The 72,089-nt window shown below is 43.0% G+C and overlaps 1 long non-coding RNA gene and 1 pseudogene across 1 annotated transcript; one reads left to right on the forward strand and one right to left on the reverse strand.

Moving 5' to 3' along the window:
• Window positions 1–1,441: 1,441 nt before the first annotated feature.
• Window positions 1,442–36,131, reverse strand: LOC109251703 (uncharacterized). The gene is made up of 4 exons (XR_002073652.2): window positions 35,993–36,131; window positions 22,870–23,035; window positions 2,508–4,048; window positions 1,442–1,623 (listed from the first exon to the last, which is right to left on the reverse strand). It is a non-coding gene; the product is annotated as an uncharacterized LOC109251703 (long non-coding RNA).
• Window positions 36,132–46,428: 10,297 nt separating this feature from the next.
• Window positions 46,429–48,342, forward strand: LOC109251632 (nucleophosmin-like; annotated as a pseudogene).
• Window positions 48,343–72,089: the final 23,747 nt, after the last annotated feature.

Genomic DNA, 72,089 nt, shown 5'->3' on the forward strand with positions numbered 1-72,089 from the left:
GATTAAGACAGAGAACAGTTTTTTATTGTTATGAAATATGTGCAGACATCCATCCTATAATAAAATTGACTATAGAAAAGCCATCCATTTACTAGTTTCCATACACATAGAGTTTCCTTTATATCTATTATCTGTACTCAGGGTCAAAAAATTCTACTGGTTTGGAATCCTTAAGTGTTTCTTTGTACAGAACATTTTGCAGTTAGGCAAAACAAACTTACAGAAGCATGGAAGGCCATGACATAAAGATTGCCCAAGAGTTCCATGCACCAAAATATTTTCCTAAGCATTACCTGGACATCAGTCATTGTTCCTTTGTCCAAATTCTACCATGAATTCTGGATCATTAGACAAGTTGCTTCACCTCTGTGAGACTCAGATTTCTTATTTATAATGTTAGACCATTCGAACAGTTTTCTTCCAAAATCTGATATTATTTCTGTCTTTGCAATTGGCTATCAGAATGGAGACTGAAAGATTTCTGAAGCCACTTTCATATTTAAAGCATTGAAAGCCGAGCAGAGAAGATCTTTGTGTTTTCATCTTCCATTCCCATTTCTTAGATCCTTGTGATACGAAACAGTATGAGTTTCAGGGTCTGATGAAATCCTCTCTTGCCTCTCTCCTGGATTTCAAGAAAATAATCTAAAGACAGACACAACTGGGCACTGTGGGATCTGCAGACGGCTCATAAAACATAAACTGAGTCACTAACACAGAACAAGCAATGGACAGAAAGAAACAGCTTGAGGTTAGATGTCTGAGGATTTTCCAAGAAAAACCAAGAACTGCATCTTAGGGTGCATTTGATACTGATGTTTCTTTCTTGATATCATATTGGGAAGCTTGAAAACCTTCAGTATTTACAACACCAGTAAATACTAAAATTCATTGTCCTAAATAATTCAAAGGAAAGAGAGCTTAGTTTTATTGTATGTTGAATTACACATTTTCAAAAGTTAGTTTCAAAAATTACTCTGCAGACAAGATTTACGGAAGTATGGTTTATTTTAGGGTCGGCTCAAATATTTTAAAACAATCGTGAGATTATTGTAATTTTTTTAAATAAAGTATGTTTCTGTTTAAAATCCTGTAAACCTTGATTTCCAACCAGTTTTCCTTAGCAGACAAATATTTTTGTTGCTATCGTAAATCTCAAATGACTCTTCCTTTTTCAGATTTGCTCTGCACTCCCAGTTCTGGGGCCATAAAACCATCCACACAGACATGCAAAAGACCTATCTGGCCCTCCGGGGTGTCCCTTTTCTCACAAAGCATTGCTCAGAATTCTCCTCAAAGGCATATTCTCCAGCGATTCATACAACCTTACAATAACTCAAGAAACTGTGCATCCATAGCTCCTTTTAAGAGGATATACCACAAATTTCCATCATTACAATTAAACTTACTTTTCCCCCCAAACCCTACTTTTCTCATGAGCCTCAACTTCACCCTTGTGTGCCTCTCACACAGTCTGTCTTTGCTTGGCAATAACATCTTACAAATCTTTTAATGGCTTTTTGTTTGCTTGTTTGTAAGGCATTTAGCACCACCATAGAAGTTTGTCCCCAAATCCTCTGCATTTCCATAGCATCCCGGCATTTCTTCTCTGTTGTATTTGTTCTGAGCAGGAAAAAAAAAAAAGAAAGAATTTTCTCTCCCAGTGCCTCAGTTACTGCAGTCAAATACCGGCACAAAGCCTTTTCCTTTGGGACATCGAAGGAAAATATTTTCCACTTGGGACCCCCAAGCTCCTTCATATTTCCAGTCTTTCTTTTCCAAGTTGGGAAATAGTAGACATTTACTTTAGTCAATTCAACAAACATTCCTTGACTGGCAGATATGTTCCCACCAATGTCCCAGGGGCTGGAGACATCACAGGAGCAGGGAAGGCCAAGTCCTTGTCCCCAAGGAAGCTAACACTCTAGGGAGAGACAAACAACGAAAAATAAAGCGTTGTGTAATGTCAGGTAGAGAACAGCTAGGGAGCAAAATAAAACACAATAAGGGCATACAAAGTGGAGGGTGCTACCTCAGGATGATGGAAGAGCTCTGTGAGGAGATGGTATTTGAACAAAAGCCTGAATGAAACAAAAAGTTCAAATCAGGAAACGTGAGAACATAATATGGTATTTCGCACACGTGGTAAATATAGCTGGGCTGCAATTTTCCTTCTGGGCAAAGAGACACTTACTAAAACTCCTCATTTCGTTTTCGCAGACTAGTGTTACGACTTCCCCCAGGTTTAACTAAATACTTCCATTACTCAAATGAACATTGAGTGCCTGTTGTCAGGGGGGTGGACACCCTGCGCCCTTGTCCATTGGAGGAAGAATTAAGAAAGAGTCAAGTTAAAGGGAATGTTACAAGTCCTTGTAGGGAATAGTGTCTTGGTAATCTATCACTATATAACAAGACAACCGAAAACTTAATGAATTACAACAATTTAATATCTCTCACGATACTATGGCTTGAGGGACTCAGTGGGACACTTCTGCTCTACTTACTCGGGGTCTCTCACGCGGTTGCCGTCATGTGATGAGCGAGTCTGGTGTCTTCTGAAGCTCGAGTGGGCTGGAGCTTCCAATCTGGTATCGTCCGTCTCGCGCCCGTTACCTACAAGCTCCTCAGTGACGCCTCACTCTTCATGTGGCGCCTGGCCCTCCGACTCCCTTTGCGTGGCTTCTGTCCCCAGCAGGACACTCGGACTTCTTGCATCCGGACTGGCTTCCAAGACCACAGAAGCAGAAGCTGCCTGGCCATCTAGCGCATCTAAGGTAGTATCACTTCTCCCACATTCTATTGGTTAAAAGGGAGCCACCGCACCATTCCTGGTCACACTGGGAGGGGACTGCACAAAGGTGTTAAGTAGAGGCAGAGTTCACTGGGGGCCCTCTTTGGAGACAGCTGCCACCTACAGCAATCTGATGTGACTTTGCCCAAGTCGTATGTTTAGTCAGTGGCAGAACCAGAATTCAAGCAACGTGTTTCTTCGTTCTGTTTTCCTTTTTCAACCTGATCGGAGCCAAAATTCTTTTTGAGCCCAAAGTAAATAATATAAAGTTCAATGACACAAAATGCCATGAATTCCCTATACCCCCAACTTGGTCTCCTCCTTTCTAAGCCAGAGCCTTCCTGCAACATGCTGTTTGTTTTGTTCAATTATGGTATATATATGCTATATCTCTAATTATAGTATATATATGGTATGGTATATATATGTAATGTATATAATTATGGTGTGTGTGTGTGTGTGTGTGTGTGTATTCATGTCCAGAAGCACTTATTTAACAGTGTTTGCAGCTCAGAGATAAGTTCCAGACACCATCACCAGTATTTCAAAGAGCTACTATTCAGATACATTAGCCAAAACGTGAAAGATAAGGCAAAGAGAAGTCATGTCTTTTCAATGTCATACTAGGGCATGCCTTAATAAGCCTGCCAAAAGATTATTCAATTATCTAGGAGAACATGCCTGTGTTTGACTTTGCCGTCCATTAATTCTATCCTCTGATAGAGATTTCCGTCCAGGAGAAACACTAATGATTTCTGCCTAGCACATAAAATAACCCAGAAGTTTTGGTTTTATTTGCCCTGTAGGGCATTAATGCATATCCAACCTAGCAATTTATTCTAACATTTTTAAATGTTTGTAAATAAATACTCAGTTCCTCAAACCCTCTGTGAGTCAGCTTTACCATCTTCCTGGCTTCCTCATTAGTGAGTTGAAGAAATCTTTGACACAAGCTCATTTTACATTTCTATGAGAGTTAGGTTTTCACCTTTCTGAAAATTATACTTTGACACTACAAAGGTTCCAGTGGAACTTCCTGGGGGCAAGAGACCGAGGGCAGCAGCGGCTGACACAGGCTGTGGGCCATCATTCTTGTCTACGCAGAGTTGGTTGACTATCTTATTTGGCAGTAAAATTTTGCCAGAATTATTCATGGGAGCTTCACTTCACAGTGCTCAAGGCTCTTATTCTGAGATTCAGGCAGCTCAGGAAGGAAAACGCTGAGCGCTTAAATTCCAACTGGATTTTTACTACCTGGAAGAAAAATACCAAGATGAGCAAAAGGAAAGAGCAACCAGCAGAACTTTCTGGAGAAAGGCCACCATTTCTACTAATTCAATACTGGAATCTTTGGCTTTTGACTGAAGAAATTAGCAAGCCCTATGTACCCATAGCATAGCACGTGTAAGAATTACTACAGGAAAATCTCACCTGACCCCAGGGCATGCTTCTCTATGGCTCCACTCAATGGCTATTTTGAGTTCTCAAGAAGTGTAGAGGAATCTGGCACTCTGTCCCCACCACATTATTGGGTGGGTTTTCCTCACAAGCACATATATTTAGCAAAATCTCATGCCATAAAAGTGGGAGTATAAGACATGTGGTGTATTGTATTTTCCTTCACCTGAGCTTTATTTCTATTTTGAGTCCCCGTTGTGTTGACTAGTGGAAACACAATCTGATTCAACTCAGAGCCAGTTCTGTCCCTACCCCTATGGGTGCAGGTACAGTTTAACAGGATGTTGAGAATGCTGGGGCACTGTGTGTGGCTGGTAGTCAACATGGCCTGTCTTCTCTGCCACCTGTTGGGCTGTGGGTAGCTGCTGTCACTATACCCCTCACTTCCGGCTTTTGATCTATCCCAGGGCTGACTACCTGCTGAATTCTGGGGACCTGGATCTCCCAGAAGATATAGTTCTGTTCTCACATCTTTCCAGGGATTCTGAAGCTAGCTGCCCCTGACCCATTCTGTCTAGATGTCCCACATAGCTATTTCTACTCTACGGCTCTTAAACCACTAAGAGTAGTTTAAGAAAAATTATCCACAACTTGAAAATAAGATGAAAACATGGTTTAGTGCTCTTTAAAATTAATTGTGGAGTATCTTCGAACAAGCCCTCTTATAAGGTCATCTGATCCTCTATCTAGGATAGTGTTTCTCAATTCTTTTTCATTATCCCTTTCCCCAAGAAAAAAAAGTACTTACATTCCAGTTTAATTTTAATTAATTAACATAGGATAATTAATTTAATTAATAATAAACTGGTTGACTAATTGGTGTAATTTACCCTTAATAAGAGAAAATAAATAATCAAGAAGAAGATTGAACTTTGGAGGGCCACGTACACTTGTAATACCGAAGATTTTTTTCTGACCACCAAGAATGAATGTTCATTCCAAGGTGCAATACCACCTCTCACTTGAGAATTCATCATCAAAAGAGAAGCAACTTTGGCTTACTACTTACTATTAACGAAGGTCCTGAGTCTTACAGGAAATTGGTAAGTTGCACATTAGCTTTGTCCAATAAAGTTTAAATTATTTCAATTATTTCAATTATTTCCATTCAATAGAACAGATAATCCCAAAACTTAGGATAGCGTTGGCCTATAAGAATGCACTATTGGGGCGCCTGGGTGGCGCAGTCGGTTAAGCGTCCGACTTCAGCCAGGTCACGATCTCGCGGTCCGTGAGTTCGAGCCCCGCGTCAGGCTCTGGGCTGATGGCTCGGAGCCTGGAGCCTGTTTCCGATTCTGTGTCTCCCTCTCTCTCTCTGCCCCTCCCCCGTTCATGCTCTGTCTCTCTCTGTCCCAAAAATAAATAAAAAACGTTGAAAAAAAAAATTTAAAAAAAAAAAAAAAAGAATGCATTATTCACTTACAGGTCAGTTTCTTATACTCTCCTTGAAACTAACTTTACCATCCAACTGGTTCCTTTATTAATGAATTAAATTCATTTTTGTCACATGCTCACTATATATTTCTACTAGAGTTATGTTTTTAACTTGGAGAAAATTATATGTTGATATTTGCCATTTTAAGAAATTGTAACCTAGGGGCCCCTAGGTGGCTCCCTCAGTTAAGTGTCTGACTTTGGCTCAGGTCATGATCTTATGGTTCGTATGCTCTAGCCCCACGTTGGGCTCTGTATTGGCAGCTCAGAGCCTGGAACCTGCTTCGGATTCTGTGTCTTCCTCTCTCTCTGCCCCTCCCCTACTCATGCTCTGTCTCTGTCTCTCTCTCAAAAATAAATAAACATTAAAATAGTTTTTTAAAAAAAGAAATTGTAAACTATCTACAAAGAAGATCGCATAGGTCCTCTCCGTTCTCAGATCCCTACCGTCCCCAACTCATCAGGAACCAGCCAGGGTGGGGGCAGAACATGGGGCATCTAACTTTCATTATCCTTTCTCTGACATTTCTCCATCCCTATCTTTGATAATCTTTATCTTCTATTAGAAGTTTGGGGATAGAGAAAGTGAATTTCACTGGAAAGAAAAATTTTTCTAAGGGTCATTCAGGGCTTAGATTTCATGGCTCCAACACCCAGGTCTTAAGAATCAGATCAAGTTTTTGAACCTCAAAAACCAAGAAATTAACTATTTTGTTTTCTCCTTCTGCCTGTAACAAACTGTACCCATGGTAAGATGCTTTGAGGTCTAGTTTGAAGAAGCGTTGGAGGGTAAAAAGATACCACCAAGGAGGAAGCAACTCAACAAATATAAAGATGTATTATAGGTAAATAAATAAAATAAGATAAGGCTATTTTTCTACCATTAACAATATTAATAAATGTTTTATCTCTATAGGTTAAATCAGGCTACACACTGTTTAACTCTGAAAGTCATGGCTGCTGACTTGCTGGAGGTCATTTACAGTTTTCAAAGAGACTCCAGACAGAAGACTTAACAGAGTTGTGGATCTTAGGAGACCCAGGACTGTCGCTATCTGGTGCAGGAAGTCAGAGCATCAGTTCCTTTGCTAATGCTTTTTCTAATCTATGTCATCCAAATGAGAGCACTGGAAGTAGAGAAGATACTCTCTTGTTCAGTTGTCTCTTGTTCAGTTGTCTTGTTCAGTTGTCTCTGAGTGTATCCCCCCAAAATAAGTGGGTAACAGGAAAGATTGTTTGTCAAATTATTTCTCCTCTTTCCTTTGCCTCTGAGAAAACAAACCCTAGGGAGCCAGTCTGTGACATCCTCAAAGGTTATCCTGGCTGAACACAACACCTCTTCCTTTACTTTCTGCCTTTTTCCTCTCACCACTTCCCTAACATACACGCAGCCCATGGCCATCCTTTCCACAGCGACATGCCCCCATAAAATTATCAGGGGGTTCTGTACCTCAGTGAGACTCCCATTCAACGCATTACCTTTCCCAGGGTTCTAAATCCTGCCTTTAACTGTGCAGGCTTTGGTAACCAGTGCAGAGTATTTCAACCCTCAGTGAATGGGGTAAGGATGTCAACGTGGGAGCTGCCAGAAAAACAAAGCTGACTCTACGATTTCCACAATAATATTGTCAGCCGGCAGTAATAAGGACAAGTGACTCCAGTCCCCCAAGGGATATGCTAATGTGTGCCAAGTTGATATTCTTGGCCGGCACTTTCACCTCTCACTTGGGGTTCTAATAGGAATCCAAGTTCTAGCAATTCCTCTTGCACTGCGAAGGGAAAACATTAACAATACGGAGGGAGCACTGAGCGCTTTCCGTACGTGTGTGTTAGTGAGCCACTCTAGTGCTGTGTGCTGCCATCTCTGTCCCCCTGCCATGGGCAGAAGGGAAACCATGAAGATACAAAAATGCAGCACAGTTAAGAATATCAAACGCGAAGTATAGAAAGACAAGTACCCAAGTTGAAAAGTGTTTTTAAAATAAAAGACTGGCTTCTGCTTCCAGCCATAACAGAAATATAGGTATTAGACTTATCCTCACGAGGAAACAATGTGGAGCAAATGATTTTGGACCCAAGGCACCAGACAGCTCGGAAGAGGTGAATGCACGAGGTCAATTTCACTTTCTCCCTAGCTTTCAATTTGGTACCACTTTTTAGATTTTTTTTTTTTTAATGTTCATTGATTCTTGAGAGAGACAGAGTGTGAGTGGGGGAGGGGCAGAGAGAGAGGGAGACACAGAATCCGAAGCAGGCTCCAGACTCCGAGCTGTCAGCACAGAGCCCGAAGCAGGGCTCGAACTCAGGAATTGCGAGATCATGACCTGAGCCGAAGTCGGAGGCGTAACGGACTGAGCCACCCAGGCGCCCCCTGGTGTCACTTTTTGAATGAATCATAGCACAGAGAAATAAAGACCAAATAAAGAGGTGTCATAATGCACAGAAAACAAAATTTCATGGCTGCTTTAGGGTAGCAGGGATTTGTGAGGCAGGGTGAAAGCTAAAACTAGAAAAGAAATAAGTGGAGAATATTTTTTCAAGCTTGGGATAGGGAAAGAAATTTCAGGATGCATACATGTCTTAATTATAGGAAAAACTGATAAATTGGATTCATCAAAATTAAGATACTTTGCTCTTCAAAAGACACCATCAAGGAAATTACCAGACAAACAATAGTTTGGAAGAAAAAAAATATATATATATACACATATATATGTATATATCTCTACATATATATATGTATATATCTCTGTATGTATATATATATTCATATATGACAAAGGGTTTATATATATATATATTTTATAAAGAACTCTTATAACTCAATAACAACAAGAAAGCCCTTTTTTTAATTTTTGAGTGGGCAAAAGACAGATACTTCAAAAGGAAAATCCACAAATGGTTAATAGATACAGAAAAAAATGTTCAACATCATAAGCCCTCAGGTAAATGAGGAAAGGAAATCCATAATGAGATACCACTACATACCCAACAGAATTGTTAAAATTAAAAACACCACTGCCAAATAAGGATGTTGAGTAGTTGAAACTTTCATACATTTCTGTTGGGAAGCCACATTGCACACCCACTTTAGAAATGTGTGAGTGATTTTTGAAAGTCGCATATAACATGGGGTGCCTAGGTGGCTCTGTCAGTTAAGTGTCCGACTTTGGTTCAGGTCATGATCTCACAGGTCTGTGGGTTCAAGCCCCTCATTGGGCTTTGTGCTCACAGTGCAGAGCCTGGAGCCTGCTTCAGACTCTGTGTCTCCCTTGTTCTCTGCCCCTCCCCCACTCACACTCTGTCTCTCTTTCTCTCTCTTTCACAAAAATAAACATTAGAAAAAAAATAAGTAAAAAATAAAGTTGCATATAACATCTACTTTTAAGACCCAGCATTTCCACTGGGTATATTGAAAAGAATTGTATACATATGACCACTAAAGATATGTATAAGAATTTTTGTAGTAGTTTTCTTCAACTGGAAACAATGCAAATACTCAGTAACAGGAGTATAGGTAAATAAATTGTACTTTATCATAACAATGGAATTTTGTTCAACAATAAAAGAATGAACTCTTGATTGATGCTACTACATGGCTGAATCTCAAAAGCATTATGCTGAGCAAAACAATCCAGACGTAGAAGAGTTCTTACTGTATACTTCCAATTATTAAAAGTTCTTAAAGAGGCAAAACTAATCAAAGGTGGTAAAAATCAGAGCAATGGGTGCCTGGTACAAGGTGCGGGGATTGACAGGGAAGGATACAAAGGAACTTTGGGGTGATATCCCAGAAGTTGACACGGTTGTGAGTTACACAGGTGTATATATTTGTCAAACTCATGACACAGTGTGCTTAAGATCTGTGTATTTCGTTGTAGGTAAATTATACGACCTTAATTTAAAAAAAAGGAAAGCAGAGGGATGCCTGGGTGGTCCAGTTAGTTGAGCGTCTGACTCTTGGTTTTGGCTCAGGTCATGATCTCACAGTTCGTGAGTTTGAGCCCTGTGTCGGTCTCTACATTGGCAGTGTAGAGCCTGCTTGGGGTTCTCTCTCTTTCCCTCTCTCTCTTCCCCTCCCCTGCTCACTCTCTCTCTCTCAAAAATAAATAAACTTAAAAAAAAAAAAGGAAAAGAGAAAAAACCCTCAGGCACAATATAAACAAAAGAACAATTCACAATATGGGAATTCAAGTTGGGAAAGAGTATGACCCCAGTGACGGAAGTAAAACTTTATTTTGCAAATCAGAAGATTTTCTTTGTTTTCACCAAATTGATTGAAGACCAATCAATTGGAGGCTGACAATCAAAAATGTTTTGAAGATAGATCATTGTGTATTTTTATCATAAAACCCAGAGGATTTCAAAAGATTGGATGGACACAAGACTTCTTCTGCCCATATGTACTTATTTATGTTCTAATATTTCTCAGCATTTTATTTCTATAAAAATTTTTAAAAAAGGAAAATACGAAGGGAAAAGGAAGAGAGAAGTCTAGGGTAAAGGATTTGATAGTGCACAGCAATGAGTTAACTTCTTTCTCTGTGAACCACAGACTACGCTTTCTCATCCCATCCTTTCATCTGTTCTTGAGGTCTTTGAAGTCAGAAATGCAGAAACCAAGTCCTCAACAATGTGGTTGTTTGTAGCTACCATTTCTTTGGCATACACACAGCATCCTCTCTCTTTTCTAGTGGTGGTAAATTAATAGTCTTCATTGCTTGGCTAACCATGTTGCTAGAAAATGAGTCCAGTATGTTAGAGAAAAGGAATGAACACAACTGTGTTAAAACAACAAAGCATAAATGCCTCATTTTTCCTAGGGAGTAGAAACATGTTAAGCCCAGATTTTATTTATTTTTCCAAGTGGCATCTGAGAAACTGTTTGTCATGCCAAATCCTAATGCAGCAGAGATTCAAAGGGATTTTTGTCACTTATCACTTAAAACCCAACCAAGGTGGCCAGTTCTTAACATCGGAGATAGCCTCTTATACCGCACCTCCTCTTAGTGGTCAAGAGACACCCGTTTCTATTTTTTTTATGTTTCTGTCATATTAGGAAATTTTTTTAAACTCCAGAATAGGTCACAAAACTGTAGAATATTTTTAATGGTGGCACTTAGCGAATTAACACTATTAATACTATTAACACTGATCATTTGCTGTTAAAAAATCACCAACAAATATCATTATGAAAGTTCCAACATAATTATAGCATTTATGAAAATATCTTTCATGATGCACTTCTGGCCATGTGCTTTGATAAATGAAGTACATGTTTAAGATTTCAAAGCCAGAGGGTGGCTTACATGTTTGGAGTTAACATCAAAAGTACCTATGTGAGACCGAACTGTGAACTGAGACAGACTCTACATATTTCATGAGATTAACTCAACCTAGATCACAGATCTAAATGCCAAATGCAAAACTGTAAAACTTCTAGTACAAAAGATGGAAAACAAAGTATATATGACCTTGGATCTGATGCTGAATTTTTATATGCAGCACCAAAAGCACAATTCGTAGAGTAAAAAAAAGAGTAAATTTTGCTAAAATTAAAAACTGTTACTCCAGGAAAGACATGGTTTAAAGAATGAAAGCATAAGCCACAGACTGTAAGAAAATATTTGCAAACATGTCACTGATAAGAACTCATATCCAAAATAATCAAAGAACTTTGCAAACTCAACATCAAGAAAACAAACAATGCAGCTAAAATGGGCAAAAGATCTGAACAGGCATTTCATGAAATAAGACATACAGGTGGCCAATAAAGCATATGAAGAGATGCTCAACATCATTTGTAATCAGAAAATTACAACCTCAAGCAACGGGATACTACTATACACATATTAAAATGACCAAAATCCAAAAAGCTTATAATATCAATTGCTGACAAAGATGCAGAGCAAAAGGAACTCTCACTCACTGCTGTTGGGAATGCAAAATGGTACAGCTGCTTTGGAAGACAGTCTGGCAATTTCTTTCAAAGATAAACATAATTTAAACATAAAATTCAGCAATCACATTGCTAGGTATTTACTCAACTGACTTGAAGACTCAGATCCACACGAAAGCCACCATGTAAATGTTTATAGGAGCATTATTCGTACTTTCCCCAAACTGGAGACAACCAACATGTCCTTCAATAAGGAACGGATAAACAAACTGGCACATTCATACAATGAACTACTATTCAATCAAAAGCAATAAGATATTGAGCCATGCAAAGACATAGATGAATCTTAAATGCACATTGATAAGTGAAAGGAGACAGTCTGAAAATACTACATATTGTACGATTCCATCTCTAGGTCATTCTGGAAAAGACAAAACTGGTGAGCCAGGAACCAGATCCATGACTGCCAGGTTTCCTAGAGGGGAAGGTGAAAAGAGTTGCTGAATTGGTAAAATACAAGGATATTTTAGGGTAGGGAAACTATTCCATAGGCTACTGGAGCAAGAGATACATGACACTAGACATTTGTTTAAACCCATAGAACTTTATAGTATAAAGTGGGAACCTTAATGTATAAACATGTAAACAAATCATTTAGGCGATGGAAGGATATGAGGATGGAACACAGAACATGACAAAATAACTGAACTAAAAATGTATGAAACAACTTCACTCAAAGGGGTGGGGAGAAAAGGTGCTGACCTAAGTCACTTTGGAAACTAGTGGGATCTGTAAGATGAAGGACAGAAGGAACTTCACGTGAGTGCTGTGCTTTAGCAAAGCTGTTTCCCATGAGGGTCTGAGTTAACAATCCTGAAAGTACTGTGCATGCACGCTGGAATCGAACAACTAAGTAAATGATTGGCAGATGGGGGGAGCCAGATTTCTCACTGTTGGAGTGGGGATGTTACAGACAGACAAGATTAGAGGGATCCATGTGGCAATCTACCAGAGCTAGAGACAGAAGTATGAGCTCCTGTTTGGTTTAATATAGAAACAAATATTGACATATAGGAACGTTCGTAGAGGAGGGTACATACGCACATATATTGCCTTGTTCTGTGGCTCAGAGGCCCCAGAAACCACAAGAAGCACACAGTAGCAATGAGCACCCTTCCTCTTGCCCTGCCCCCACCACTTACCCTAGACACTTCATCCTGAAGACTCACAACGGACTAAGTACCCACTTCTCTGATCTCTAAGTACTCCGTGCAACTCATTTTCTCCATTCCCATGTCCTGAGATGATCAGATAATAATTTTGGGGGTTTTTTTCAGCCACTCAACACTAAGCTCTCCACCGGCTGGGAACTATGTCTTACCGCCTTGCATCATCAGTCGTTAATATTGTATTCATGGGAGGAAGTGTTGCACTCAGTTCCAAAGCCCTATGTACCTTACAAGTTTCTCAGTCTCAATCTGAGCAGGTAGCAAAGCCTCTCCTCTCCAGACCCAGGTGGGTTTGCTTTTCTTCTTATGGATTTGCGGAAATCAGAAGAAACAATGCTAACAAACTGCCACTTAAGTAAAAAAAAAAAAAGGTTTATTGCCTTTAACCATAAAAATATCTGATCCAATGAGAGTACTATGCCTCAGCAAAGCTGGGTCCCAACATCTAGTGGCCTTGGCAGGTTCTGTGTCCAAGCTCCTGCTGCTTCCTTTTTGTTTGTTTGCTTTTAAAGTTTATTTATTTTGAGAGAGGGTGTGCGTGCGCATGCACACACACAAGTTGGGGAAGAGTAAAGAGAGGGAGAGAGAGAATCCCAAGCAGGCTCCACGCTCAGCACAGAGCCCAACACGGGGCTCGATCTCATGACTGCAAGATCACAACCTGAGCCGATATCAACAGTGGGACCCTTAACCAATTGAGCCACCCAGGGTCCCCTGCTGCTTCTCGATCTAATTGTACAATCATTGAAAGCCCAGGACCCATCCCATCGAGCACAATCAAGAGAGGATCTCAGAATGGAGTGCTGAAATGGGAAAAGGAGTTCACAGACTGGTCCTGACTTTCATGACCACAACCATTTCTTTTGAGTGAGTCGTTTCTGTGGTTCCAGAAGGACCAGAAGGCTGCCATTCCAAAAACTGGACTCTCATTTATTAATCTGCCTGAGTCCATGACAAATTGTTCCTCTGATTCTTAGAAATTAAGAGGGGAACGGAAGTTAGAAAATTAACTTTTCTACTAACCCAAAACATAGAAGAATCCAGATGAACAATACTTCTCTGCTCTTTTCTTTTGCCAAAACACCATCCCTACAACTCTGGGCTGAAAATATCAGACATTTTCCTGTAGACAGCAGTTGGTGGGCTAGCATCCAAGGCTACAAGTGTGAACTGAACGTATATGTGTACCAAGCATCCAAAACCACCCTCAGGGACCATGATAAACATGGGCGGGACCCAATATAAATATCTGTTCAATAAATGACTAGATAAATGAATTAATCTTATTGACTAATAGTTTTATAAGGGGGAGCTTGGCCAAGACAGGAATGAAGGATGCATTTTAGGGCAGAATGGGAAATAACATTGGAGCGAAAAAAGCAGTATTAAGTGACTTAAGAGTGGCTTGATATTAAGTAGATGCAGTGAATTTTGGCAGGAAAATTATAAAATATATTATATTCTTCCAAAAGAGTTACGAGGGTTTAAGTACAAAAGTGGTCCAGAAATCACAGAACGATTTAGCTACTGGGAGAAGTATATGAACACATCAAACTTTGGAACAGTGTTATGAAATTTTATGGAGGGCCAAAAGGGTTTCAACAGAATAAATCCCTTCTTTTGTGGATCAAACGAACGTCATCACTCTTGCCTTCCATAAACTCCACCCACGATATTTGTGTTTGTTCTGTATTGGGGTCCAGGCAACAGTATTTTTCATAAGTGGTCTCAGTTCATTCTTATTTGCAATCAGGGTGGAGATGCTGTTATATACAAACTACAGATACAAAAGGCAATATGTCTTTCCCAGGAGCACAGCACAGTGAGACAGAGCACAGTCAGATCTTTTCCTGACCCGTTTTATTTTCAGTCTTTTACTTAAAGGTTAGTAGCTTGATATTTATGTGATCACTATGTAGGCAATTGGTTACTGGGCTGCTATTTTCGCTCTTGCCTGGTGCCTCACAAGTATTAGGGATGGTCTAGAACCCCAATCACATGCTACAGGAAACTGCACACCTCTCTGCACCTCACTGGGTCTGTTTGCCTTGAAAACATTTCAGAAGCAGGGAGAGAGAGATCTGGGGTTGGGTGTGGACACAGAATGCCAGGTGGTTTGAACCCAGTTCTGGCTTTCTCGATCCTCACCCAAAGCCTTTTCTGAGACTGCTTCCTCCAGCCTCTTGGAACGATAAACTCCTGGAAAGCCCCAACATCATCAATGACTTGCAGAGAGGGAAACAGGTTCATGGAGAGGAAGGGTCTTGACTAATCCAGGGACAACAGACAACCTGAGCTAGCCCATACTCCCCTGCCCCCTGGCCATCCTTCTCTAGGATGAGCTAGGAACTTGGACTCCCCAAATAGTCCTCCCCATCCCCCTTGGTCAGGTTGAGGGGCACCATTTTTCTGAGCCATAGTATTCTGGTCTGTGAAGACACTCAAGGATGAATTGTTCCTAGGTTGAGTTTTGCAGCCCTAACCAACTACCTCTTCATGCAGAGGCAGACAAACAGCCACTCAACAGTCCTGTGTGCACAGTGCTCATGGATCACACGGCCATGGAGTCTGTGTGTTCTGAACGTGCCATGTGATCATTTCAATCCTAATTGGAGCACTAAGCCTGCATATCTGATGTTTGAGGGCCCTGGCCCGCAAACAGGCTGAATTTGGGGACAGAGATGTCTCCCTTTACATGGCTTCACTACTCTTTCACCTTGCTCTCTTCTCCCACCCTCAACAGCCCTAATCCCCCGACCACACTTCCAGATAGCTGTTCAGTGCAAGGTTCCAGGCCTGCTCTCTTCCTTATCCATCGATGGTTCTACTCCCGACACAGTAAGAAGTCTGAGAGGAAACAGTGCAAGGCTTGGGGAAGCCAAGCAGAAACCCTCACACCCCCTAGAAGCCCCTCACCCACGGCTTCTCAACACCCCCAGCCAAAAGCGGTTGACATTTATCTAATTGCATGTCAGACTGTCATTGAATAAGACTATGCTTTAGACCTCTGGATGTTTAAGCATGTTTATTTCATTTGGACTTTAAAAGCAAATTTCCTCTTTCTGAAAATAATTCATAGGTTTAATTTGAAAAATATTCAGTCTTCAAAAGAGCTCTTGAGTGTCTTTCAATTTTTTTGAAGTTCAAGTTTCACAGAGTAAGAAAGAAAACCAACTGATGGAAACAAAATCCACTGAAAAAGGTAAAACATGTCTTATTCAAATGTAAACAGAAGGCAATTTAAAGCATATTTCACAGATAATAGATACCATAAATCCTTGTCTGATCCATTAACAAATAATTTTTCTGATAACAAACAGCTGAGTTTTATACATAAAACCCCCGAATTCCTATTTTAGTCTTACAGTTCACATAGATTGATCAAGGTGGACTGCCTAGTGATGCCAGTGGGATTTCCCCGAATTTTGTGCACTTTAATTTCTAGTACCGGCATTGAGAGAAATCAGGAAAGAGTCCTTGGCTCTGAAGCAGGTATCTAAAAAAGATTTCTCTCTATTTTTCTTCCACTGCATTTCCCCTTTGCCCTACCTTGGTCAATGAATGAGAAGTTATCTTTAGACAATCATACTTGAGTTTCCGTGGTCTAGTTGTGGTTTATGTTGTTAAGTAGTCTGCCTTCAAAAGTAATTATGCTAAGTGAGAGAAGTCAGAGAGAGACAAACACCGTATGATTTCACTTACATGTGGAATTAAAAACAAAAGAAAACAGAAACAGACTGGTAGGTACAGAGAACAAACTGGTAGTTGCCAGAGAAGAGGTGGGGGGGGTGGGGGGCGGGGAAGGGCAAAATGGGGGAAGGGTATTAAGAGGTACAAGCTTCCAGTTATGAAATAAGTTAAGTCACAGGGGCGTGATGTACAGCATAGGGAATATGGTCAACATTATCATACTAACTTTGTATAGTGACAGATGGTAACTAGACCTATCAAGGTCATCACCATTTCATAAGGTATAAAAATACCAAATCACTGTGTTGCACACCTGAAGCTAATATAATACAGTAATTTAAGTTATAAACGATAAAAAGATTTTTTTAAAATAATTCGAATCTGAACTCCAGTTTAAATTCACCGAACGCTAGACTACTGCCTGGCCGTTTTAACGAGCAAGATGGATCTCAGCACAGTCTACTCATCCCTGTTGATTTATGGCAGTCATAACAATGACCGAAATGCTCAGATTTCCCAGGCCAGCTTAGATATAAATCAAGTCCAAATCATTGTCATCTTCAGCATCCTCTCTCTAACTAATTTACTGCATTTTGCCAAAAACTGGCCTAAGAGAAAAATCCACTGGGTTGACACAACACTTTTTCTTAGGCACGGATCCAGCATTCAACAAACTTAATTAGGAGAGAGGAATCCAGATCAAGAGCTAAGCCAGTTAAGCTATAGCCCTTGAGTTCCTGAATCAGGGAAATCTCTCCTAGGTATTTAAGCACGTTAATTTCAAGAGAAGGGTTTAAAGGCAAAACGGGCCATATATTTCCACATATATTTGTCACGTTCATGCGACAGTCTAAAGGTCAATCACAGGGAGCGATAAGATGTATTCAAACGACATAAGCTTAAATATATATATCCGACCACAAAGTTCCCCCAGACCTCAAGGGTCAGTTTCCTCCCCTTTGTGGCCATGTTGGCTTCTGAGTTATTATTATAAAGTGTCTATTTTGAGCAGTAAATAAGTGATAATGCTAAACAGCCTCAGGGCACAGCCTAGAAAAATGATTGACGGAGCAGCTGTCAGCCCTGCTTTCTATCCTTGCACCGGTCTGAAATCCAACGTGCCTGTTTAAATGGAGCACATTAGCAGTTTTACAGGGACTAATAGGCTCGCCACATCCTTACTCAGAACCCGAGGCATGTCTCTGTGGGGGAGGGCTCAGATTTCACTAGGACATTTCACTAGTTATTAGGAAGGTGGGGTTTGCCTGGGCATTCCTTTACACAGCAAAGCTCTCATATCTGAGCCTTAGAAGTGTATCACTAAATAAAACAAAACGCCACCCCCTCTCAAGCCTGAATCTGAAGGTCTGCTAATAAGATAGCGTACCTGATGTCCTCTGAGGAAGTACCAGATGGAATGACTACGATCTGTCTTTACACTAATGAAAAGCACACAAAAAGAATTGTAGGTGTGGCACAGTGCCAGAAGATGCAGAACTTTATTATTTTCCTCGGAGGGAGATAGGTTGCTAGAAGTTTGCTTCTAGTGGAGAACTGACGGAGTCAACTTATGTCAGATTCATTTTTTGCTTGGGAAAGTCACTGAAACGGAACCCTTCAGTTATATGGATGCAATGCAAATTTCACCCAATATCCTGAAAGAAGTGTCTAACTGGATTTTTTAGCTTGGGCTGGAAATTTGAGACTCTGTGAGGTGTTGCAGTGTTTCTTTCTGTACCCTTGGAATATGATGAAAAAGGGCTGAGAGTATTTGCATAAGAGTCATGAAATCTTAGAGCCAAAATTCTCTTGGAAGAGACTTGTTTCAGACCCAACCTGTATCTATTGCTGGAACACCCCTTGGCCCAGTGTCACTGGTAAAGATGTACCGTTGTCCTATCCTGGTTAAAGCAAATTATTGGTGGTATTTTCTGGTTGTTAAGATGGAGAAATAGTTGGCGAACAGCCTAGGGGCTGGCTATCTGTATTTGTAGATTAAGTTTTTACTAGAACATGGCTCTATCCATTTCTTTATTGTCTACAGCTACTTTTGCACTATAGTGTCAGAGTCCTATGGCTCCACACACCTAAAATATAGACGATATAGTCCTTTTTTAAAAAGTTTGCCTACTCCTAGAGAAAAAAAAGGAGTCCACTGTGTTAATAGTTGCATACTTTTATTAGAAGATGTATTGATCGATTGTATTAGATGAGAGAGCACAATTGGAGCAGAAAAGCTGCGAGTATAGAGTCTTCTGTTATAAGCAAACCAGCTTCAGCATAAGCCCAACCAGTGAGTTAGATGAGTATGTCATACGATCACCATCCCCGCATCTTTCAGAGTTTCGATGGTGACCTTTCACTTTGGGACTTCCCCCAGCAGTGGGGCGTTGCTCTTGGTTTGCTATTTTGGCAGGGAGAGAAAGGTAGAAGGACTTCCATTGGCCTCTTCCTACCACATTAGTCAGTACTCTAAGGCAAAAGGCCATTATATGGATTCTGCCAAGTGATGTGTGTATTACAGATACATTCTCATAATGGGACATAACCACGAAATGTATTTAAGGTCTCCAATGAGCCTACAGTAGAGAAGACCTAGGGTAGAAATTCTGTGTATTTTCCATCCCCCTATAAGCCCTATTCTGACAATGGTTTTGTAGGTCTCCAGTAATTAGTGTTGACTTTATTAACCTATTGGACTTTATGTCCAATAACCCCCAAGATGTTTGGGTAGTTTCCTTTCCATAATCCATTTATCCCAATGAATGCCTGCTGGTCCTTCAGTGAAATCTAAGAGGAAGAATCACAATACTAACTTGTAACAGGTCCTTAGCCTCTAGGGTACCTGATCTGTCTTTATTCAACAATCTCTATATTAGTATACAGACAGACTCAAACCTGAAGATTGGATGGGGGTCTTGGATTAACCACGCTTTTTATTTTCTGTATCTTATAATGTTTTGAGATCTCAAAAATCTCACTGGCAGGGAGAGACTGCCCTTCCCAGGGCTAACCAATTGTTAGAAATAGCAAAGTATTCAGCCAGAAGCTCAGTGGTTGGCTTCTTATGCAAACAACCAATCGTGAGTCTATTTGTCTGTTTATTCCTCTTATCTCTTTATCTAAATCTGTCACATCAAACTAGTATTTCTCTAGCCCTAAATCACTCCAGAGCCAGTTACCAGACAACTAGAGGCCACCTCTATGGCCCAGAGTCAACCAGCATTATTCAAACTGGCCAATCCTAAACCGTTTACACTGCCCTGCCTTTCCCACCATAACCCCATTAAGTGTCATAGCTTAGGATTTCCATTACTCCTGCTTCTACCTCCAGACTAAAAATCTCCTGCTTCCCCTGTGGTCCTGTGTGGCATGCCCCTTTCTCTCAGGAAATATAAGTAGTAAAATTCTTTCAAATACCATTGATTTGTCTGTGTCATTACTCAGCTTTATAAATTAAGACCCAGGCACAAAACAGGGCCATGTCTCTATTCTGGTAGCTCAAATCAGGCCTCTATTAACCAACTTTACTGTTTTATCAGTCCTATGAATCAAATTATATTTTAATGGGCTGCCCATCATTTCTGTCTTACTGCTCTGTGATTAACTGACCATCATTGAAGATTCCTGTGGATCAGATTATTCTGGTTCAGATTCCACTTCTGTCATCTAGCGTAGTAACTACATAACCACCCTCTGATTTCCACACTCAAAACAGAAAACACGTTAACATCGTACACAAAATCCTCAGCCTAAAGAGAATGGACACTGTAGGATTTTACAAAAGTGTCGATGCTTCTTTTCCACTATATTTATCAATAGGATATAGTGAATGTATCCAAATTAAAGGTGATAAATCCCCTCCAACATTCTCATCTTCAAGGAACTGGGATTTCTTCATCTATATAAAACCATGGGAATCTTGACATCTCAGTTTCATTTAGGATGGCCACCATTGAATCCAGATTTCAGACCCTACAATAAGCAAACAATTGGAACCACTCTCTACCACTGAGTTAGGACAAGAAATACAGAATATTTGCTAAGGATACCTGTAGTAATAGGTTTAACTTTATTTAATATTATCTTCTTTCTTCCTTTATCTGGCTACCTGAGAATGCACTCCTATACCAATTCTCAGACATCAGGAAATGTATAACTCGAGGAAGTCTTTCAGTGCTTTCCCAGATATTACTTGCTTCACAACTGTCTCATGACTGTTTTGCAACAATGTGTCCTTAGCTACAAGGGCCCAGGCCTTGCCGCATGGTTGGATTTTCACTATCTTCCTCTACTTCCTTCAAAGTGAAGGGCTTGCAACCATTCCTGGTACCAACTTAGGTATCATTGAGGCTTCTCCTATGAAAAGCAAAGCATCAACCCTGACTCACACAGGTACAAAAGAAAATTGTTGAAAGATCTTGCGCATCTATGGGGCGCCTGGGTGGCTCAGTCGGTTAAGAGTCCGACTTCGACTCAGGTCATGATCTCGTGGTTGGTGGGTTCGAGCCCTGCGTCAGGCTCTGCACTGACAGCTTGAAGCTTGGAGCCTGCCTCAGCTTCTGTCTCCCTCTCTCTCTTCTCTCTCTCTCTTTCTCACTCAAAATTAAATAAACATTTAAAGACAGGAGAACAGGTTTAGGGTATGCAATCAGGAACAATGCCTGAAATGTTGCAGAATCTCTAGCAAGGATGCTCCTGGCCAAGGTCATCAAGCAATAGGTACTACTTGTGAACCATAAACCTCTCCAGCCTGTGATGCTACCCTGAGACCACAGCTTCTGCTGCTCCAGGAACTCTTCTCAAAACCATCACTCCCCAGGGGTGGCTCGGTGACTCAATCCGTTGAGTGTCCTACTTTGTCTCAGCTCATGATCTCAGGGCTCATGAGTTCAAGCCCCATATCGGGCTCTGCGCTGGCAGCTCAGAGCCTGGAACCTGCTTCGGATTCTGTCTCTGTCTCTGTCGCTCTGTCAAAAATAAACATTATAAAATTTCCAAAATAACCCTCACTCCCCTGAAGGAGAATATTCACAACCCTTACAAATCTCCAATAGACGCCACTAATTTGTGGATCCTGGACTGCATCCCCATGACTTTGCTGCAGGTAAGTCTTAGAAACGTAAAATAGTTTCTGCAAACCAAAGTGGGATCCACCTCTTCCAAGGCTTGTAAAGTGAAGGAATTCCCTAAAACACAGGGAGGGAATTCAAATGCTGCGTCACCCCAGAAGCATGACCCCTGCCCACTGCTGGATGTTTTGTACATAGTCCAGCATAGTCTATACATGTAATTACATAGTCCATACATGTAATGGGTGCCTCATAATTGCTCAGAGAGGAAGTCTACACTCATTCTTTTCTTTCTCTTTGACTTTGGACAGCCACACACATTCTTTTTTTTTTTTTTAAGTTTATTTATTTATTTTGAGAGAGAGGGTGCAGGTGGGAGAGGGGCAGAAAGACAGAGAGGGAGATACAGGATCTGAAGCAAGCTCCAGGCTCTGAGCCGTCAGCACAGAGCCCAATGTGAGGCTCAAACCTACGAACCTCTAGATTATGACCTAAGCCGAAGTTGGATGCTCAACCGACTGAGCCACCCAGGTGCCCCACGTTCTTTTTCTCCGTGCAACTTGAGCTGCAATCATTTGTTCTTGACACAAAATCTTGATTTGTTTTCACTGTAATTTTTTTAAAATTCACAGAATGTTACAGTTGCAAGGAACTTGAGATGTTAGCAACATCTATCTTCCATTCAGCAGGATCTTCTATAGAATCCCTGATAAACAATTAAATGTTGCCGGTCAGAGAAGCTAATTTGACAAAAGCTTGAATTTAACCTCTTAAAGCAACTCAATCCACCTCCTGGATATTTCTAATTGTTACTTGGTTCTTTCTTCTAGGCAGTTGAAATGTAATTTGCTATATAACTTCCACCTGTATGCTAATGATGCTCTTTAACACAGAACAAATTTACTTACTCTTTTCCAAGTGGTAACTTTCAATAGAGCCAGACAGCTTTGGCTCCCCTTCCTCTTCCCACACTTAATATCGCTCCTTCCCTCCAACCCCCTTCAAGTGACGAGATTACAAATGTCCATCTTGGCTGGTCATCTTGTGTGAAGTCCACCAGTTTACCACTACCTCATAAACTGGTATGGACATATGTTGGGGAATACGCTTAAAAGCTATTTTTAATATATTCATCACTCATTTTTATAGGATTTCAGGCCATCCAAAATACCTACGGCACTGAAAGCACTGGCTTTGTGTGTTGTCTTTAGATGAAACAAGAAACTTAACTAACATTCCTCAACATTCCTTTGCCTCTTCGGGCGCTGTTTGGTTGTTTATTTTGCGTCTTACCATATGCTCCAGGAACTGTGGCTTCTTGGGGAAATCAAATCCCATTTTTCTTTTCCTCAGGTAATCTCATAGCTTGAGAGCTAAATTAGAAGGCTCATGGGAAACATTTGTAGTGGCTGCTTGGTCAACATCTGCAATGTGCAAGGCATTTGACACACCAAGGGAACTGCAGGGAGAGGGCAAAAAATACAGAGATGTGTGAATGGAAAGCACTAAGAGAAAAGAACTTTTGTTTGTTTTTGTCTTGCGGTGGTGCTTTTTGTTGGTTTGTGTTCAGTGATTCTTGGTTTGCAAAGTTAAGCAACATTAGGGAAACACAATGAAATTAACATCTGTTAATTTCCTGAAGTGGGGGAAGAAATAGGAGTAGCAATTGAAACAGAGAAAGATAAACTTGTTAATTATAGCAGTTTTAATAACTTTATAATTAACTTTAATGAATCCACATTTAGAAAAGATTTAACTCCTCTCAAGATAAATACATCAGAAATGAACAAATCTCTTCAAGGGATCCAGAAGCGAATTGCCAACCTAATAGGACATTGATGAAATTGTATCTCCACAGCTCATTTAGCTTCCAGGTAAGGAGGCATCTATGTTTAATTTATGATCGTTAATGTTGTTCACAAGCTTGTTTACAATGAGTCAAAGTCAGTAAATTCATAAAACTTTACTTCTGCTTCTGAAATATATAGCAAACACACAGCATTTAACATTTGCCAGCTCTTGTTCTAAAAATACATATTTATATATAAACACATTTATATATAAATATATTTCTGCATAATATATATGTACATACATCTAGAGTTTATTAATTTTTTTATTTGAGAGAGAGAAAGCGTGAGTGGGGGGAGGGGCAGAGGGAGGGAGAGAGAATCTTAAGCAGCCTCCATGCTCAGCACAGAGCCCAACACAGGGCTTGATACCACAACCCTCCATCATGACCTGAGCTGAAATCAAGAGTCAGATGCTCAACTGACAGAGCCACCCAGGCGCCCCCATATATAGTTTAAATATATACAAACTCATTGAACCTGAGACACAGAGAAGTAAAGTAACTTGCCCAAAGTCGCACAGCTAGTTATTGATGGAGCTGGAATTTGAACCCGAGTTGGCTGACCCCGGAATCCGTGTTCTTAACCATGATACTGTGTTGTGTCTCAGGACAACAAATGGAAAAAATCCTAACATTTTACTCAATTATTAAGGAAAAATGGTGTACTGACCCACTTTTTCAGTCCCAGAGAAAACTGCCTTGAAATGTGCCCTTCTCAAAAAATAAAAAGAATAAATGATAAAGTGGGAATTCTTACAGTGCTTCATGAATTATGTGTGTCATTTTGCTTTGCCGCGCCAAATATTGAGGAGAGCGGAGTAAAGTTGCATCTTCTGCTGCATTAAGGCTCTCTTGGGTCTGAGAAAACATCTTTACGGTCTTCAAGATGCCAGTTAATGACGTCCAGTTTTTCAGACTTGAGACATATGTCACTCCAGAGCATGTCACTTAGCCATAAAAATTGATAGTGGTTGGTTCATGTTGTAAGTTAAATAACAATTTATCAACCCATATAACTAATTTAAGGTGTCTTTCAGAAATAGAGCCGCATGTGCATGCCCTGATTTGTCCCAACAGCCAGACCAAAAGGGCACCATATTGCCACCATAAAATAGATTTTATCTTCCTGCCTCTAGTGCAATATACATCTCAATTCCAACATGATAGCCCAGAGGGCAATATGCTCTGCTTGCCATCATAGATACCAAACAGACCTACGGAAAGAAAGAGCATAGGAGTCAAATTTGAGCAGGAAAAGAATGGATGAAAGAGTGAGGTTCTGAAGGGTTACTTACGAGCTTCTCTTTGTCCGTAAGAACTATTTTACAGTAAGACACAGGGAAAGGTTACAGCTTCAAGTTTAAACCGACAACATATCTTGCATTAGCATCTTTGTTGGAGCTCAGGGGACAGAGTGAGAGACTGATTCCCAGTGTGCACAGCAGGATTTCAGTGGGTTTCACTGGCTTGTTCATGTACTAGTGCCCAGTCAGGAAGCCACACTACACTTGTGTTCCTGGCCTCATACTTCATTATTTTACTAAGGTCACATTGCTCATCTCTGCTGTGTCCCCAATTTCCCTTTTTTTATGGTGTGAGAAACTAACAGTATCTCTTCGCATGCTTAGGATTTGGGAAGTAATGGAGTGACACTTGAACTCGACCTTGTCTTTCTCCACTGCATTTTGATGTCGTTTATTGGCATAAACTGACTTTAAGTAATTTCGAGAGCTCTTTTCTCAAAAGCCCTGCTCCAACACCTGATGAATTGGTACATAATGATGCCATTAGGTTTTTATAAATTGCTATTTCATACTTCGGGTTGATGCTATTGACTGAACACATTTATTCTATCAATATACCTTTCAGTAAATACCAGCATAGCTGACAATCTTAAACATATTAATCTACAGTGTTTTCCCATTAAAGTGTTCGAAGTGGTTGGCATCATGTGATAATCTAACTAAAAACAAGCCATGTTCCTATAGACGTTGTAGGTAGACCTAAAAGGAAAACTGTAAGTCATTGTCTAAAATCTTCAATTAAATTTGTGGCATTAGAGGAGAAACTTAATTAACTTCTGCCTTCAAGAAGTTTAATTTTCGTCAGCCCCTGATGAGCTCAGAAGTGCTTGGGGAAAAGACTGATAGAGTATTTCCAGAATAAATAAAGGAAGAAATGTTCTTGAAAATCCTCAACAGAGTTGACTGACTAGAAAATAAGGCATGGAGATGCTTCGAGAGAGAAATGGCAGCTTGGAGGCAAAGGACCTACAAGGACTCTTACTGATTGCCTGTTAAGCAAGCTACTGTGCTAATCAATCACCTATGAATGATAAACAGAAAGAAACGAAGCTACCCTTCCTGTTGAAAGTTGGTGTGACCTCACTGAGGCCAGAAGAGGGAAAAGGGCAGAGCTCACAGGGTGCTTTCCCAGACCTTCCTCACTGCCCAGCTTGGCTTGAGGACCAGTGGTCTCATCCAGGCACCGCCACTGACCCCTGGGGAGACCACCGGGAGCTCCAAGGTGAAGTATACTCATCAGTAAGAAAAGCACAAATCTTCATTGCAGGGTGGCTTTGAATATTAAATAGAGAAAATCTGTAGAGCACTTACTAGGCAGGTCTGGTTTCTGCTTCTGCATGCAAAAAGTGTGGAAGTTGCCTTGCTACCCTAACAAGTAAAAAACGAAACCAACTAAAAAATCAACAACTCTTCTTAGATCTGTGAAAGAAATGAGGTCACCGGGCCACCCGCTGTCCCCCAAAACTGGAGGCACTGACAGGTGAGAACAGAGGATCACAGCTTACTAGAGCAGAGCCTCATGGCTGAAGTCTCCAGGGGAGCCAGTGGGATCCTCTCAAAAGGGGGAGAGGATCTTCCTGACAAGGTCTGCCTTCAAGAGAAACTATTTAACCAGAGCTTCCCCTGCTGGGGTCTTGCGAGAGCCTAACTGAACTGGGGGAAGAAAAACACCCAACGCCAGCCCGCTCCATCCATCCTGTCCACCTAAAGGGTAGCAAAAACTGAGAAGCACTTGTGAGGTTCAAAGCCCAGAGGCATGAGTTCACTGAAAGACTAAGATTTAACCATAGGAGTACAAAATGCTTCCCCTCCCCCCACACCTCACCACCACATTACTAAAAGCCTGTTTATGACGGTTTCTTTGACCCAGGGAAGCATGTCTGGGTACCAAGAAAAAATAATGAGGCATATCAAAAGATAAAGGACATAATCTGAAAAAACAGAACGAGCATCAGAACCAGGCACGGCAGGGATGTTGGAATTACCTGACCACATCTAGAACAACGAGGATTAATATGCTAAGGACTGTAATAGAGAAAGTAGACAGCATGCAAGAATAGATGGGCTATGAAAGCAGAGAGATGGGAATCCTCAGAAAGAACCAAAAAGAAATTCTAGAGATTAAAACACTAAAACGAAAATGGAGAATTCTTTTGATGGGCTTAGTAGTGAACTGGACACAGTTAAGGAAAAAATCTCTGAGCTTTAGGATATATCAATAGAATCCTCCAAAACTGAAAAACAAAAAGAACAAAACCTGGCTGGGGGGAAGGTGGAGAAGAGAATATCCAAAAATGTGAGACAATTACAAAAGGTGCAAAATACACGTAATGGAAAGGAGAAGAAAAAGACAAAGGAATAAAAGAACTACTAGAAACATTTGAAGCAGGGGGTGCCTGGGTAGCTCCGTTGGTTAAGCATCTGACTCGATCTTGGCTCAGCTCATGATCTCACGGTTCGCGGGTTCAAGCCCCACATCATCACAGCACAGAGCATGCTTGGGATTCTGTCTCTCGCTCTCTGTGCCCCTCCCCTGCTCTCTCACGCTCTCTCTCTCAAAATAAACCGGTAAACTTTAAAAAATAGAAATATTTGAAGCAATAATGACTGAGGATTTCTCCAAAATTAGTATCAGAAATAAAACCACAAATCCAGGAAGCATGATAAATGCAAAAGCCAAATCCAAACAAAACAAAAACACTATACCTAGGTACACCATATTCAAACTACAGAGAAATAAATGTAAAGAAAAAAATTCTGAAAGAAACAGAAACAAGCCAACAAAAAAATCACATTACCTCCATGGGAACAAAGGTAAGAATTGCATCTGACTTCTCCTCAGAAACGATGCAAGAAACATTGCATGCAAGAAAAATTGCATCTGACTTCTCCTCAGAAACAAGAGAGCAGAGTCTAGTATTTACCTTGAGTTCTATATTGTGCAAAATGATTCTTCAAAAGTGAAGGAGAAATAAAGACCTCAGGCAAACAAAAACTTAGGGAATTGTAGCCAGTAGACCTGCCTTGCAAGAAATGTTAAAAGAGGTTCTTTTGAGAAAAGGGAACTAATACACATCAGAACTCAAGTTTACCTAAAGAAAACGAAGAGTACTGAAGAATGAACAAGTAAAGGTAAGATAAAAACTTTTATTTTTCTTACTCTTTTTTTTTTAAAGTAGGCTCCACCCAGCGTGGAGCCCAACACAGAGCTTGAACTCACAACCCTGAGATCAACACCTGAGCTGAGATCAAGAGTCAGATGCTTAACCACTGAATCACCCAGGTGCCCCTTACTTTGTTTGCTCTTAATTGATCTAACAGATAACAGTTTGTTCAAAATAATAATAGCAACAATGTATTCAATTGCATATGCTTATATCATAACTCTAGTGGTACAGTGTTATTTGAAAGTGGGCTCAGATTAGTTGTACGTGTTATGTATATCATAACAAGAGAATATATTCTTTTTTTAATTTTTTTAATATTTATGTATTTTTGAGAGACAGAGAGAGAGAGTGAGAGACAGAGCGTGAGTAGGGAAGGGGCAGAGAGAGAAGGAGACACAGAATCCAAAGCAGGCTCCAGGCTCGGAGCTGTCAGCACAGAGCCCGATGTGGGGCTCGAACTCACAAACCACGAGATCATGACCTGAGCCAAAGTCAGACGCTTAACCAACTGAGCCACCCAGGAGCCCCAACAAGAGAAGATATTCTAAAGAAACACTAAAAAGAGTTTTTTTAAAGAGTGTAACTGATATGCTAAGAAAGGAGAGAAAATTGAATCGTAAAATCCTCAGTTAAAACCACAAAAGGCAGAAGAAGTGTAGAAGACAAAAACAGGAACAAAGAACAAGGGCAAAAAATAAAAAGCAGTAACAAATATGGTAGATATTAATCTGACTATATCAATAATTACTTTGAATGTCATTGCTCTGTAGGCACCAATTAAAAGAGCTTGTCGACGTAGATCAAAAAACAAGACCCAAGTATTTGTTGTCTACAAGACATCCACTTGTATAAAGACACATACAGATTAACAGTAACGGATGGATAAAGATATACCATACTAATAATGATCCACAAAAAGGCTGAAGTAACTGCATTAATTCCAAACAGAGCAGATTTCATTGCAAGGAAAATTATCAGAGCTAAAGAGATGCATTGCATAATAAATGGACCCATTCTTCAAGAAGACATTACAATCCTTAATGAGTATGTGCCTAATAAACAGAGCATCAAACTACATGAGGCAAAAACTGATAGAACTGCAAAGAGAAATAGATGAATCCACTATTGTAGTTGGAGACTCTAACACCCCTCTCTCAGAAATGCGCAGATCTGGGGCGCCTGGGTGACTCAGTTGGCTAAGCGTCTGACTTCGGTCAGGTCATGATCTCATGGTTGGTGAGTTCTAGCCCCACGTTGGGCTCTGCACTGACAGCTCAGAGCCTGGAGTCTGCTTCGGATTCTATGTCTCCCCCTCTCTCTGCCCCTCCCATGCTCATGCTCTGTCTCTCTCTGTCTCTCAATAATGAATAAACGTTAGAAGAAGAAGAAGAAGAAGAAGAAGAAGAAGAAGAAATGGGCAGATCCAAGGAGCAGAAAATCAGGAGGGACACTGTCGAACTCAACAATGCCATCAGTCACCTGGACATAATGGACATCCACTGACTACGTCATCCAGCAACAGCAGAACACACGCATTCTTCTCAAGCTCACATGGAACATTCGCCAAGATGGACCACATTCTGGGCCATGAAAGGCTTCTCATAGTGGCTGTAGGTATGAAAGGTATGGTTATTGTTGCTATTGTCATTGTTTCTGTTTTTAATACAGAGTGTGAAAATAAAACATTTAAACCAATACTTCTGTGGAACTACATTCTAGAACATTGTAAGATGAGCAGATTCTGTACAGTCCAGAGGCAAGTACAGCTATCCTGCTACCACACATGTGACATGGAGCTCACACGTGGGTGTCAAATGAGGGAATGGTATCTGTGTAGTGAGCACATTCTGGTGGCTCATTGATGAATTTACTTAGGCAAGGGGGACCAAACAGAAAGAAGTTCCGGGGGCACCTGGTGGCTCAGTTGGTTAAGCTTTGGCTTTGGCTCAGGTCATGATGTCGCAGCCAATGACTTCAGGCCCTGCACTGAGCTCTCTCCCTGCTTGAGATCCTCTGTCTTCCTCTCTCTCTGTCTCTCCCCCTCCCCCACCTGTGCACCTGCTCTCTCTCTCTCTCTCTCTCTCTCTCTCTCTCTCAAAAATAAATAAACATAAAAGAAAGAACCTCCATCAGCAAGTGAAAAGTGCTAGGTTTGGCTGCCGCATAAACTGGAGCTCTTTTAGCTCAATTTTAAGAAAATTTAAAATAAGTTCCTGCTGTAAGGATTCCCCCACACCCACCACCAGCCTTTAGCTCTCTTTGCTGGTGGCAGGTACACACAGGTCTCTTTTCTATCTCCATGCCCACAGGCTGGCTTCTGCCCTCTGTTGGTTTTGCACATTTTAGTATTTCCTAAAGCCTTCTCCAGCCACCACCACCCCCTTCTAAGTTCTCTCTCAAGGTGGCAATTCTTATTTTCATAAGGTCTGTGCTTAGGGTCTGCACGGGTTTTGAGTGGCCGACCCCTAATCTTAATTTCTTCATAAACCCGGTTATGTTTAATGCAGTTTTACAAAAAGCACTTTTCCCAGAAACGCATGCATTATTTTGTAGCACAGTCTATCACTAGTTTCCAGCAAAAAGATTTCCATTACATAAACAGCATCATTTACAGGAAAAGGCTGAGTATCAAACATTTATTTCTTAACAAAACAATTCTCAATAAATACTAAATACTAAATACCAGGTTTGCACTAAGATCAGAGCTCAGTGCTACTACCAGAGAGAATCAAGAGGAGCATGAGTTATCATCTCTACTCCCTAGAACCTTACAAACTGCCCGTGGAGGCTTGCAGAGTCCCCGTGCTGGGTAAGTGAGCGATACAAGCATTTTATGCTGTGACAACTGTGTGGTACACATAATTAGTGCTCTGGGTACTCAAAGGAAGAAAGAGGGTGCTCTCTGGGTTATGTGGCTGGGGACACGTCTTCAGAATAAAAAAATGCACTCTACCTGGATCCCTCATTCAACCCAGCTATTTATTGAGCACCTATTATGCATCAGGTTCTGTGCTAGGTGCCAGAAATATGGAGATGAACAAATCAAGTATTGGCCATTGCCCTCATGGAACCAGCAAGGAAGGCAAACCTTAAAGAAGTGCAAGAAATATTTCATTGCTATTTTGGTAAGGGCTCAAAAATAAAATAAGACAAAACAAAACAACAACAACAGCAAAAACCTACCTTCAAAGTCAGAGGGAATTTAGAAGGATGAAAAGAAAGGTCATTCCCAGCTTGGGGATGGAGTTTAGCAGTTTTCCTAGTACCTCAACTGTCGTAACGACATGAGCATCAGATCCTTTCCTCCTGCCCTTTGGTTATGCAATAGCCAGGGAGCCCTTGGTCGCCTCCCAAATGGCCACCATGGCACTCCCAGCATTCTGCAGCAATTCGTCCTGGGTGCTATTTACAAACTCTCTCATGAAAAGTCCTCCTTCCAAAGAGGAGTTGAAACCAGAGTCTTCCTTCTCATTATTACATTGTACATATGAATTTTAATTGCTCTTCATCCCAAAAGGCAAAAATGCTGCCTTCCACATGGGATCTCATACTCAGACCTTGAAAAGACTGGGGAAATTTCACCTACCCAGCCAGCTTTGTGTTCCATTTAATTAGAAAAGAACCCTGGACATCTGAGCTAAAGGAACCCAAGCATTTACTGGGGTTTTGGGGGGGGGGGGGTGTATGTTTTCATTCACATCCGTCTCCTGCCTCCACTTCCATGCAGGTAGCTGGGCTTTTGTGCTTCCAGAATGGAGTGAAATTTATATAGATGGGCAGGAGAAATGAAGGAAGCTTCTGGAAGACAGCTCTTTCATTCTTTTATGAAAGCCTGAGTCCTTGATGAGATTGAGGCAGGCAGTTCAGAGGGAATGGTCTCAGGCATTCCAAAGGCAACTGGAGACAAGTTTTGCTTTTGCAGGAAAAGAAAGGCAGAAAGAAGAAATGAGGTGGCCCTGAGTTGGCCAATGTGGTGGACGGCCGCTGGGTTTCCACCCACAGCTGGCTTCCTTAAGTTCACTGAGAGGCAATTGAGGGGAGGGTTCTACCTCAGAAACCCTTAGGAAAACTTTTCCTGTCCCAAGCATACCTCAGAGCTAGCAAGAAGCCTGGAAGCCAGACACACTTGCATAGGCTTAGACTCCAAGCATCAGAGAGACATTGGAGCATCAGTTTCATGTAAGACCGGCTTTTTCTCCATAAGGACATTTGCATGGTCCTGGAAAAGGTTGGGAAAAGAATAATAACCCCTGAGATTGAATTTTGTATGAGACCAGTGGAATGAGGGCTTGGAGTCAGGTGTGATATGACTTCAAATAAGTCAAGATTTATGACAGGCATTTATTTCGCACATGCCTTTGGAGCCTAAGATTCACACCCATTATACTTCATCTTTTTTTCCATTCTTTACTTTGTACAACTAAATAATTAATTGCCTTGATAGCCTATCAATATGGCTTTCTTTAATTGTTAAATGGGTGTTAATAATTCAAAAATCGACTGGTGACCTTCCAACACCCCTGGGATTTTTGTAGGCCTCAGACCTCTTTGAAGGTCTGTCATTCTGGAATCCAGAGTCAGCTAAAAGCTTTCTGGTTTTGTCCGCTCTCTAGAAGGCATCCTGCTCGCCAGTAAGGTCTTGGGGTTAAATGGAAGACAAGAGTTCAAGGATTTTGAAGCTCTGATTCAATTATAGCAAATGTGTGTGAGAGAATCAGATATGTCACTGTTGAGTGCATTCACCCAGACCTCGAGGACATCTTTCTTTTTTTTTTTTTTTTTTTTTTTAAATAAGCTGGAAAACTCTCCAGTCACTGGAGAAATCTCCCTCCTGGGATTTGGGGTTTCACTAAACCCTTGTACTCAATTTAACCCCCATTTCAAGCAGAAATAGGTGAGAATGAATGAGTACTGTGGTTAAATATAGGCTTCCGGTCGGTCAGCTGGCCTTTTGCTTCGTCCAGTTTTTCCCCCATGAGATGCTCTGTTGTTGAGGCAGCACGGGAGAGTGGTAGCTGGAAGTTGAGCAGTGCCTCCTGCTGTGAATTCTTACTAGATTTTCTAACGCTCATGTGGTCTGTGTGGAACTCTAACCACTTCAGTACGGATTCTTCCGACAGAAGTCATTGTGCCCACTGGGTCTAAATTGTACAATTTTTAGGATGTCAAGTATCTTAAAACACAATAAAATAAAACCCCCCTCACAAAGAAGGAAAGGGCAAGAATCTTGTCTAAGACCAGTGAGGATGGCTAAGGAGAAAACTGGGGCAGGAACAGAGCCCCAGTCTGGTGCTCTTTCCCCATCACGGGCTCTTCGATTTGTCACGAATACCTTCTACTTCATTTCTACCCTGTTCTCTGATTCTCAGAGATCTGCTTTTTTTTTTTTTCTTGCTTGAATCTAATTTTCTCTGTGGCATTTTGGGAACCCTCCAGTAACTGCGCATCAGCAGGAAGATTATTTTAAGCTGAAAAAATCTTGCTATTCTGCAAGCTCTGAATATCATTAATTTCCATATGTTCTGAGTGGTTATTAAACGTTTTTCATGTGTTTTTATCCCTGACATCATTTCCTTCTTGCGTTCTCTGCTGACTGGGACAGTATCACCTCTCCAGGTAAAATGTTCTATCGCTTTAGTGCCCTTCTGTTCTTAAACGAGATTTGACACGTGATAGCTGGGTTCTCTGCCGCATAAATGGCTCCGACCCAGACTCAATTTGCTGCTTTCATGAAACTATTTGTCAGCCTTTGAAGTCGGGACATACAGTATTACTCATTTGTGATGTCACTGCGCCGGGCAGAATTTTAGAAATTAAATACTCTAAATATTCATGATGAAGAACATTTTTGGCCAAATACCAAAAATTGCCCAAATTAGTTGTGGCAGTGACTGCTGAAATGAAGTGATACCTAGTTCCGAGGTTCTGTCTAAAAGCTTGGCTCTCATCTCCCGAGCGAATGGAGCACCGGGCCTGTGCATCTCTCAGGTGACAGCATACCATGCTCTTCCCAGAATGCAAAAGATGTTAAGCAGGCCTGAAGTTTTCCTGTGTAATAATCAGAGAGTTTAGGGACAGACATAACCACGAAAGGGATCACCAATTCTTATCCCAGAGACCTCCGAGGGTGAGCCAAGAGAGCCAATTTCAAGAATCTCTAGGGGCTCCTGGGTGGCTCAGTTGGTTAAGCATCTGACTTCAGCTCAGATCATGATCTCACAGTTGGTTTGTAAGTTCGAGCCCCGCGTTGGGCTCGCCTTGGCAATGCGTAGCCTGCTTAGGGTCCTCTCTCTGCCTCTCTCCCACTTGCTGTCTCTATCTCAAAATAAGTAAACCTTAAAAAGAATTTTAAGAATCCCTAATTGAAATAACTACTTCAAAGTTATATGCGCACTGCTTTGCTCATTGCAGAGTTGTTCCCAGTAGCCAAGACATAGAAACAACCTAAGTGTCCATCAACAGATGAATGGATAAAGAAAATGTGGTATACGTACCCGAAGAAATATCATTCAGCCCTAAAAAGGAAGGAACTCTTGCCAATTGCAACAACATGGATGGACTCGAGGGCAGTATGCTGGGTGAGGTAAGTCAGACAGAGAGAGAAAAATACTGTATGATCTCACTTATATGTGGAATCTAAAAATGCCAAACTCACAGAAACCGAGAGTAGAGTGGGCGGCTGCCAACGGCTGGGGAGCGAGAGAGAGGAGATGTCAGTCACAGGGTACAAACTTCCAGTTAGAAGATAAATAAGTTCAGTACACTAACTCTACTTAACAAGACTGTCTTATGTGCTTGAAAGTTGCTGAGAGAGTAGATCTTAAATAATTTCACCACCCCATCAAAAAAAAAAAAAAAAAAAAGGTAATTACATAAGGCAATGGAGATGTTAACTAACCTTATTGTGGTAATTGTTTCACAATACTTAAGTTCATTAAATCATCACATTGTACACCCTGAATTTACACAATGTTAGCTCTATCTCTAAAAGCCGGGGGGGGGGGGGTAGAAAAAAGGGGTAAAAAAGAAAGGTAAACTTCCTTTGGGGGAAAAAAAAAGAATTCCCAAAGAAGGACTACACCATGTCACCAACTAGGTAACGAGGGCAAGATACCCTTGCAGGGAAAGCACATGGTGAACCTTTAAGAGCCTGGGATATAAATCACCTTGGCACAAGACAAAGTGGGCCAATGGTCATGCTTCCTGCCAAAGGGCTCATGTCCAGGTTTCTGGAATGAATGAGATGCACCTCAGATGAAGGAAAACTGAAAAGCTTAAAAAGTATCCTCATTCTCCTGTATGAACAAATCACCTTTTTTCATTTTATGTGAAACAGACACATTAAGAATATTTCTACAACTTAAGGGCACCTGGGTGGCTCAGTCGGTTGAGCCCTCATCCGACTTCGGCTCAGGTCATGATCTCACGGCTCGTGAGTTTGAGCCCCATGTCAGGCTCTGTGCTGATGGCTCAGAGCCTGGAGCCTGCTTCATATTCTGCGTCTCCCTCTCTCTCTCTCTGCCCCTCTCCCACTCATGCTGTCTCTCTCTGTCTCTCAAAAATAAATAAACATTAAAAAAATTTAAAACAAATATTTCTACAACTTAAAAAGTATCACCATTACAAGTGTTCCCATATAACCCTGTATGTGAATTATACTTCAATAAAAAAGAGAGAGAGAGAGTAAAGCATTCCTCAGTCCTTGCCTGTTTGTATACCACGATCCGTGTAATAAATCTCAATTAAGAGTTAGGGCTTGAAGGAGAAAACTCACCTCCTGGTGAATTAGTATGTATCCTTTTATCATCAGATAATTAAAGTTTAGTCCTTCACTACATTTCATATTTCAACTGCCTAGGAACCCACTACTAAAATTAGTGCTATGATAATAATAGCTATTATTAGCCGACGTTTATCGTTTCATATATTATATAAGTTTCCATTTTTTTATCTGTGGTGTAAGAGCCTAATTACTTTTCTTTCTTTTATTGTAAGTCGCCTCAAAGATACTTTGGCAGTAGGTAAGGTCTAAATAATAAATACATTACAAAATAATAATGACCATCTAGGGAAATACAATGATCCCAACTTACTTCCCACCTCTGATGTCCATCCAGGCCACACATCAGCTTCTACACACCGGGGCCCATAAAGTGAATCAACCCAACAAGGGTAGCTGGGTGCTTGCTGTAGGAATCCTAACCAGCCGGCCAGGGAAGTGAATGAGAAGGAAGGGAGAGTGAGACACAGATTTCCACCCAAGCCAGCGTGGTTGTTGAAGCAGAAAGGAACAGCCAGAGTTGGACAGGAGCCGCCTCATCTACATAGAGGACTTCAGATTCACCACTTTTAGAAACATTTAAAGAGCTGAAGTTGAGGGAGTCTGGGTGTATCACACTGCCCACAATGTGGAATATGTCCAACAGAGGGATGTTCACGGATGCAATAGGAAAAGACAAGACGTTTGCCTGTACCTCAACTACATTCCTATTACAGACATGATTTCTGCTCAGAATGATCTGGAATTTTTAGAGCCCTGATTCTCCTCCCTCCCTTCCTTCCTTCCTTCCTTCTTTCCTTCCTTCCTTCCTTCCCTGTCCCTTCTCTTTCTCTCTTGGGACAGAGCCAAATATCAGTGGGAAGAAGCTGTGGGTGTTCTATATGAGAGCCTAGCAGTTCTGCAGAATTCCAGACAGGCTGGCCAGCTTAGTATTCCAGAGTCAGGCACAAAGTCTGTGCTCAGCAGGGTATGTGGAATTGAACCGAGTCTTTTCCAAATGACCATAGAGATTACTGAACAAAAATAGCAATGAAATCCACAAAACACTTGACAGTGTACCCGTTCATTTGAAAACATTAACAAAACAGTGGTAGGGGTGGGGCAAGAATAAACCTTCCATATCTAGACCATTCAGATGGGAGTGCTCTATAAAGGTTCACTCATAAAGATGACCTTTGATTAGAAGGGTAAAAAAAAAAAAAAAAAACCCAAAAACCCAACATTTAACTCAGTTAACAAAGAGGATCTCTTTTACAAGCATAGATCAAATGCATTGCCTCATGTGAATTCAGATGTGCATATATCTCAGACTGACCCATACAAGTTAGCATAGGTAGACCCAGAGAACAATTGCATCCCTCAGGCTCAAAGTGTGAAATGCAATGAGAGTCTTTATTAACCTGGGAAGGTGTTTATGCCCCTTGAAAGACACCCTTTGAATGGTGCCATCGTCATTTAAACAAGTTATCTCTGGTCTCCCTCCAACCCCTTTGTGCTCTCTACAGTCAGTAACATAGATGCCATTACTTTTTAGGAAGAAAACTGCCTCCAATATTAGTCTCCCAAGCTACAAATGTGATTTAAAACCTCTCAACCAGCACTTTATCCATGGTAAGATGCATTGCCTATCCCCTGAGAAGTCATGAGTGCAGTCTCCCTTTAAGGGCACTTAAAGTGGACTGAAATTGAATAATCTTTGTAATTTACAATGGCTATTTCCCTCTGGTATAGAATAAAGTTGGAGACGCAGAGAGCCCAGGGAATCAGAGCAAGCCAAAGGATTTGGGGTTTGGAGAAGAGCCCACCATCGTTTCCACTCCTTATAACCACCCACCGTCAAGCCACAAATGAAAGAAAAGTATCTGTGCCCACAGATAATTTGAATGATTTCTCTGAATGTGAGTCATTTAGATGAAACATATGGAAACTCACTTTGGCAAAAAAGAACGAGGGGAGGTAACGGGGAGCAGGAGGAAGAAAATCATCCATTTGACTAGATTACATCAAAAGCAAGGTTTTCTTAGGATGCCCCTTCCACATAACTCATATCCTCAATGAATTATTCCACATTTATAAAAACAGCTTATGCTCCATAGAAAGACTTTAAAAAATTGTCATGCCTCTTTTCACTTGGATTCAAAGGAGACAGAAGGAAATCTCTAGGCCTTAAATGTGATTACGGTTCTATAATTTGGAGTACTGAATTTTTTCATTGGGCTGACTACTCTAATCAAAATAATAGGCATCCACCCAATCTACACTTCCTCCATTTCTTTGGTCCATCCTGTGGTGCACAAGCTGTGCTCCTTGAGGGCTTCGCCATTTGCCCGATTGTTAGACTGCAAAAAAACTGTACCAATACATATACTAGTCATGACGGTAACTACTGGCCAAAACGTTGTGGCATGGATGAAGCCATTCATATCCTCAATATGATACCATCAACATACACGTGGGAGAGTGGTTCTACATAGTACTGTGCAGGATGCTGTGTCAATAAAATCTTGTAAGTCTGCCCCACCCTGATTTTTTGAGGAGCATACAATTTCTGGTGAAGCTGATAAAGTTACAGATCTAAGAAGTATTACACCAGATATTTTGGTGCTTATCAAGGAAGTGGCTACTGAACATTTAATGTAGGATGTCTGGCAAAGGCTACCAGTGCCCCTTCCATGTCCCTTCTCTTTGTGTTTTGGATGACCCCCACCAGCAATTACCTGCCTCTCTGGACTTGAGAGTTTTCCCAGAGCCACAGAAGACCACTCAGTTCATGCGTGCAGGCCGGGGGTGCTGGGGAATTAGCACATCTCAGAAGTAGCCCTCAACCGATGACCAATGGCTGCTGGAGGGTAAATCCCTCAGCTCGTTCGTCTCTCAAGTGGGATAATTCTGAGCCTTGTGTTTTCTACTATTTCCCAGACTTTCCCTCCCAATATTATGCTCCAGTTGCTCACGTTGATGACTGGTTTACTAATTCATCCTTTATTAACTGCCTTCCCATCATCCCTGGATCAATTTCCACGTCCATGCCGATGTTCCCAAAGAGACTCTTTTGCAACTTGAATGTTTTGCCTGGGGTCAGCTTCTGAAAAGAACCCATATTAGGACAAAGTGAGTCCATCCTTTAGATGTGGTCAGGAAATGCATCAGTGACAGCATAAAGAGAGGAAAATAGACATCTCTTCTATGATCAAACTTGAGGGGATTCATGGATACGCCTGGGGGAGAGACACTGCTGGTCACCTACTTGACAGCAACTGTTCCTCCTCCATAGTCAATAGAAACCAGTTTGGTTTGTCAGCTAAGCCACTTTCTAGGCCCCTGAGGATGAGCCGAGCTCAGTGCAGATGAAGCATGAACATCCCATTCCCATTTGCTGATAATCTTTAGGTGAGGATAGTTGACGGACTGCCAGCTCATGAGACATATGCAGGAATGTGCTGAGTTCTTTTCCCTTCTATAAACAGAGCTGGAAAAGTAAAAGGCTCCGTCTCTCTCTCTCTCTCTCTCTCTCTCTCTCTCTCTCTCTCTCTTTCATCTTCATGTTCCTTCCTGTTTGAAGCACCATTGGGTGATACTTAGAGTAATTGTAGTCATCTTATACCCATGAGAAAAATGTTCTCAAGTTGCTAAACCAACCTCAGAACCACCTATCTCCACACTTCATTTATGTAAGATAAATGCTGGTTAAGACTTCTGTTACCTATACACTCGTATTGTCCTGATTGATACAGATGCAATTCTAGGAACCAGCTTAATGAAGAGGCAAGAAGTCTCAAATGTGGCAATGGAAAGAGAAAGTCCCATATTACACTTTTCCTGTGTACCATAGTTCACTTGAAACTTTTAAAATGAAACAGTCTGATGTTAATATTCCATTTCTCTCCCAGGATACTCCCCTTTCTATGCAGGGTCAACCTACTCACCACAGCTTGGGGGCTTAGGCCTGCTTCTGCCTCTGCCTGAATTGCTGTTCCCACAGGTCCTCATGGCACCATCTCTCGTTTCCTTCAGTCTCTGCTCAGTTGTCATCCCTTCAGGACAATCCCCTATATAATGGCACTACCCTGACCCTCATCATTTCCTCTCGAGGAAAGAGTGGATGGGGAAGAATGTGATTTGCTCCGTGAAGCCAGAAGGTTATTACCATCCTTATAATTGCTATGTTAAAATTTGTGGGGTGGTCCAGAGTGACCACATTATCAAGAGCTAATGCTATGAATTCATGCACCATCAAAGAGACTGGCCAATGCAAGATCAGGAAGCCCATTCCCTGCCAATTATTTTTAAATTTTTTTTTAATGTTTATTTATTTTTGAGAGAGACAGAGACAGAATGCGAGTGGGTTGGGACAGAGAGAGAGGGAGACACAGAATCTGAAACAGGCTCCAGGCTCTGAGCTGTCAGCACGGAGCCCGATGCGGGGCTCGAACTCACGAGCTGCGAGATCATGACCTGAGCTGAAATCGGACGCTCAACCGACTGAGCCACCCAGGCGCCCCTTCCCTGCCATTTTTAAGGATGTCTACACAGAATTTGGGAATCCTTATTTTAAAGGCCTTTTACTCACCCATCTATAGTAATCTTGTAGCTAATATTAAGAAATCATCTTTTTGGCTGACAAATTTCTTGTCCAGAGCTTTTCTGCTTTCCTTTTGTTTTGAGTAGATGGAAAAATTTGGGATATATGTCTTAATTGCCATATTTTAAGATTGTCACCAAATCAGCTTTTTTCCCTCAGGAGGTAAAAGAGGAGAAGAATAGCTCTGAGCCGGTATGTCTAACCCTCTCCTTGAAATCTCTACTCGGAAGACACATCACTACCATAACTATGGTAGACATATGCTAGTCCTAAAAGCTATTCACATGGCCCCAATCCTTGGCCTTCCTCTACCTGTAAAGGCCAGAAAGCTAAAATACTGGATTTTCAAAACTCCATTTAGCTAGAAGTGGCCACAAAACTTAATTCAGGCCAATATGATGTAAGCCAAGTTCCTGGGTAGAGATTCCTCCCCCAAATAAACAAGAAAAATCTTTGTTGGAATAAACCCCTTCATTTTGTAGCCCTCCATGCAACTTTCTACTTGGAATGCAGGTATGAGGGCAGGGTCACAGCAGCCATCTGGAACCCATGAAGAAATAAGCAAAAGGGTAAAGGACTACCCAACAAGGTAGGTAGACCAGAAAGCTGAAAAGAGCCTTACCATCCCTGAATTGTTGAGCTGCTTTACAAGACTTAGATTGCACAGCCTTGGGCCTCCCTGTCCTGTGACTCACACACATCCCTAGCTGTTTCAGCTATTCCAGGAGGGCTTTCTATTCTATGCAGCCGATCATTAATATAAAGACAGAGACTGACCTCATCAAACCCCCTCTCACCTGCCCCTTCTTCCAGTGTCTCTATCACAGTAAATGACACTGCCATCCTTTCGAGCCTATAGACCAAAACTCTGGGCATTATCCTTGACACTGTTCCCTCCTTCATGGCCGCATCCAATCCATCACTGTCTGAACGTCCTGCTTTAAGTCACCATCTTAACTGTTAGTTCCAGATACCACTGTATCTCATCAAAACAGCCCCCTTGCTTATCTCTTTGTCCATGTGAAGGCCTCACTGTATCCAGTTTCCTTTTCAAAACACAAATCTAATCATTCACACACAAACTCACATACACACACACACACTCTCTCTCTCTCTCTCTCACACACACACACACACACACACACACTCACATACACATATATGCCTGCTTAAAAGCCTTCAATGGTTCTCCATATGTCCTGTGATCACGATATAAATATTTAACATGGCCTAAAAGGCCCTTTGGGGTTTATCCCCAGCCCGTCTCTCCAGCCCCAGCTTGTGCCAGCTCTCCTCTGAGTTTCAGCTTCCTGACCTTCATTTCTAAGAAGCTTCCTATTCCCTCTCTCCAAAATGTCTTTGCACAGACTCTTTCCTCTGGATGGAAAACTTCTTTTGCCCCTACCCTTTGCTATTTGACTTCTGGAAAGTTCTTTTTGTTCATTCAGAACACAGTCCTGTCTCTTCAACCTCAGAGAATTCTTCTCTGGCCCAGCTCAGGAGTTAACCAAAGATCCTCTGTTTAACATGGCCACAGACCATCTTCCCTTTTGCAGACTCTCCAGTTGTAATTATGCATCCTTCGTGGGATAAGTTGTTTACTTGAGAACAGGGTCTCTGTCTGATTTTCAACTTTACCTTTGATTGCATTCTCCATGCCAAATATGATGCCTACCACATAGTAGGCGCTCAATAAATACTTGTTGAACAAGGATTGAATGGAATAAAGCCATATAGCCCATTTGGTCAACCATCTCCTAAATAATTGATGAGTAACATTATATTATCTAATCAAAATGAAACTAAAAAAGATGATTGAGATAATACTAAAAAGATACAGAGCTTTACTGGGCCACAAACATTTGGCGAATTGCCAAATTTTGCCATCTCACCAATGGTATCTATGTCAGGCTCTGCATCATCTGACACATGGATGGACTAGGTTGAGCTGTGGTGTGGAGTGGGCACGTGCTCTGGACAACCGAGGCCCCACTATGATAATGGTGGCCCTAAGACCTAATCCAGATTCACAGGTTCTGTTGCAAATATGTTCTAATTGGAGAAATAAGCTGTGGGAGAGGCCTTTCTCCTTTACCCCCAAGTAACTATCCACCTGAAGATTCCTTAAACATGGGGGTGTGAGTCTCAAACCACTGACTGAAAAAGAGGCCACATGGGAACTTGCCCTCACCGTTCAGAAACCCCCTCACCAGGCAACATTAAAAATGGTAAATGGGAAAATTGAAGACAGGGGGAAAAACTGACAGGAATGACGAGAAATTATATTGGTCTGGAGGGTCTCAGTTTTGAAAAGGTCAAGTTTTTCCTCAAGACGGGGGTACTCTTCCTTCCTTAATGGTTCTCCCAGTGATTGGATCACCAAGATGAGTAGATTCTCACTTCCCATCTAATTCATGTGACACAACCAAAGGAAGCACGGGGTGGGGAGACAGGTTGTGTTTTGTGGGAGAGAATAAACAGGTGCCTGGGAGGTGCCTAGAATCTAGGCAAGACCTTTATGTAGTGACCCTACCAGGGTGGTCAGAAAGGAGTGGAGAAAAACAGGATGAATGGTATGGCATGTAACATTTCCCTCCTCTTCCCCCCAGGCCCACCAAACTCCATTTTATTCTATTCCTTGTAAGAACAAAATTTTAAGGGTCAGAAGCCATGGATTTAAACTTCTAATCTGCCACAGATGACCTTTGTGATGCAGGCAGGTCATTTAATCTCTCTGATTCACACTTTTTTTCATTGGCAAATAGTAGGTGGAACCCAACTGGCAAATAAAGATGGACCCCAACACAGAATTGTCCAAGAATCAATAATATCATGTATGTGAAAGCCATGTGTACATTGCAAAGCTTATGTCTTCACTAGCAAATTTAATTGGACTTCTCATTCCAGACTGTATGTACTGTATTTATATTTTTTCAAATTAAAATTATTTTATTTGTCTCTAATTAAAATCAAGTGGATGATAAATACAATAGGGTGACTAAGAATTTTGATTTTTTAGATAAAAAATAATTGCTTATTCAGCTTATTACGATTCTCTTTAGCTCATCTCTTTACTGTATTAGGACACCACAGAAGTATGCATTTATTCACCTCCGATGAAGGAAGATGATTCTCCCAAGGGCCACACCGTAAACATTGGGCAGCTTTTCTGAAACTTGGTACCCTCTCTGTTGGCTCCCTCCCTCTTTCATACGACATTTCCTCAAATGCTTGTAGAACTTTTCTTCCCTAACCCTATTCAGTGGTACCTTGTAGAAAAAGAAGGCTTCAGACTATCTCCAGAAGTAAATTGCAGTTTCTACTCATAGGCACCAGCTGTTTATGATGTGACCTCCAAGAGCTTTCATCGTGGCTGGGAGAGATGTATTAGAGGCTTTCTTTGGGCAGGGGATTGGGACATCTTATGTGCAAATCTGTATTTGAGGATCCCAATCCCAATGAAAAGTGTGGTTCCTCTGGTTGTAACATTACAGCCTATGTGGACACAAACCCAATGCCCCTGGAAGCAACCCCAAATCCTCACCACCACTGACTCATGGATAGCATTGAAAGTGCCCACATTTTCCCACAAGGTGATAAAAAAAAAAAACCTGTGTGGGTCCCTGACCCTACAGTGACGAGAGTGTGCATGCATGTGTGTGTGTGTGTGTGTGTGTGTGTGTGCGTGTGTGATGTATTAGAATGTTTGCAGTTTGTCAAGAAATTTTATTGGCATTAGCTATCTTTTGCAAAGTGTTCAACTTCCCACTTTGGAGAAAGGACAGTACCAATGTTAATTATTGCAGAGCCCCTGTGAACAAATTGTGAAGCGACAATGGAGGTGCAGACAGAATTGTGTTTTGATTACCCAACTGCCACAAGTCACATATGCTGATGGCCAGAAATCTCACTATTTGATCATCTGGATTGATTGAGAAGACTCCTAGTTCAGAGGTGTGGAGGTAGGAAGGAGGATCTTTCCTGACCTTGCCATTTCCCATCCCAAAAACTAACATTGAGTTTGAGGTTGAGAGCTCAAACAGTATCTTCCTGCTGGCTAGCATGACCCTCTTGGAAAAAGATTCCAGTCTGCTCACGAGAGAACTCCAAAGCATCTGAAGTCCACTGGAACACTCCAGTCATTAAAACATAACACCACTAGTACTTTTCAAAGTGCTAGAATGGGCATAAAGAAGAACTAACCCAATCGCCTCTTTATGCAGGTGAGGAAGCTGAGCCCCTGAGCAAGGTTGGAGAGATGCAGAGAGGTAAACCCAGTCTCCCGTTTCCAGACAGGTCCTTTCTCACTGGACCGTGCTAGGTCTGCCAAGTTACAGCAGTAAAGGGTCACTTTACACGTCTCACAGAGAAGTGCTCACTGCTTTCGATCTCTAGGTTCTGTGGGTCCCTCTCGGAGCCGTATTTCATACCCCATCTCCTTTCTGTCTCAGTCAGCTTGGACGGCCATTAAAAAAAAAAATCATAGGCTGAGAGACTGAAACAACATAAATTTATTTTTCTAGAGTTTTGGAGGCTAGAATTCCAAGACCAAGGAGTGTATATAGCGTCTACTGAGGGCTCTCTCCTTGGGTTTTCACTCAGCCACCTTCTCATATGGCTTTTTCTCTGTTGGTGCATGCAGAGACAAAGAGACCTCTTCACCCTCTTCTTATGAGGCCCCCAAACCTACAGATTAGTACCTGACCTTCAGACCCCATTGAACCTTAATTATCTCTTAAGAGCCCTGTCTCCAAATACAATGACAATGGGGGTTAGGGGCTTCATTGTATGCTTTTTGGAGGGACACAATTCAGTCCATAGGATTTTGCATCCGTCTACTCAAGAATCTAATTTTACAACGCTTGAACTTCAACTAGGCATTTGAAGAACATCAAATTGTACTAAGACTATCATTTATGGTTTCCAAATACAGCCACAGCAGGACAAATGCTACAACCCTTATCCTATAACAAGCAAGGTATTCCCTTCACGCAACACACACAATCCCGATCTACCATGTCTGAGAAACGTGAGTCCTGAGCATCTGTTTTGCATGAATAAAGGAAACAAATAATTCAGTATACCATGTCTTAACTTTAATGACGTCCAGATAGACTACAGCAAGATTGATGTACTATGAACTTGCTTTAAGTGGGACTCAACCCACATTGTTTTCACCAGTCACCAGGCAGCCAATTAAATACCAACCAGCCAGCGAGCTGTTTGCCAAAACAGAGGCCAGGCAACCTCATTACCGATAAGGTTAATTTAATCAGTTACTTTTGCTAAGTGCCTGTGAGTCACTCCCAAAATTTAAAACACAAATACAAAACATGAGTGGAAGCATTTCCTACGCGGGTATCATTCCTCATGCCTCTCTCTGCCCACCCATTTCCCCTCACCTGCCTAAACGCCCCTGTGTACTGACAACCAGCATTTTTTTTTTTTTAATGAGACCTAAGCTTAGGAGCCTCAAAACCAGGAACAGCAAGATGTGCCCTCTTTTGTATATTTGGAAATCTGATATAGCTGCATGCATTTGTGTGCTATAAGAAGGGTCCTCTGAGCCCACAACTGGAAGGTGTTCTCATGTTGGGAGCTCTGCAAAAGAAAGGAAAAAGAAAGAGAAAGTTTAACTCTAAAGCGGGAAACAATCTGTGCTGCGGCTGGTGGCATCCAAAGATGGGCAACCCGGAAAAAGCACTGTGTGTACGCACAGGTGTCTGGGACTCTGCAATCTGTCCGGTTGGGCATACTGGACATGGAGGCTGAACCACTGGGTCTCCTCCTTCCTCTTCTTCATACCTCAGGGGAACTTCTCTCACAAACTACAGACTCTGGCCAATGGCTGAAATATACACGTTTTTCTCATGGGCGTCAAGGAAAGCACAATATGACCATAACGTTAAGTCTCTGAGAAGCCAAAAACAGAAATTCGAGTGGGCCGGCCAGCATTACACCGATGGCTTTCTTACTTCTTCCAGGCCAGGATGGTCAAGGCCAACCCTGACTTTTTTGCAGTTAAATGGTGATGCTCACAGTGAGGCTTAGGCCCAGGTGTGGATGTAACGGGGAGAAACTTAGCATGTCTGACTCCATATTGCTTCTATTACCCTTACTGCTGTGACTTATAGCTTAGAAACTTCTGCTTAGCCCTGCACATAGGCATGTTAATCATTGAAGGAAGTTTGGTGACAGCTAAGATTTGCAAAAACCACTCTTTGCCCAAAACCTACATCACCCGAGAAGATAAATATGTACAGAAACAATAATGTTATGTTTAAGATTTAGAGAAATGGCATGAACAGATTCCTATACTCAAAGATCAACTGACCAAGGACAGAAAAGTTCCAAAACCTGCCTTGCACCCTTGTGGGCGCCTGACTGGCTACAGACCTCAGTCACCTCTTGACCCCAGCTCCCTCCCACTCCCCCCCTTTCCTAACATCAAAGTTCATGCTGAGGAGAGATGATTCTTTACGACAACAGTCCATCATCTCAGTTTGCTGACTTTCCAAATAAAGTCACTTTCCTACCCCAGCACTTTCCCACCCCCTCAACTTATCAGCCTGTCATGCGGCAAACAGAATGAGCTAGTACTCCGTTATGTAAATAAGGATATTTAGCGATAAAGACGTAACGCATGCAAATGCATTCACTATAGAAAAGTAACAGTATTGGTCAATAACCATCCTAATGGCTGCTTTACAAAGTTAAATTAGAATGGGATATTTTGAAACTGTATCTGAGATAAGACCTTTCATTGAAATAAACCACAGATTTAAAATAAAATAGATTGCAGATTTGAGATTAAGTGATTAAGGACTAGGAGAAAAGGTGGACAAGTATTATATGACCTAAGGATGGGGGAGGCATCTCTAAGTATGATACCAATGGCAGAGGTCACAACAGTAACAGCTGTGACTGCCCGAAAAATAAAAGCAATCAAATGAAAGAAAAAAAAGCCCAAAAGAGTAACCCCCAAAACAGCAACAAAAGTCACTATCGTAAACAAGTAGTACATCAACAAAATTGAAAGCCAACAGCTAATGAAGAAAACATGTTGATAACAGAAAACAACCAAAGTATGCTTACGTACACAAAGTAGTTAAAATTCAGTAAGAACCCTGGTGTGATCTCATACCAATGACTGTTTTCTTGAGCAGTAGACAGCGCCCACCTCAGTGCACGCCTCCACCCCATGGCTGACTTGATGGGGCTGGACATGAACTCTTTTCTTTTGTCAACTATGGCTGACAGTATTATTTATCCACCTTCGTGGATGATGATTAAAATGAGCACCACCCATCTCTAAGAACAGTTTAAGGGCTGGTGCAAAGGCAAAGAATTAGGAGGGCAGTCCAATGAAAATAACAGCAAGTTTGAAAATGTCTGTACAAGCAATGAATTCCCTTGGCGGCTTTGAAATAACAACACCTGTGACTGGTGGTTAAAGGGTGGTTCGGGGCTCATGCATATTAATGGGCAGCACTTAGTGCTGGAGGAAGAGGCCGAGTCAGAAGACAGAGAAGCGAAATTCCTAAATGTATCTGGAAAGCAATCAGCCCTTGGAAGTGGTGGCAAGGTTCCACACAAAAAATCAAACTTGCTATCGAAGGTGACGATGATCATGATGAAGGAGGAGGTACAGGTGGAGGAGGAGAAGGAGGGAGAGAAGAAGAAGTAGAAGGAGGAGGAGGAGGATAAGTGGAGGAGGAGGCGGAGGAGGAGGAGAAAAAGGAAGAGCGGAGAAAACATTCCAGTGAAGAAATTGATATGAGATACTCTAGCCAAAAATGTACAAAAATCAAACCAGAATGGAAAAGACTCAAACCCATGAACATCAAGATCAAAAGGTCAAGAATTCTCAAAAAAAAAAAAAAGAAAGAAAGAAAGAAACTAAGAAAAAAACTTCTAACACATCAAACAGACCTAGTTCTGTAGAAGACATTAAAGCAAAAATGCAAGCAAGTATGGAAAAAGGTGATTCTCTTTCTAAAGTGAAAGCCAAGCTCATCAATTATATGAGGAACTGCTTCTGGATGACTGATCCAGAGGCTATTTAAGATCTCTGGCAGTAGAGGACGTTTCTTTAGGAAAAAAGCTTAAACGGTTTGTTAAAATTTTCCATCTCATTTTATTTCTGTTAACACTTGATATCTGGCTGTCCTTTTTATAATGCAGAGAGAAAACTTTCCTTACTCTGTCTGATAAATGTGGTCCAGCTTGCATTGCCAATACATTGTCCAAAATGTCTGTTTAGTTTTTAAAGGCAGAACTCCACCTTTTGCTTGGTTTTAAATATGTGTGGAATGCTACAGCAGAACATAGTAGTAGGATGGTCAGACAAGTGGAGAAACAAAATCTTATGTGTGAAATAAACTCCGTTTTTTAATAGAGTTAAAAAAATCAATGAGAAAAAGATGAGCAAGCACCTCAGTGGAAAAAATAATAGTCAAAGGAGGGCGCCTGTGTGGCTCTTGTCAGTTAAGAGTCCAACTTCGGCCCAGATCACGATCTTGCAATTTGTGAGTTCAAGCCCCGCATCGGGCTGTCTGCTGTCAGCACAGAGCCTACTTTGGATCCTGTCTCCCTCTCTTTCCGCTACTCTCTCTCTCTGTCCCTCTGTCTCTCTCTCAAAAATAAATAAACATTAAAAAAAAATAAAAACATTTCTTTAAAAAAATAAATAAAATAATAGTCAAAGGACATGAGCGGGCAATTTACAAACACAGACACCCAAATATTTTTTTAATATGTCCTTCCTAACCGGAAAAAGTGAAAAATATAAACACGCGCAATTTTTCATTGATCAAATCGGCCATTCAAAAAAAGGAAATAATGAAACCCAGTGTTTGGAAAAAATGTGGGGAACCCCATAAACCAGGTGGGAATGACAGTTGATGCAATTTTTTCCAGGTTGACAATTTGACACCAGGAATCAAATTCCTAAAATTTCCATCCCATTTGACATTGGAATTCCAAACTTAACCTAGGGAAAGCATTGTGGATAAGCACAAACTGAAGCTAAAACATCCATCAGAGAGAGAAATAATATCGGGTACATTAACTAAACATACCATGGAGCACTCAGCAGTGATTTAAAATTACATTGGGAAGCTATTAAGTTTTGAGGTAAGTGTCTAAAAAGTTTGATCCTATACTTATAACCATATAATATATACACATAAATACATAAGTAATAGATATAGAAAAAGACTAAAGGAATATAAGTAGATGTCAGTGGTGGCCATCTAGAATGAGATCATAGATGACACTTATTTTGTTCTTTTTTGCTTTTCCATTGGTCCTAAATTTTCTTCAGGTAACATGTAGCTTTCTATACCAATAAACAACTTGTTTTTTAAAAATAGAATTTTAGAGGAAAACCCAAGAGTACAACAGGCTTCTATTTCTCCCACCAAACTAAATGGCTTTCACTTAACTGCTTCCAAAGATCACGCTGCCTCTCTCTCCCCCCGATCTGCATCCAACTTTGTAATAATTTCCTTCACATCATGAAAAAATTATCCAAAACCCCAAGCTCACTCATCCAATTAACTCTCTACCTCTTCCATACTCAATATTCAATTAACATCGAATCATTTCAAGTCTTGCTATTTTAAAACCTGCTCTGGCTAATCTGTTTTTTTTTTAAACAATCAGCCCTTCTTTCTACTTCCGAGCCTTCAAAAATATCTGAGGACAAGAGAATGTTTGTAGACAAGTCACTCTTTGTTCTGTGCAGAGATACTTCACCGACCCTCCGGTGTCCATTCTCTAGAGTGTAATGGGTGTGGAAAACAACTTAGAACCTTGTAGCCTATAGCAGGAGGTGTGCCACAGAGAGCAGAGCATGACGGGTGTGACATGAAAATACCAGACACAGGTCAAGGCACAGATCCTCCTAAAAATGCATCACCCCGCACGGTTGGGTAGGAGGCCGTGCCGGCTGGGGTTCCGGACTCTGCAGACAGCAACTGGTATGATTTTGGACAAGCAGTTCAACTACTCTGGGCATCAGCTACATCATTTCCAAAACTATGACTTTATTTCTAAGGTGACATTGAGACTGATGGACATTTACATCCTTTTTCCTAGCCAGTCAGTTAACTCTGTATGATCACAAAATCACCCTGCAAGTAGTTTGCAGCCCAGGATCGCTACAGACCCATTTTGCTTCCTCACTGTGTGCACTGAAGATATTCAGCCTATGTCGCAGTTCCAACATTCATTACATCTCGCGACAATAGATTGCTTCGGTCATGTTCCTCTGGTTTCTCCATTCTTCATTTTCTCCCCTCTTCCATTGTCCCTCGTTGATTCAGGCTACATGGGAGGCCTTTTCTTTATCTCTGTAGACTGAGGATCGGCCTTTTAGTTTTTTAAGCTGAGGGAAGTTAGTCATTTGAAAGATCTTAATCTATTACAGCTTATTACATATGTTATTCTTTCAAGGTTAAGAGAGAGGCAGACAACAGAAGGGCAAGGATTATAAAAAGCATCACATAAGCGGCCCAAGAATGGGACTAACTTCCTATAAAGCTGGCAAACACCAACACTGTTCCCAAACTAAAGCAAAGACAGTCTCCCTGACCCCCTGACCCAGGACAAAATAGATCTAACAAACTCCAAATGCGGGCAGGGGTGTGGAGAAACGGGGTCACTCATACATCACTGGTGGAAAGGCACAATGGCATAGCCACTCTGTAAAAGAGTGAACCGCACTTATCGTACGGCCTCGCAATGGCACTTGTGGGCATTTATGCCAGAGAAATGGAAACCTGTGTTCACACGAAACCTGTACACAGAGGTTCAAAGCAGGTTTATTCACAACATCCCCAAGCAGGAACCAACCGAAAGGTCCTTCAGTGGATGAACAGTTAAAGAAGAACATGGATATATCAAAACCGTGAAATACCCCTCTGCGATAAAAAAGCAACAAACCATCGATGGACACAACTTGGATGGATCTCAAGGGAGTTATGCTGCATGAAAAAAATTCTCAAAAGGTTACACTTACATGATTTCATTTGTACCACATTCTTAAAATGACAAAATTATCGAGATGGACAACGGCTTGATGGTTGCCAGGATCGGAGGTGGATGGGGGGGTAGGAGGTGGCTGTAGCCAGAAAAGGTAGCAGGAGGGATCCCTGCAAAGAAGCTGTCCTGTATCTTCAGTGCAGCGGTGACCAAAATACACAGAGCTGAATATACACAAATGAGTGCATGCAAAGCTGGTGGAATCCAAATAAGATCGCTGGGTCGTATCAGTCTCATCAACATTACTTTCCTGATTTTGACAATGATGATGCAAGATGTTGAGGGAGAGACAGAGAGAGAAAGATCAACGACAACAGCACATGTGTGGACAATAAAGAACTAGAATCAACTTACAGTGTTGTATTTTCCCTGTAAAGTCTTCCTATCAAACAGAAATGCAAATCTGTCCTATAGTCCACATTCCCTGAAATTTTAAATTACTCCTAACTTTGGGTGTTCTACTTTGTGGTGGTTGTCATGGTGATGCTTAAAGAAGAGGAGAACCACAAAGTGGTATACAAAGATCCGACTTTCTCTAAGGAGCTAGGATAGGATCCCCCGAGTGGGCTCCCCACGCACATGGTATGGTCGGCTTCAGAGCTTACCTGCAGACAGAATTACCAGGGAGTGGACACTTCCGTGTCAACCCGGAAGCCATAAAGACAAGAGCTGGTGGGTAACACCACATTTTCCTTCCCTGCAGTGGGATGAACCTGAGGTGATTCATCTCTGAAAGGATCCTCGGCAGAAAGAAATCTAATGTTGCCCACAGCACCCATCTGCTCATGGCCATGCCTTTTATTGGCTTTTCCTTCTCTCCCCTCTCCCCTCACCCTCTTCCCTCACCCTTTTCCCTCTCCCCTCACCCTCATTCCATCCCCCGAGCAAACTACTCGAACCCAACTCCTTATCTCAGGGTCTGCTTTTCGGAAGGCCCCAAATCTGGATATTCACACTGAGGATACCTGGATGCAGATTGCAAGGCCTGTCTCTAACAGCTGATTTTTACTTTCCCTCATCAATACCAAAATTTAAAATATATATATATATATATATATATATATATATATATATATATATATTTTAACCTGCTACAGATTTCATGGAGATGTGACAAAATACAATTTGTTTATTTAAGACAGATGACAACACCCTCAGGTAAATATAGTCTTGGCCATTTCTGAAGCACCTCTCCCATGTCCCCAGTAACAAATATGAACACTGGCCATGAGGCTGTTTAACAACAAACTACAAAGCCCTTTTCATGCAGGTTAGAGTCACTGAAGCGACTTTGCATTCAGCACACACATCTGTAGAAAACTGCGATACGGTGTTCTAGATTCTGGAAGACCAAAGAGCGTCCTGGGCCCACAAATCCAGTTAAGTCCACCAAAAGAGCTGAGGAGTTGGCCAGTTCCCAAGAGGTCACATAAGTGACTTAGGAGAGTCAACTTAAAGAAAACTCTGGTCTGAAAATTTTTTTAAAGGGAAAGATTCTTTGAGATCCTGAAAACCACGCTAAGTATAACCCACCTAGACTACTAACCAGCCATAGTCGTATTGGTAATACCTTGAAACATTCTCCTCGGAATCACCGGAATTCACCTGGCTGGGTGGCTTAGCCGGTTAAGCGTCCGACTTCGGCTCTGGTCATGATCTCGAGATTCGTGGGTTCGAGCCCCGAGTCGGGCTCTGACAGCTCAGAGCCCGGAGCCTGCTTCGAATTCTGTGTCTCCCTCTTTCTCTGCCCCTCCTCCACTTGTTATCTCTCTCTCTCTCTCTCTCTCTCTCTCTCTCTCTCAAAAATAAATAAACATTAAAAAAATAAATGAACAAAGTTTATTTATTTTGAGAGAGAGTAAGTGCACACACAGGTGGGAGCGGGGGAGGGGCAGAGAGAGGGGATGAGAGAGAATCCCAAGCAGGCTCCACACTGACAGTGTGGAGCCTCACCCGGGGGGTTCAATCTCACAAACTGTGAGTTCATGACTTGAGCCAAAATCAACATTTGGATGTTTAACTGTCTGAGCCACCCAGGTGCCCCTGCCACCATTTTCAACGGTTCTGCTATAAATATGCTTGTGTCTGTGTAGCATCCAGTTAAATAAGTATCTAAATATACCTTTAAAGGCTTGGGAGACAGAGTGGCTGAAAGGAAAACGGATGGGGACTGTGAACATTTAGAACCCAGCCCTGCCTGCCGCCTGGGAGTGGCACGTAGGAGGAGCAAACGTGGCCACAGCCCTTGAACTTCTAGCCTCTCTGTTTACTTATCAGCAAAATGAAGGGTTGGGATTAGACGAGAAAGAAAAACCATGCTCTGTTCCAGCTGGACAAGTCTGTGATTCTAGGCAGTGTTTTTGTTTAGGAGAGGATCTGCTAACAGTATTAATACCCATGCACTGATTCATTTAACAACTACTAAGCATCCTCTGTGTGGCAAACACTGTGTAAGGGACAGCAGATGTCACCACACATGAGCAGACGGGCCTGCCCCAGCCTTTGACACGGCTCAGATTCTCACCTCTATGCTTCCCATCATCCAGTCTTCATTTGCTCCAGATTCAATGTCTCGGGAGCCAGTGTCCATCAGGCCAAGCTTTGGTCATGTGCTCGTCCCCAGGCTCTGTGACAAAACAGAGAAAGAATGTGGTCTCTGTCAACTTTCATGGAGGAAGGCAGCAGGAAGCGGCTGTCACCAAGAAGGGCCCACCCACCAAGATGACACGCAAAGCAAACTGCCCCGGTAGGAAACCAGAGGACTCAAAGGAAGAGGGGGATTTGAATCTTGGATGACACACGTCCCCCACATCTGCCTCCCTGAGCTCTCTGACACCCAACGCACAAACGTATGTGTGCGTATGTGCATCTCCGGGAAAGGGGGAACCCCTAACCCTCACCCAGCTTTCTCGTGATTCTGGCTCAGGCAAGGAGGAGTTAAATCCATGGGGGTCTCTCACATCAGGGGGCAGATTGCTTCCCGTTTCATTTTTCCTGGCATTCTCACATGAGACACGGCCGTGAAGAACGTACTCAGGGGTCCGGTGGTACAGGTTGGGATCGCCTAGCTGGCTCTGTTTCTCAGTGTATGGTCACCACCACATTCGCCAAGAGGCCAGCAGAGAACACGTTTAGGACAATGTTCAGGACAAGGGTGCCACGAGGGGCCCGGGTCACAGGTCACGTGGGGAACTTGCCATTATTCCATGAGTAAACATCCCTGGTTATGTCGGCCCAAGGTGGAGTGGATTTGACTCTCCTCTGATGATCAAAAGTCGATGGCATCAGGCTGCCACAGGTCCCAGTCCCTCCTTAGCATCCGAAATCCTGTTTCTATCCCCGCCCTCTGCCGCAGATGCTCTCTCACTAACTAATCAGTGTACCTAGAAGGCCAACACAAGAGCAAGTTCGACATTAAACCCTCAAGCAATTAAACCTTGCTAAAATCCACAGAGAAATGCAAAGAACTTAGAACAGCCACAACACATTTGGAAAATCAGTCAAAAATTCTCGAATTGTACAGTGTTTTTTAATTTATTTCAGCTATTTCTCGGGAAAACTTGGTTTTTAATGAGAGAACACAATGTTTGGATATCATGAACATTCCAGACACAGCCTGCCTGTGCAAAGGCCCGTCCACGGTATCATTTACAACTGTGCCCCTCCCAAGCCCACCCAGCCCCAGAGATTAAGCTCTGGCCTGTGTTTGGTGGTTAGCATCCCCTTGCTAAAATATGCTTACTACAGATTTGGTTTAATCCTGTTTGGGTTTTGACCTTTGTATAAACCAGGTCACGTTCAACATATTCTTCTGTGACTTGCTATTCTTATTCTACAAATTTTTAGTAATATTTATGCACGATTGTGTGTGTGTCAGTAGTAGAGTACCTTCCAAAATTTTTTTTAATGTTTATTTTTGAGATAGAGCGCGTGTGAACACGCACCAGAGAGAGGGCGGGGAAGGGGCAGAGAGAGAGGGGAACAGAGGATCCGAAGCAGGCTCCCTGCTAAAAAGGAGAGCCCGATGCAGGGTCTTGAACCCACGAACCGTGAGATCATGGCCTGAGCCAAAGTCGGACACTCAACTGACTGAGCCACCCAGGCGCCCCCCAAAATGTTTTTATTCACCCAATGGACATTTGTATCCCTTCCAGTGTTTTACGTTTCCAACATTACTGCTATGAATTTCTCCTGAGTATGTACTTAATCATAAACTTCCCAGGCACAGTATATGTGCATCTTCCTTTTTAAATAATATGAAAATTTTTTCCAAGTATGCGTATAAGAGACCTGGTTGCTTTACATCCTCAACAACACTTGGTATGTTCAGACTTTCTAATGTTACCAATATGGGATATTGGTAAGCAATAACATTGCAAGCTGGTCCAGCCTCTGCATTTCCAAAGATGATTTTTTTGCACGTCAGTCCTCACTGCCACATATTCAGATGCCGAAAAGCAGGAAGCATACGGAATTCAGCTTCCTGGCTTCTGCACATACCCCTTTCTAGAACGCAGGACCAGCTAATGGTGGTGGAGCGAATGATGCTAGCTTGTGAGCTTCCTAGTCTACCAAGGCTCAGAAGGGAACAAAACAGGAAACCACGGGTAGAACAGGGCAGCGAAGGTTGCCTGATCCCTCTCTTGCCAAGTTAGACCTCATAGATGGGGAGAGAAGATACAGGGGAATAGACGCACAGAGTGTGAAAGAAGGACTCTAGCTTCATTCTATTTCTCTTGTCGTTAAATCCTCTGTCACCCGCACTGGGGTTAAGAGTGGAGGGGAACTGCTCTCCACTTCAGAGAGATTTGCACCCAGAACAAATAGGGATCGCAGGTTCCTCTGCCACCTTGACCAACTTCTTCATGTCAGGGCAGTATCTGATGTCTGCCTCTATTCCTCATATAGAGACCAAAGAGGGGCGCCCTCCAGAGTGGGAGTGGCGAGCTGGGCGAATGCTGAGTAAGTCCCCTGAGAGCCCGCAATCTGCCATCGGGGGCGCTGGTGCTGGGGGGCTGCTGCTGTCACCCCAGGCTGCACTGTTAGACCTGGTTCCCGCTTGTCCTTCCCAGCCACCGGTGGTGCATTCCTGGCAGCTGCCTCTTTGCAGAAATCTGCACCAAAATTAAACCCATCAAGCTGTCAGCCCCGTTGCCGGGGCTGCTCCCATGTCAGCCCATGTCATGACAACCGATGATAGAAATTCAGGCTTCACGGGGAGCATCTGTTTCCTTTTTAAAATCGCTTTAAAAAGAAGCCTGAGCAAGGCGCCTGCTGCTCAGGGCAGTGCGGGATGCCGAAGCAGGCAGGCAGGCAGGCTCAGCACCTGCCAGGGGTGGCGCTTCCTCTAGAATTTAGGAAGCAAGTGGGGGAGGGGCGCCGCGTTCCAAAAACAGCAGCCTTGGGACGGAGGTGGGGGAGGAACCGACAGGAGTCACGTCTTCTCCTCCCTGGGGGCCTCCGCTTCTTAGACACCACCCAGCACATGCTTCTTCGTTAAGTCCAGCACTGTGGCCCAGGGTTAAAACGCAGTCTTGCCTTCTCAGGACGGACTTTGTCCCAAGACAACTCCAAAACCTCCAAAATATTGGAGATTCTCTCCTCCGACCACCTATAGAATGGAGAGAGGGCAGAGGAGAGCTGAAGGTTTCTTATCCCAAACGCTGTCTCTCCGTTGATGGGCCTGTGACTCAGGATTGCTCAGCAACATAAAATCTGGGGAGAAAACAGCATTAGTTAAATTCCTGCTGTTTCCCAGTTTACCTTGGCCTCTGCCCAGGATCGCGTGTGCTTGTGTGTGTGTGCACGCACACACATACACGCACACGCACACGCACGCACACACCCCACACACAATGTATATATTCTTGTGTTGACCAAAAAACCCAAGACACAGATGAAGCACATTCATATTCAGCATCTGAGCATAGATATGGAAAGAATCTTAGCATCCCTCTCTCCCATTTCCTTCAGGAAACTGAAGCCCAGAGAAGTCAGGTGACTCTTCCAAAATTGCCCTGTTGGATACTAACAAACAGAGGAAGAGATCCCAGAATCTTTTGCTCCTGCCTTCCGGGGCTGAGTCTGACCAGATAAACAAACAAACAAAAACCAACTGGGAAACTTTTCTCTAGAGAAGCGCAGGGCTATTGAAGCATGGCAGAGGAAAGGTTTGTCTGATGTGATTTTGGAAATGAGAAAAGATCAGAGATCACCTACTTGAAAAAACCAGATGTTTTAAAATGTGTATGGGCCAACTGCACCCTACTGCAGACAGGATTAGAGTGAATGGTTGAGGGAATGCTTGTAACACGGGCAGTGAGTGTGGAGGTCTGAGACCTCAGTCTTCAGGGATGCGGAGGCCCCAGAATTTCTTGGGCAGCTCGCTGCTGGGTGGCTGATCTTCCATGAGCAACTCCTGGGAGATAACCTCGGAGCTGTTGGGATATCCTGATGGACAAAGCGTCTCTGTGTGCTTGGAGCCTCGGACCACACTCTATAGTTTGACCTCTGAGGGGCAGGCTGGGGACTGAGCAACTAGGGTCAGTCACTCGGACGCTACGTGCCTCGGTGACTGACTCCCCAGTAATGGCCCTGGCCACCCCGGCTCTAGTGAGCCTCCCTGGTTAGCAAACCTTCACATGTGCTGTCACAGCTTGTGGCCGGGCAAACGAAGCACTGGCGGTTGAGTACGCAGCGACGCGGCACGAAAAGCTCACACCTGGCTTTTCCTCAACTCCGCCCTCGGATTTGAAATCCGTATCCTTCCACTGTAATAAACTGTAACTGTGAATACAGCCGTGTTTCTAAGTCCTGTGAGTCCTTCTAGTGAACTATCAACCCAGAGTGCAGACTTCGTGAAACCCGACACGGGTCAACTCACCCCTCCAGCCCTCAGTAGCTTCACATATTAAATAAGGGACTTGACCTACCGCTCTACATGATTTCCAAGCCTTCTTAAGTGCTGTCTTACACCCAACTTTGCAACTGTCTGGTTTGGGGGGTGTTTTGTTGTTGTTGTTGTTGTTTTTTACTGCCCTGTCTGCGCTAAGGATTTCTCTGTCCTGGTCCCTGCTATTACTCCCAAACAAATGAACCTTTACAGAGAAGGGGATGTTGTCAGGTCTCCAAGTCTTAAATATGTGTCCAAAAGTCTGCTGGCTAAGACCCCGTGTCCATTCTCCTTTCCTGCCCTACTAAAAGAATTCTATTTTAGCTGGGCACCTGAGAATCTTTATTGAGAATAAGTGTTCCAGCTAGTATGAACTGAATGTCTGTGTCCTCCCAAAACCCATTTGTTGAAATCCTACCCCCCAATGTGATCGTATGAGGAGCTATCATCTTTGTACTTCCTTCCCAAGGGAGCTTGCTTCCTTTCCCTGCTCTCCCCCGCGGGAGGACACAATAGGAAGCCAGCAACCCAGAAGAGGGTGCTCACCAGAACCTGGCCATGCTGGTACACTGCCCTTGGACTTCCAGCCACCAGAACGGGCAGAAATAAATTTCTGTTGCTAAATAAGCGCCCAGTCTAGGTATTTGTTATGGCAGCCCGAACTAAGATACCAGGATTCCTCACAACTAGATGTGGCCATGTGACTTAGTACTGGTCAGTAGTGTGTAAGCAAAAGTGTAACGTGGGGCCCCTGGGAAATGCCTTACAGGAAGCGCGCACTCCCTTCTAATCTGTCCCTCCTCCGGGGTGGTGATGGTGGGGTCCGGATGATGTCTCTATCCGTCGGGAGGAAGCCATGTTCTAAGCATGACAGACTGGGGAGAAGGAGTCTGGTTCTCTGGGGATTTAATGAAGGCACCAATCAGCCATGAACTAACTGTGTCCTCCATATTTCTGTTTCACGAAAAACAAATAGCATCCATCTTGTCTAAGCCATCTTTATTTTGGATTTTCTGCCACGGCGGCTAAGCCTTTCCTAGCCAAACACAGACTGCATCTCCCACCTAATGAGCGACTTAGCAGGGCTCCCCATCTGAGCCCATCTAGTGCCTGTACAAGAAAGCAGTGATGATTCATTTAAAAGCACTCTATTCAGAATACGATCTTCTCCTATTTCCTACAAATCAAATTACCAAGAGACCAATTGGATTTTTCAAGTCCCTCAAAATGTTCTTTTTAGATGTTCTTGGTATTAAATAGTAAGAGAATTTAAATGGCATCAACAAAACACACAGACGTGACTGTGAGGATAAGTTACATAAATCTGTGACAGAAAGAACCTCACCAGAGCACATGGATGCAGCGGAGATGGGAAAACAATGAGCTGGAGCTCACAGATTTGCTTCTAGCTACTGCCATCTTTTCACAGGTGACCATCCATTTGGATTCAGAGGCATCTTCCCTGTTCCTAGGGAGAGTGACATTCAGACGGTTTCAGGTAGCACAAGGCTGAGAACTTCCACACTCATTTCCTGAATACACATTGTCTCTGGACCCTGAGCTCTTTGAAAACAGAAGCTGAAGTGGGGTCTCCTTCCTAATGCACATTCCTTGAGCTCAACGCAGTGCTGGCCACGGAATAAGCCCAATGGCAGGGGGCCTGCCCTGGAGCCCCAGCTATGTCAACTCCGTGCAGGTGGTATTAATGGGGCGACAAAACCTGAGCCCTTGAAAACACTCTCCTTTTTGTAACTGCTCACGGATCCCTTACTATGTGCCCAACATTTTATGCTCATCTTCTGTAATCTTCCCAACAATCCTATGAAGTAGGTACCATTATTTTTTTTGAAGTAGGCACTCTCGCGATCCGCATTTTACTAATGGAAAAACTGAGCTGCAAAAGAAGGGAGACCTCTTGCCCACAGGTTTTCAGCAACCAAGGGGCAGACCATGGGTTCAAAGCCAGCAGTCTGACCCCGGAGTCCAGGCATTGACCCCACTGCACCGTGAGCAGAAATCCTGACACACATGATGTTCTTGTTCTCGTTCTCACTGTTACTCTTGTGATTGTTGCTGTCTCGGACTCAAAAGAGGGGAGGGAACTAACATTGGTGGGAAGCTGGTGTTGGCCTGGGCCCGGACTAGGCTCGATGTTTTATCTATATTGTTTCATTTCATCTACACAGAGGCTTATTCCCAACCTACTGATGAGGTCATTGAGACACAGGAGGTCTAAACAAAGCCCTCAAGACTCTGCAGCTGTAATGGTAGCATGTGGACTTCTTTTCAGGTCTCCCCGACTTCCAGTCCCGCGCCGTCTTCATTTCTCCGTTCTACCTCCAGGCCCACTCCTCCTGGATGGGCCCTCACCACACAGCCCCTCACCATACCCCTCCCGTCATCTCATCCTCAAGAGCCGACACTTTCAGCTGTAACAAAATGATTACCATTGAGTAGGAAAGCTTTTTACTTGTACTTATTAAGATCATTTACACTCCCACCCATCCAAAAAAATATTTGAGGCAACACAAAAGACCATATAGAGATTAATAAAATAATTATTGCTAATGGGGGAACAAAGTGTTGCCAATCTGTCTTAACAAAATCAGCTGGGTCTTGATCTGGCACAGTAGTGGTTATGGGTCCAGGTTGGTAGTCAGATCCACAGGCACAGAGGCTTTGACCTGGTACCATGTTTCTGCAGCTTTATGGAAGGATACAGAGCTGGGGATACAGGTATAGCATTTTTCGCTCCCCTGGAGGCCCAGCACCCACCCAATGGCCCAGCTTCTTCTACCTTCTCACCCACATGGGACACGTATGACAGCCAATGGTGGGAGTCGAGGTGTGTGGGGGTCACCTTGACACAGAGAAGCACAGAGCACCTTGGTCCCCCACCAATCTTTGGTACCACCCTCACCCTGTAGGCTCAGGGCCTGCATGCCCACTCAGCTCCCCTGACCCAGATGAAGTCTCCCCACTTGGGGACCTCACAGACTTAACAGTCGCCATCTGTCCACCCTTGGGAGTTTCCACAGAACAATACTGTGAGAAGACCAGCTCTGAGGTCACCTAGGCCTGATGTCAACTCTTGACTCCCAGGTGTCACACTAAGAGATAAAGACATTCAAAGGAGCCATGTTGGGTTGTGTAAATTCTACATCAGTAAAAGGAGGGCTGGAGGGAACAAGGAAAGCCAGCTGATGTTTGCTTAACACACAGGGGTTTGTTTTCACACAGCAGAAGTCTCGCGATACAGTCCTGTGCAGCTGCTCGGGGGGTGAATCCTGAGGTGCCGACTCCATCCATGCCTGTTGCCTTATGATTGCGATAGAGATGCTGCACCTTCTGGTCTCCCATCGGCAGGACAAGTAGAAAGAAGGAGGGGGAGGGAAAAGTGGGTAGAACCTGTAACAGGAAGCAAAGAGTTTCCCCCAAATTCCCAGCAGACATCCTCTCTTATCTCATTGGCTCTAGCTACATCACACAGCTACCATTAGCCGCCAGGGGGTCCGGGGAAGTGAATGTTCTTAGCTCAGTGCAGAGTTGCCCCAAACAAAATGGGGCTTTGTTAGTAAGAAAGAAGGATGATCAGGTAGAGGGTCAATGGGCAGGTACTCTGCAAATTCTACCACCTATGGCAACCTCGAAAACAGTTTTCAAACCCACCAGGCCCCACATTTTAGGCAGCCTGCTTTCTGCACACGGGCCTCTTCCCTGCAAGCAATACCCCTTCCATCTGGCCCCAGTCTCTTCCTCCGGCCCGCCACCCCACCCCTGACAACAGTGTGCTAAACAAACACAGGTCTCTGTCCTCAGCACACCCCTCCTTCTCTCCCTAGCCCTCTGCCTTTTGGGGAAACCACCAAGGAATTTATATCTCCAGCCTCATTTTTAGAGCTTTAGCAAAGGCATGATTTTTACAACGGGAATTTAGAAAGAATGTTCAAGACCGCCATGGTGGTGGCCACCATTCTCTCAGGCAGGTCCCCGGGTACACATGGTTTTCTTATTTTGCCAACCAGATGCTGGCCCCGAAGACATACTTTAAAGGCAAAGTGGCTATGGTGACCTAGATATTTCCTTGGGTATCTTGGAGCTATCCGCAGAGTGTACATTACTGTAGCCCTAGTTAAAGCTGCCTTGGTAGGTAGAGCTCCCAGATAATGAGACAGCCAAGACGTTGGCCAGACACTTCTTAAAGGCCGCAGAGTATGCGTGATATCGGGGAAAGGACGTACATTCCTTCTGACTCCAAAAATCAGTGGTTTGGATCTTTGTGGCTTGCTGTAGTTTCCCTCTTAAAACAGCATCACGCGAAAGTTGTGGGGCTCCCGACAAAGGGGAAGATGAGACACAGAGTTTAAAAATTGGGTTAAGGGAAGCTTGGTGCTAAGCTTGCCTTGTGGTTGGCTTGTGGAATTCTAGATGCTTCTGTGGACACCAATTTAGACATTGGTATTTTTTGTTGTTGCTGTTGTTTTTAATCTCCCGAGAAGAGGTACCTCACGGTAACTTCATGAGGGTGATGGGTTGGTATCTGGCGGCTGCCTCTTGAGGACTCCCCAACCCAGCTCATATTTTAGAAGTTTTGAATCGAAAAGACAGGAAAATATTGTGATGATTGTTAATTATAAAACTATCAGAATAAAACTGCCCTCTCCTCTCCTTCAAGTGGGGGAATCTGGGAATGAGAAAATATTGTTGAAGGCAAAAAAAAGACAGCCCCGGCATGAAATTTTTTAAATCTTAATCCTGGAGTTTTAGATCCTGAAAGATCTCCGAGGAAGGTATGCAAGTTCCTAATGTTCTGTAGATCAAATCCTACTGATGTGCTTCCAGATCCTAACGCGCTCTAAATCAAGTCAAAGCTGCTTCTGCACAGTGGGTCTCAAGATCACAAAGTATATTTGGAAAGACAGATAAATATAATTTTTTTCCTACTGGAAAAATATTTAGGAAATAATAATCTATATGTAGTAGACTGATTACAAAAATGGCCTCAATTACTCACCACTCCTTGTACCCACAGTCTTTATCATGTGACTACAGATCCTACCTTGAGAGGTAATGTCTAGCCCTCCAACCTGGAGTCTGGGCCAGGACCTTTGGCCAATAGAATGTGGCAGAAGTGATGTTGATCAGTCAATTCTAAGTCTGGGTCTCAAGAGAACTTGCTCTCATTCTGTTTCTGCTCTCATTCAGAACATTGCCACTGTTATGTAAACAAACCCGGGCTAACCTGCTGGAGGGTACGAGATTTCATGGGTAAGAGCTTAGATGTCCCAGCCAAGGGCATCCTAGATCCACCTACAGCTATCCAACCTCCAAAGATGTGAGAAAGACTGGCCAAGATGAGTGGAGATGCCTACCTGACCCATAGCTAACTTCAAATGCATGAAGGAGGCCATCCAGGAGCTGAAGAACTCATAGACTTGTGGGCAGTCTTAAATGCTTATTGTTTTAAGGCAGGGTCAGCAAACTTTGTCTACTAAGGGCCTAAAATATGGTCTCTTATTTTTGGTTTTTAAACACTTTAAAATATAGGAACCTCTTTAGCTTATAAGTCCTATAAAAACTTGCTATGGGCCAAATTTGGCCCATGGGCCATAGTTTTCCAACCTGCCTTAAGCCACTGTGCTTTGGGATGTTTTTGTTTGTTTGTTTGTTTGTTTGTTTGTTTGTTTAATAATAGTGATAGCTGGCTAAGATACCACATGGGGGTTTTGTTGCTCTTAGATCTTGTTCCCCTGCAGATAGAGACTAAACCATGAGGGCTCTTGCCTCTGGGATGAAGAGGTTGGCTACTGTTAGAAACAAAAAGGCCACTGATCAACTCTGAGTCTCAAAGCTGATTTTCTCAGTTCCTTTAATAAAACAATAGCCTGAAAGCCAGTCTTCATGATGAGAAAGATTTCTAAATTTCAGGGACCACTGGCCAAGATAATGGGATTCCAGAGGAGAGTGCCGGCATGCAATCCCAAAAACGCAGGTAAAACCAGTCTAGGTCAGTGGAAACCATTACTGGAGCAAGACCAGAGCTGACATCCTACAGCAGGAGACTGGCAAGGAGCCAGGGTCACAGGAAGTCTGCTTCTTCCTCTAAGACCATGAAGTCATGCCAACCCAATCCTCTAAACTCTAGCTAGCATTTATGGAAATATAAGGAAAAGAAAAAGGAAGTAAGAAAGACTGAGCATCTATCTGAGTCATGCCTGTGGAGAATGAATAGACCATTTAAGTCATTCAATTGGACTGAGTTTACTGGATTGGACTAAATTTAGTTTTTCCTTGCTACTCAGTGGGTTGGAAACTTAAAAAGAAGATAGATCAGTCGCAGGAAATAAGTCTAAGTTGAATTGTGTCCCCAAAAAGATATATTGAAATCCTGACACCCAGTACCTGTGAATGTGAACTTATTTGGAAGAAGTGTCTTTGCAGATGTAATAAATTAAGATAAGGTCATTAGGGTGGGCCCTAATCCGATGTCTGGTGTCCTTACAAGAGGAGAAGGAGATAGACACACAGGAGAAAGCCAAGTGGTGATGGGGGCAGAGACTGAAAGTCTGTAGCTGCAGGCCAAGAATCAGCAAGGATTCCAGTTAAACCAGAAGCTAAAGTTAAGTGAACTTAAGACTAAGCTAAGTGAAAGGCATGAAACAGATTCTCCCCTAGAGCCTGGGAGGGGGGCCCCAGGGGCCAAGCGTGGCCCTGCTGACTCCTTGACTTCGGGCTTCTGCCCCCAGAACTCCAAAGGAATAAATTTCTCTTGTTTGAAATCACCCAGTTTCAGCAGCCACAGGAAACTAATACAATGTCCATTTCTTTCTTGGAAAAGCAGCTACATCTCCTAACTGATAATTATTTCAACATTGTTTTCCTTAAGTCCCACTTCCGAAATTCAAAGTAGCCCTTAAGGGCCCCTCAAGTACTGGCAGAGATAAGGGCTTGACCACCCCCCACCCCCAGAGCAGGTTCAGATGAACTTGGACACCCAGGGTGAAGGCATATTCTCTGAAGACCCATTGGGCTTGGGTTTGAAGGGAAAAGGTGTGCATTAAAACCATCCAGAAAACAAAGACTTCTGAACCTTAAACTCAGATATTCTGATTCACTTTGTCCAGAGAATGAAATCCAAGAACCTATATCTTTAGCAAACACGTTCAGGAATTCTGGTGAAGCTGACAGAAACATCCATGGAGGAACCCCAAAATTCAAAGCGGCATGGAGTTCCCTGCTCACTCAGAAAGCTGTCCCAATGTAGGGATTGGCCAGGGTGGGAGACTTGAACATAGTGGGCTTTTCATCTGTGGACCCCTCGGGGCAGAAAAGGAGCCAGGCGGAAGTAGCCGCTACCCCCCCCCCCCCCCCCCGGCGCCCTGGCCCGGGACTCCCCTCACCCTTCCCAAATTTGGACCCTGCACAAGACTCCGGGAGAAAGCCACCCCTAATGGCCAAGTTTAGTTTTCCAGGTACCTAGCAACGGGAACCATCGCCCCCACATAAATGGACGGCACTATATCAGCTACGCAGGGCAATGAAGCAACTTATTGTGATCTTGACTCATATGGCAATAAATATGAAATCGAAACACAGAAGCAGAACATCCACAGGAAATGGCAACAGCATTTTATGGGTCTTAAATTTCATAGCAGAAGAGAAAATCACTACCGGGCTCTGAAAAGCTGCAGCCAGAGCCTTTTTTCATTTTTTTTTTTTTTTTTTTCAAATCCATTTCAGAAGAAAGCAAGACAAAACTGTGGAGTACAGAGTTGAGTTAGGGGGAGGTCAGGCGGAGCCAAGCCATTTGGAAAGAAAATCTCTGTAGTGTTAAGATGGAAAAATGTGAGCAACATAAATCAAAAGAAATTAAGATTCTTAAAACGCATTTGATTTTTTAAAAGCAGCCAAGAACTAGTACAAATAAATTGTGTTTTCTCCTTCCTACCCAATCCCACTGATTAAGTTACAAACCAGGAAAACAGTGAATCTCAAAATTCAGTCCCTATGCCCAGTCGATCCCTATCATTTGCAAGTACTTGCGTATTTGTGACCATTTCATGAGTTCACTGAACATCTCCTATGTGTCCAACCCTTCACATGCATTATCTCTAATCAGCTGAGCAGTCCTGTTGATAGATATTACTTACCACACTTTTCAGATGAACAATTGACATTCCGGGGAGTTAAATAAGCTCACTAGCACTAAGGGGAAAAACTGGGATTCGGACTCAAGCCTTCCTTGACTCCAAAACTCAAGGCTAATCTCACTACTCTGAAGAACTTAGAATGTCTTAAACCTCCATTTTCTACAATAAAAATAATACTGGAAATGGGGGTTCACATTTACCCGGCACGAGAATCTCACGGGGTTAATGAAGATATTCTAAAACTGGATTGTGGTGATGGCTGCACAACTCAGTAAACTTACTACAAAATCATTGAATTGCACACTAAAATGGGCAAAGTTTCTGATATGTCAATTGTATCTCAATAAAGCAAGAAAAATGCAGTATAAAAAAGAATAATATACTGAAACCAAAAGTATAATAATAATAATAATATACAAGTCTATGAGAGATAGATTTGTTTCCCCACAAACTTGGGGACAAAATTAAGGATAGATCTGATGGAGTGATAACTGCTCACCACAAAGCAGGCCCAGGGCTTTATCATGAAGACAGACTTGGGCAATTTCAGCTTCCCTCTGTGGCTGAATTTCTCTCTTCAGTGACAACCACTTTTCCATCATATGGGAAATATATGGCTCCTTGTTTTTTCCTTCCACTAAAACCTATTTGCAGACCTTTGTTCATACTAAAGTGTAAATGACTGATTTGCGTTAAAGGCTCTCTTTTCTGAAGAAAACACATAATTTTAAATTCCGAATCTTCAATCCTCCCCTCTCTGCTGAAGAACATGACAGACCACTTCAGTTGGATGTCCAAGTGACTTCCAAACCAACACACAAAATATAAACCCATTATTATCACACCACCAGTTATCCCACAAGTCAAACGGTCTGCTATGCCAACTTGCCAAAGCCTGCTTGTCGTCCATGTTTCTCTGGCTCCCTTCCCACCTGCTAACATAGGTCTCAACCCCTCATGATGCCCCCTAACTCCAAGTACTTCTGGGGAGCCCCAGAGAGTATGTCCTGTCAGTTCTCAGATCATCTGCCGCTGTCCCACAGCATCTGCCGTTTTTATCTTCCTCTGCTGCTCCAGCCTCCTCCGTTAGATACATCGCATCCTTGGGACACAAGCACCACTTTGCTATGGACCATCGCTCCCACTGTGCCCTTCCTTGGCCAGCTGGCACGCTGCTCTTGGGTACTTGCACATCCTCTGGACACGGCAGTCCGCCAGGGATCTCTGTCGGCACACGGAAGAGCCGGAGGGCCGGAGGGGCACAGAGTTCTGTGTAGAAGTGGGAGAGTCTCCTCTTCTTTCATGTGCTACACTGTTGGAAGGTCCCAAATCAGTCCCACCTTCCTCCTGACACCCCATGGAAGGGAATCCAGAATTAAATCAAAAGATGATGTCTGAACAAGATCTTCTACCTGGAATGACCACCAAACACAGTGTCTTTCTTCAATGAGTAGAAATACCACCAAAGGGCCATTTTTAATCTTGATGGACAAGTTATCTAAGCCTATTGCAGTGTGTCACCCAGAGCAAAATCACCCTGCAGTCAGCTTTTACAGCTCAACCTGCAGTGACCTGTCCCTCTCCAGCAAAGCCTCAAGTTACCCCAGAGAAATTAATCTGACGTTGTTTTAGGTATCCCCAGCCCAAGGCAGATATCCGAACAGGAGAGAAGGCTGCAAAGCTCCTTACTCATGGGGTGTTGTTTAGAGAAGCCCAGAGCAAAGCTGTAAAGGTATTCTCCAAAGACAATTAACAGACGATTGTGCCAATCAATTGTTTCAGAAAATTAACGTGGGGCGCTTGGGTGGCTGAGCCAGTTAAGGGTCCAACTCTTGATTTTGGCTCAGGTCATGATCTCTTCAAGGGATCGAGGCCTGCACTGAGCACAGAGCCTGCTTGGGATTCTCTCTCTCTCCCTCCCTCCCTCCCTCCCTCAACATGAACATTTAAAAAAAAAAAAAGAAAAGAAAATCAAGTATTGGCATGCTGTGAAGCTACACTCCTTGATCTGAATGGATTGAGGGGTTTTGCCTCGGTTTTTCTCCCCTGATTTTAATCCTGGGCAACCCTCTGAGTCTTGCCTTTTCAATAGCTCATTCTCCAGCAGCACTTGAAAAAATCAGCCTCACTTTTTTTTTTTTTCTTCTTCAGTCAAAAGAAGCAAAAAAATCTGTTGATTTCATTTATGTCTCCCACGGTTCTAAAGACTTTAAAAATATCAGATGCGAGCCCTACCTGTGATCCTGATGCTGGATAGTATGGTCTCTTGGAAGCATTTCTTTATCTGCACTTCCTTCTTGTACTTACCTGGTTCCCATACACACTTTCATTCTGGGGATTTCCAGGCCTCTTGTTCACCCTATTAATTGCTCCTTTCTTCATGGACAAGGTTTGCAATGTATTTTCCTAAAAAGCTTTCATGCCTTTGTTTCCCTTGCTATTCCAAGAAGGAAACCAGATGAGGTCTTTGGAATTACCTACCATGTCTTAGGGAATGAGAAGAAAGCATGACCCCCACGCAGCGCTGTCTCGCCCAGATCCCCACCCATCAGGACAGCAGTGAAAGACTCACCGAATTTTCCTGCCCTGACACTGGCAATCTGACAGCCTGCCGTATGGAGGCAGGGGCCCAGGCAGCCACAGACTAACACAGTCACCACGAAGGATCTGTCAGGCAGGTGAGAAGCACCTAGCACTCTGTACATCATATAGAACACCCTGACACGATCTGTCCGATCTGTCCTCGTAGAAGGCGAAAGCATAGCTGGAGAAGTACAATCAACTTCTGGGAAACAATGAGGGAACAAGGGAGTGAGCACAAACCCATGTGGCAGCTGGTCCGGAGAAAACCAGGAGTTTGGGAAAATGGAGGGGGCTTGGAGGAAGCTTCTGGAAAAGCTGGGCACTGAACGAGCAAGTTTAAAAGAGGCAGAGGGGGCCCGGGAGAGCATTTTAGGCAGTGTGTGAGCAATTATAGAAACGGTAGAAAGAAAGCTGGTATGGCGTGGAGTGGAATCAGTCAGAGGCCAGGAAAGACAGAGCAAGCCGCTCAAACACACTGTGGAGACTAGGTTTAATAACCACGTGGTCTGCAGAGGTGGAGGCAGGTGGGAAGTGAGGTCTCCTCGGGCCAGCGACAGCGGGGAGCTGCTGTAGCCATGATCATAAGAGGACAAAGTGAGGGAGTGAGTCCCAGGGCCCAGAGAGGGCAGAACCTGGGTCTTGTAGAGAAAAGCAGCCCCCCCACCGCTGCCAAGGGGGAGCCCGCAGGGATGGGGCCTGGGGATGGCCCAGCCTGACCAACTGCTACCCATCACCATGCTCCAATCTTGTGCTAGTGGCCAAGCAGAGAGCAGAGAGCCACTGATGGCTGTAATGGTGAGCGTGGGACACGTGCTCAGCAAAAGGCAGAAAGTGCTTCTGGAGGGACAAAGGGGTGGGAGCCAGCAGACCAATCATCCCGAGGCAGCAGCACAGGTGAAGTCCTGTGGTTGGATGTGAAATGTAGTAGATGTGAGGCCCCCAAACAGGTGAACTGGAATTGGCCCTCTTGTCCCCCAAGTCTCTGCTCAGATATTATGTGAGCCCCCAAACCCAAACACATTCTAACACATCAACCCTGTTTTACTTCCCTCACAGCATCATCGAACACGGTCTTGTTCCCCTTTTTGTATCCTACTGTCTGCCCCTGGGAGAGCACACATTTCCCCAAGAACCTCTCTGGTTTGTCACTGATCCACCAGCACTGAGAACAGTGTCTGCTGGGGTCCTCACCTGGTGAAATCCACACGATGGTGAAATCCACATGATGATCCCTCAGAAAACAAAACACACAAGCCTGAGGCTCAAACTGTGCTAACAGCAACGTCCCAGCAAGGTCCCATCTACAAAGGGGTTAGGGAGCAGGGCAAAATGGGAAGGAGAGAGGAAGAGGGGGAAACTCCCTTCTGAAGGTCACATGTTCTGCCCCGGTCACAGCAGGTGGCCAGAATGTCTGCCAGTTTGAGTTCTCCGTCACCTCTGAGATTTCTCTGCCCCTTCTCAATACAGAGCTGGAGAGAGCCACCAATCTGGTGGCCCAGCCCCTGTCTTAGTGGTCCCTCTTGTTTGGCTGAAGCTCCTGGAGCAGGTCACTGAGCCCAGAGAGCCTTTCCGGTTGGAGAGGCCCCAGCCATACATGGATTTATGCCGCACCCGGTTCCTGGGGGAGGAAGGTCTGTTCTGACATCAAACAGTCCGTCAGCATCGCTGTTCCAGAAACTGTTAGCATGATGAGTGGGCCGCACAAAGGTAGCGGGGGTAACGGTTAGCTCATCTCTAATTATATGGGATTTACGATTAGGCAGCAAGTTTATTTTGGAACACTGCAATAACAAGACGCACAGCAGTGGCGAGGACGAGGGGGCGGAGTTCTAGCTTGGCCTTTAGAATATAATAGCTTGTCATTGCCATGGAAACCAGCTCCCTGGGAGTTGCAGGCACCTTATTCTATAATTATAAGAGATCTGATAAGGGCTGGGGTTGGTGGGGGGATGGTGGTGTGTATTTTTTTTCTTTATAAATTGTATTTGGTGGCTGAAAATAGAAGAACCTGGAGAACAAAGCCTGTTATTAACCACCATCTGCTAAAAGGCGTCTGCACTTCAGCTGCCGGGAGAGGCTCTTCCTGCAAGCTCTATAGAAGCACCCAGAATGCCAGGGGTTGCTCAGGACGCATGCGCGGAAAGGGAGGGTGTGTCCAGGCAGGCATACCACGTGCAAACGTGGCTTCAAGCTGAAATGGCCATTCTGGCTTGTTGGGACTGGACTATACCCTGTATGAAAAGGCAGGCTCCTCCTGTCCCTCGTCGGGCGGTCAGCAGGGTCTCCTTGGGGCCATCAGCAGGGTCTCCTTGTTTCAACTCCTCGCCTGCCCCCTCCTTCCCAGATTTCATCTCCAGGTGGAATCAGAGCCATCCCAACCCTGGGCCTTGGGCCTCACCAAACTTCTTAAGCTTTCTGAGCCTCCCTTCTTTTGTGATTGAAGATTATTTGGAGGATTGAATGAAGATGAGGGGGAAATGTTTGGCAAACTGTGAAGTTTGTTTGCACGCAGCTGGATTCTCTGAAGAACAGAGCCAAACTTGCCTTGGGAGAAAATCACCCTTCATCTAAAAATCAAACCCCCTATTTTCCGGTTGAATGATTTTACCAATAATTCCACAGTAGATATTAAAGAGGACAGAAGAGCCCCTAATAATAATAATGATGATGATAATAATACCTTCCATTTGTATAGCATTTTATAGCTTAAAGTTGTCTTTGCCGTATTCTACTGTGGTTGTATGTTGCCTTGATGGACTAAGCACTCCCTGTGCTGATTCATTTATCAGGAAGCCCAGGCAATCTGGAAAGCTGCTTTTCTAAAAGACCTTCTTTTTTTAAAATGGGTCATGGTCATTAAAAACTGAATCCCAACAGCATCAAGTACAGCTGTGTATGTTAAGGGCACAAAGTCAATAAAATCACCAGGAGCTGTTTTCTAAAGCTATCCAAACTCTACAAAGTTCATCCAGTAGCCCTGCAGAAGCAGGAAATGAACGAAAAGACTAGAGAATGCTTCATTCTATTCATGACCATAGTCAGCCTGTTGTCCCACATTAATACTCTTTAAAAGCCAAAGACATATTTGGGGGGAAGCATCACTATTACATTTTGCTTCCCCTACTACACATGACTCCCATGGACTGACCATCACGTC

The sequence above is a fragment of the Panthera pardus genome, unplaced genomic scaffold, assembly GCF_024362965.1.
Source record: "Panthera pardus isolate Hobbes unplaced genomic scaffold, ASM2436296v1 HiC_scaffold_20, whole genome shotgun sequence".
NCBI classification, from domain to species: Eukaryota; Metazoa; Chordata; class Mammalia; order Carnivora; family Felidae; genus Panthera; species Panthera pardus.